Consider the following 72089-nt stretch of genomic DNA (forward strand, 5'->3'; position numbering starts at 1 on the left):
CTTTTCTTGGAGGAACAGACTGAAATCACAAGAAGAGGGTCAATAAGGACCTTTTGGCATAGGTGTCATAGTAACAGTAACCACTGTCTGCAGAAAGGATTGTAGTATGTAGTAAGTGATCCAGTTCTCTGAAAATAATCTATGATCTGAATGCATTTCATTTGACTTCTCATTTTGAGTTTGGAACTGGTGGAACTCTGAGTTGATACCATAGTCTTCCACAAACCCCTCTTCCACATACCACATATTGCTGTCCAGGTTCCATGTATTATTATTATTATTATTATTATTATTATTATTATTATTATTATTATTATTATTATTCCTCCCACTTTTAAACTTCTGTCCTCATCACTGTCCTGAGGCATTAGGAGCCACACAGACTGCATGCCCTCCCAACTGGTCCCACTAACACCTCTTCTAGCAATGACCTTAGTTTTTCCCAGGAGGTCTCCAATCCAGGTACTGGCCAGGTTTGCTCCTGCTTGGTTTCAGTGTGTTTGTGGGTTGACTCATGGCTAAAAGTAAAATATTTATCACAACAAGGTCTAATTGCTACATTTGAAACTTTAGTACTTATGTTATACATTTTAATTTAATTTATTTCGTTACGCATTTCCCTTTTTTGTACAATTTTAAAATATAGCATCTGCACACATGGTTGTGTAGGATTATTGTAGACAATTTATTAAAATGCACTCTATATTAAGTATTTATCATACTTTGTACTAATGTATCCAACAAAATGTATTTCTTTCCATTGGCAAAGCTTTCCGTCTATTTCCTTTTATTTTTATCAGCTCTGTATTTTCATTAAGTACAGAATAAGCCAATTCAAGATCTTTCATTGAGAGCCACAGAAAAACATTTAATACAACAAGAAAAAGCAACGATAAAGCTAATGGAGGGGAACAGCAGGCTTTTAGAATTGGTCCTATACACAAAAAAAAAAAAAGACTTGCAGCTTTGACATTCCATTTATTAATGACAAAAATACTTTTGACAGAAACATATTTGTCTGATGGTCTGAAATCAATCAATTTGGATGACAAAATTTATTGTTCCGTAAAAGACAAGCACATTGTTTGTCAGTGTGCATTTGATTTTTCTGTCCATTATTTTCATGCCAGTGGTCCACAAGAACATTTTTGTTCTCTGGTGAAACAAAAATGCAAAAGTTTAAAAAATGCTGTTGTGTTAATATTGATAACATTTTTGTATATATTAGTGTGTCCTTTTTTTCTTTTTGTAAATGGTTGCAATTTGATTTTAGCTGTTGTGAGATGCATACACTGAAAGTTCGTAAAGCCAGAAACGGTTGGAACAAAAGGAATGCTGAAGCTACAAGATTAAACAAAGTAGTACTTCCCTATCAGTGGAAGAAATAAACAAAAATTATAAACATTAATATTTAAAGGCTTTCAGCCTTTAACCTTCAACTTGCCCTTCTGATAAAACGTTAGATGTGTTAGATACTTGCCTTAAAAGAGAAATGAGCATTATCTCCACACTGGAGGGCAAATTGATCATCCTATGTCTGAAGACATATTTAACAAAGATGATATTTTTATTCATGTATGCCTTTTCTACTTCTAGTCCCTGGGATTCATGTATCTTGAGGCAGGAACTGAACTACAGATTTTGTCTTATAATTTTTACTAGGGGTGTTCCACGCTGTCTTTGCTGAATAAGAAGACAAGAACTGATGCTTTAATAAACATGACATCTTTCCAATTGCACTCTGTAGCTGACCAAGGTACACAGGGGATTGTGTTTTATTGCTGCCATAATTAAGCAGCATGACAAGAATGCTTTAACTATGCGCTGTAATCATGCAGTTTAAAGTGGTTGCTGTTTGTTTTGTATTGCATTTTGTTCAAAACAGTGACACGACACAAAATGCCTTTTTTAAATTTGATCGAGTTTGAAGCCATTTTCAGTTCCTTGTCAAGTTTCATTAGATCAGAGAGAACATGAAGAGATAACTCAGAAAATGGAAAGATGGTAAACATTAGCATTTACTGGCATTAGAAGGTCCACAATACCTGGGATAAAAGTGGTATAAAACTGCAAAGACTGCTCAAGTGGCAGTGAAGAACAGTGATGAAATGACTTAATTCAATTTCAGCTCAAAGAGTAAACATTATGTGAAACAGCTGAATAATTAACGGAATGTTTTGTAGTGCTTTTAGCATTTGTTGATAGCAGCAGCTTAGGTTGATTTGCGATAGCTCTGCACAGCTGAAAGAGGGTTGGGACTAGAACCTGAAAAGTGCTTGGAGATTAATTTTGCCTTGAAAGGTGTATATTTTTTGCTATATCTATTTTTATACACCCACCCAATTTAGAACCACCATTTTCTTTGCATCTTGGCTCACCATAATGTCTTTTCTATTACAGACGAAAAGGACGAGCCCTCAAACCCCCCCCAATTCATCTTTTGGCAGATCTCCAGATCACTTAGCTAGTACCAAACAAAGCTCGAGGGGCCAAATGGACATCATTTGTTTGTAACTTTTTTACATTTCTACATTATTATGCTTGGGTATATTGCAAAACGTGCTGAATACAAAACAAGAAAATTACATTTTAAACACATACATATGTATATACTATATATACACTGCTTTACAAAAGTATCAGTGAAAGCCTCTAACGGCAGGTCTGTGCACAGTCAACTGCAATCACATTGATTCTGCTAGATATTCTCAGATCTCTGTGAAGATGTGGTTCACTCTGACAACAGCTTTACATGAGGTATGTCTACAGGCGAGCTGCATCACTGCATCTACTGAGAAAACATGCTTTTGTGTATATTCCCTTCTACTAAATTAAAAATAATGGTTCATAACACTTTTTGAATAAAGTGTGAAAATTCCAGTGATGACTGTACAAACGCCCACATACACTTAAACACGAGGACAATATTCAAAGGACATCGTTGACGTTATTTTTCGACTTAAACACATACATTTTTTGAATAATAAAAGCTCTTTTAAATTAACTCTTAAACTAATTATCTGAAAGATCAACATGGGAAATGCTATTTTTTGCAGTTTAAAACTTAAAAGCATTAGGTGGGTATTTTTATCTGAGGAAATATGTTTTATTCAGACTGTCAGTTTGGATCCAATTAAATGTTATCTTCATTTCTTCCAAAATGTAATTTTCTAAAACAAAAAAATCAAAGCTCATCAGCTATAATTTGATAATAAAATAGAATGAATTTGAATGTCAGAAGTTAAGAGAACAAAGAGCACTACAGAACGCTTTAGGTATTTCGAAGACAATGTTGCATCTTGACCACTGGAGGGCGCTGCATCTCTTCTGTTAGTTGATCCCTGTTCTCTGCTCTGAATCTGCATTAACACACTACCTCCACGCCTCCCCCCGCCTCCGCCCGTTCACTCACTCTGTCCCCCCGACTCCCCCCGGTGCGAGTGAGTATAGAAGAGGGTCTCAGTTCAGAAAGGACGGGAAGAGCTGTAAGGCTTTCAGTTTCATCGTCCCCAACAGATCGAGATCTCGGCATCTGAGACACATCAGCTCAGTAACAGTCCGCTCTGGTTCTATCAAAGCGTTCAGTAGTCAAAGGATGCTGAATTTTAGATTCCGTTATTCTTAAGAAAAAAAAGTAGACCCCAAACTAACGATAAGGAAGTTTAAGTTTTTTAAAACTCGATAGATAAGCAGATAAAGGGAAAAAAAAACCAAAACGATGGCAAGAAAGTTCCGTTTAAAATAAATGCATGAGGAACTTTCATCTGCAGCCCATTTTCATTTGTATAGGAAGTAAAGTAAAAAATACATATATCTATATTCTTTCATCTTTGTGCCGAACTTCACGTTAAAGTTTAGAGCAAATTAAGATTTATAGGATGGATTTACAGAAGATGAATGAGGCAGCAGCTTTGCTGGAATGCATGAAGGTACAAAGCATCCCATCTACTAACTACACCACGAATTTTACATTGGACATGAATAATACCTGTGGAAACAGCACAGTAATTCCAAAACAGACACCTCAACGGCCGAAAGGTAAGAAGTGCACTATTATTGTATTATCCTTAAAGCTTAATTACAGTACTCCTACTGTCCATTGTTTATTGTTTTTACTGTAGAATGACCGAGTATACATTCAGTTCATTACTGTACATCATACAAAAAAAGATACCAGTACCCAAGAACACGAGTGCGTTTGTACTGTTATTGAACATTGCAGAGTTCTACATATTTAGGGGTCAAAGCATTTTAATGAATCACAGCGAAATCATGTAGCAATAAAATAAATCCTTTTCATTTTTTATTTTATCAAAAACTTCGACTATAATTGAATTTAGCTAGGCAGAAATAATGTTTTACTCATTTGTATGTATTATATTAATAACTCTTTTGTTATACATGCATAATCTATTTAATTAACTAATGCTAGATGCACAAATCCAGCAAATACTCCTACTTGCATCTTTCATGTAAACAAACAACAGCAATGACATAAATGTAGTTATCTTGAATTTTTTTAATGCTGTTCTGGGAAAAAAAATCCTTTCACTCTATTAGCTAGTTACATTTAGTTAAAATGACACCAACATGATGTTTGTTTTATGCTTCTGAATTCATGAAAATAAATGTGTGGTAGGACTGGGGAAAGTCTAATTGCTCAGAATGTCCAAGGCAAAGTCACATTGAATTTGGTAAGCTGCATCCTGTACATTTATGCTTGCTGACACACTCACATGCCTTAACTGTGAAAAAAGTTCAATTTTAAAAGATGCACCAAGAACAGAAGCATAGAATGGAAGACAATTTGATAATTGCATAACCGTGCTTCCAACAGATAATGAGACACTTTTTGTCCTTGTTTCTTTCTAGTTTCCTTCTCTTGACTTCCCTTTTCTAACTGATACTCAGTCTTTGCATTGAATTACATCTTGAATTAAAGGTTTAAAAATAAAAGATTGAATTACATCTTTATCATTGTCATTATCTTTATGGGAATAGCATATAGTGCAACAGACTAAAAATGCAATGCGATCCTGTAGCATTATTCAGAGAACTTAAACATAAAGGTACTGTAGCTCACTTAGAGCACCTAATTTAATGGAATGAAATTTCCATAAAATCCCTGCAGTCCTGTACCAAATCACACTTTAATGGTGCAGAATAATGACTGCTCACTTATTAGAAAGATAAATGCTAAATTAAGTTTTAAATTTAGCTTGTCTCTAAATATTAGAGGTGGCTGGCTTATATTTAATCCTACAGCTCATAGTAAATTCAGAATTTGCTCTCAGTTTGAGAGCAAGTTCGGCTTTTCTACAGGGTAAACAGCGAGTATATAGTAAATAGGAGAGTATACAGACTTGGTCATTTTACAGTGTTTGAATTGTTTGTCATGCTTATACCATGCTTTTGCTTTACTGTTTGATTGCACTTCATGCTTTACCATTCCTTTGCCATGGTTTCACTTTGTTTTGCTACACCTTATTATGCATTTTCCATGGTAGTTCACTGTAAATAATTGTAATAGGCAGGCACACAAAAAGGCACTGTTCTGTCACAAGAAAGCGAAATGAATAAATTCAGCTAATTTGAATCATAGGTCTAAAGATACTCTATAGCTCACCTTGTTAATGTATAATCTACAAACAGGGACCATGAAAATGTCAGTGGAGACCATTTTTACACTACTTGGCTGAACATTATTTATTATATCTATTATTTTTGCAGTAGTGTATTAGTTTATATCATATAATCTCCCATCATTTAGGGATTCCATGGTAAGATGATGGAATTTCCATAATTATATAATTATATTGTTCCTTCACAAACCTTTTCTTGGCACTGTAGTAGGGGATTCTCATTTTTTCATCCAATGGCTGTTTTTCATCCAAGATGGAGGAATGTTGTAGATCATCAATCTCCATTCCTTTTCTCTTTAATATGTTAGCGTGAAAACATTTTTCCCCAAATGCTTAACCTGACATTTACATTAAAGGTAATATACTGTACATCTAATTGATGAATCAAACCTAAGATCATTTCCACTCCATTAGCCCTAGGAACAGCATCATCAATGGAACAATCTTGGAATTACCAGCGAAGATTCATATCCCAATATAATCACAGTGTGAATGTGTTAGTACAGCATATAATTATATTCAATTTTCAGACATACAGCACACAGAACATGAACTGGTAAATTTATTTTTGGTAAATGTAAGATATTGCAGAACATTAATCAAACAATTCTTCTAACCCCTTTTCACACTACTTTTGGCTAATTAAAAAAAACCCACAAGATATGGGGATTTTGCAAGATGGTCGTGTGGTGGTTGAAAGTTCTGTCACAGAGCTCTTCAATCATGGGTTCGGTTCCAGAGAGTGGTGCATTTTGTGTAGAGTTTTCATATTCTCTCCATAATGACATGTTTTGTGGGGGTGTGTAAGTTTCCTCCTTTCTTCTATCAAAGATGTGATAACTCAGTTAATTGGTGTTTCTAGACTGTATTTGTCAATTGTAGATTGTATTTCTAGATAGTCTGCTTGTTCTTGCACTTTGCAATGGATTGGTAATTGATGTGGTCCCACCTACTGTAGCAACCTGTCCTACTTGCCATGAATCTTATCTGGAATACGTGTCTGTCTGATAATGCATGGTGTGGATAAGTCTTCTGGTAGTTTTCTTCCATAGGAAGAAACTAGCTTTACTTAGAATTTTTATACTAACATTAATACAAAATCTTGTTTTGAAAATGTGTTAGACTGAGTTATTTTTGTAAAGAGGACATAAAAGAGGGGTTGTCATTAATGTCATTCATTACTCACTTGTTATCTTGCAGTCATTTAGGATAATGATTTAAAATAAATGATAAATGAACTAAAATATTTCCTTAAAAGTATTCACATCTAAAAAAAATCTAAACTCTCCATTTAATCATTCTTCTTCACAAGAGAAAGAGAAAAACGGTACATTGAAAATACATAGATACATAAAATCTGAATTATTTATATATATATATGTGTTATATGTAAATGTCATATATCAGGAAAAAAATAACTTTTCTGGTGAGAATAGCTCATATCTAAGCCATTTGAATGTTTTAAGAAATCTTCACAAAGATTTGTAGAAAAACTGGGCATGATCAATGAAAAGCTGCCTCTTATTTTTGGGAATGTCCACTGCTGACAGAAAATTGTTTTATTAATATTGTGTTTTTCTAGTATGTCTAAGCATGCTTATTAAAATAAATGAATATTTTAAGAAATTATTCTGTCAACTGCGTTTATATTGTGTTGGAATTGGGAGTCTCATTCTTTTAAAAGTCATGATTAAGTCAGGAATCTCTGTGTAAATATTTATATGCTGAAAATAAGCATTCCTTCCACTGCCTACTTGTCTGGGCAGAGTAAGTCTTGAAGTGTAAAGGTACATTTTTTTTTCACATTAAGACGATTATTATTAGAAAGCTTACTGAAGGTAAAAAATATGAAATGGGATGTATGGACAGGAGTATCCACCTGGACTGGGTCTTGAGTACATTTTGATGAAGAAGTGCCTATGATGAAATGTTTTAAAGTAGCACTTATGGAAATATCCAAGTTGGTAGCTGCGTAAGCATGTATAGGATGCAAAGAAATGGGTAAAAGTTTGTTCCATGCTGAAACAAAAGAAAAAGAAACACAAAATTTCGGCTGTGGAGCCTTCTTCAGGTGTGAGATGTGAGCTGTGTTCACTGAAGCTGAAACCTCTAAAATCTATATCTAAAATCATTCAAAATGTTGTGTTTTGAGAATAGAGCCTTAAGGATTGGTGATATGTAACCCAATGAACGTCTACAAAAGTTCACAATTCTTTATTTTATGTAAATATGTTTTAGATAATTTCTGAATTACAAAATCTAAAAGTTAGATGCCAAGTTTATAATACATTTCAAGATGTAAAATATCAGTATCATTTAAAAATACTAAATCTGTTCCAACTGTTAAACAACAGTGCTTTTTGCGTAGATATGAAGTCATTATTTGCTTTTTATTTGCCTTTCTCCTGTTATGTACTTTGAATGATTATCAAAGCAAAGTGTCGCCTAATGTGCACTATAGTATATATACTGTATGTTCCAAAAATGAGTAAATGCCAATATCACCTATTCCAACACTGACATGGAAAGTGAATAATGTACCCCAAATATACAGTATGATCGTGGTTAGCATTCATTTTGAGAAAATGTTACATTTCCTAACATTTTTGTAGTTTGGTCATATTACTCCATCTATAAGCCTTCAATCTGAACAATACATTGCCCAAAGTGTGACTAATGGGAGACCTTTCTATACAAAGTGTTGAAACAATTACTTAGGTATTTTTATGTTTTTCTATTTCTTCACTTTTTTCATTCTTTTTTATATTGAGTAAATATCATAAAGTGTTTTTCCCTGCAATGTTGACACTTCCAGCTTATTCAGTCAGTTTTAAATTGTGGAAAAGTCATAGACATCCAACAGCTGCTTTGGTCTTACAAATGATATGAAATGATCAGAATATTCATGATTTTAATGAATCTTCGGTAATAGTTTGTGTAGGTGATTTCCATTTTTAGTTTAATGTTGATTACTCCCAAGAGGTTCTTATTCCATTGACTAAAAATATTCTAGAATGTTACTTGATTGCTACCACCCATGCAGTGTACCCATTGACTTTACAACGTAATTAATGCTTAAAAAATTTTTGTGATGTACCGTACCAAAAAATAAACAATGAACAGTATCAAGATGAAGTATGCAGTTAATAGCTTTGCTGCACAAGGGTACTTTTCAGTTGAGGCACAATAAGATGCACAGAAAGATCAGGAGTTTCTAATGATGTGTTTAAAAAAGAGGGATTCTGATGTGTATAATGGTGTATTCAAATATGGCTTAGACTGTGTAAAGTGGTTAAACCATTGTTTAATATAAAGATATTTGTAATGAATAGAGTTAATTAAGTTGAAGTTTAAAACAAAACAGAAAATACTATTTTGAAACGTAAAATAGTATTTCATTTTCTGTATTTGATTTTAGTTGCAAAAAGTAAGTATCCCTTTTTTAAAAATTCAATAAAAACCGCAATAGTTTTATCATGACTATTCTGCGGATCACAAGGAAGTAAAAGTAAGAAAGTTTACAAATGAGTGGTGGCCATTCGACCTATCTATCTTATTTGAATGTTAGTATCTTGTTAGTCTGAAGCTTTCATACAAGTGCTTCTTGAGAGATCCCAGGAAAACTGGATTCCATGATTCCATAACTGCTGGGTAATTTATTTTAGACAACTATTTTTTTAAGCTTGGGCAGCACTGGGGCCCTTGGTTCAATTCCTGGGCTGCAAAGTGGGGTTTGTATGTTTTTTCGAGTACACAAGGAATTAGTGCTACCATTTCCTCCCAGTCCAAAGACATACTGGTAGGTTTGTTGGTTTCAGAGATAAGCGGCCCTGTGTTGAAGCATAAACTATTCACTGGTGTCTGACTTGTCATTAAAGTGTACAGCATATAACATTGTTTTGCCACCACAAATATACTGTTGTATGTTACTACCCCTAGAAACTGTATGCACAAATCCCTAGAGGTGTAGTGTATGGAAGTCATAAATGGGATTTCACATTATTTTTGTTGTTTATAATTATTGGTTTGAATTAATAATTATTTCCCTGGTAGAAGTAATTTCACCTTTGTGACTGGAATAGAAAGGTGAGTATGGACAGCTGGTGTGAAAAAACATTATTTTAAACAAGCTTCTCGTGTTCTCTTTGAAATATTTTCCCTTGAGTGTTACCTGTAAATGTGAAAACCTTAACCTCAGATAAAGTTAAGGTAAAAGTTTTGCTCAAGGTGGGAATGCTGAAAGGATGCAGTAATTTCATCATGATTACTGACTGCGTTCATATGTGGACTTGTGTTTTGTGAAAGTTTCAAAATGTACTTCATTTACCATAGTCCAGGCATGTAAAACTATTTTACAATGAAAAGACATTTCTTCACTGCTGTGAAATTCTTCTGGTGTATTGTGCTGTACTGTAGAGACTTGACAAGACAGAAAACCTGCTGATTTGGATGCTTCAGGACATCATTCTGCAGTCAGTAAAAAGGACACTTAAATGTGTCACCATGGCTTATGAAGAGATATGAACAGAGACACACTGAGCTGAGAGCTATGATTGACAGGAGCAGTAAAAGCAGTCTCAATATACAGTGAATTTACCCTGCCACTTAGGACCAAACTTGCTTGACAATAGAAATCCTACCTTGCTTCACATCATTCTCGGAATAGATCATTTTGTCCATCATTTTCTTCAGCTACAGTTGTCAGTTCTACTCTTACACCTGGTGTTTTCATTGTTGTTGTTACTGTTTATTTTAGTCTCCAGGTTTTCTGTCAGTGAATACTTGCACCACAGAACTGAAGTCCCATCTGAACCTAAATGGGAAAAAGAAAAGGCTACTCAATCTGTGTCTGGGAGCTGATTCCATACTTATACTGCTGGGATGTGGTTAATATTAATGAGGAGACAATTTCTTTTTCACAGAGAGAGACTTACCATTTTCTCATTAAGGTAAAGGTCCTATTCAGACACCAAGATGAGCCATCACAACTGGAGATTACCTAACTGAATCCATGGTTAGCAATTTGAGACTGGCCTGGGCTCCCTGTTACATCGCTGCAGCCTCCAGGATTTTCCAGATATTGTGGACAGGTGTTTAGAGGTTTACAGAACTGGGCTGTGTCCGGTTGTACCCTGCCTGTCCCCTGGATTTCATTTAAAACCTGATGGTGAGAGAATTAATATGAGTCATAGTAAAATTTTAGAAGGTATTATGTTATTTTTATTTCTATTAATGTAGGATGGATTGTGAAAGACAAAGAAAGCAATGATTTATTATATGATCCTTTGTTATAAATCATATACAGTATGGCTCTAAAAACAAAAAAAACATGTTTCATTTGTAATTGGAAGAACCAGCTTTTTTTAAATAAAAACAAAAATTTACTAGTGGCCAAAAAAGACAAAATGTTTAAAGACTGGGAAAAACCTATGCAGAAAACAAATGATCTAAGAAGTGAATGGCTGGTGACTGCCAAGTGTAAAAAAGACAACAAAGCATTTGTGTTCTTCTAAATCGGGGAGGTCTGGCAGCATTCGGCCTCACTTTGTAGTAGAGGCACTCATGTGGTTCTAATCCTTTACTGGTTGCAGTCAGCTCAGCATTGCAACACTTTGCAGTTCACAAGCACATTGACAATTATAAGAGACCAATTAGATGTAGGACAGGATGATTGACTTGTGCACAATCAGGCTGTAATAGTGATGTGGCCAGATTCGTTAATCCCACAAAATATTAGCTTGTTTAACCTTGCTTTTGAACTATAAAAAAATGATGATAATCAGAAGCTGAAATTACACTGCCTCACGAAATTGAGTTGTATGCTTAGTTGCTGAAGAGCAGTAGAGTGAGGAATGGAAAGGATAGCATCATTGCTGAAACTCAAATGACACAAAATGAGTATGATAATGATTTTAGCTTGGAAAACATTTGAGGGAAAAAAATCCAAAAACTTGAATGCCATTTATTAGTCTGTGTTAATTGCTATTTTGGCCTACTTCAGAGGCTTGCTCAATGAATAAAAGAAAGTGAATCATTCTTCTGTGAAATTGTGATGGGTGGAGAGGAAGGATCCTTACTGTATATGACTTGGGGCTGTGCTAATGTTTACAGTGAGAAAAACAAAACAAGCGAAACCAGAAATGAATATGTGTTGCGGTATATACAGTATGCAGAATGAGTTCATTTTCTTTTTTTTTTTTGGAGGGTCTAGTAATTGTTTTTTCCAACAGTACTAGCATTATTTTTTTATAGAGGTAATTCATATTATCTAGGTAAGCCACCCCTTACACCCGAAGAAGGCTCCACAGCTGAAACGTGTTTTCTTTCTTCTCTTTTCAGCATGGAATAAGCCTACTACTTGTTCCTTTGCAGCCTACGCATGCTGACCCAGCTACCCACCTTAATGAATATTATCTATATTAATAAATATCCATTGATAATAATCTATTTATAACATTAATATAGAGATGGAGGTAATTACTTAAAATAATTAAAATTCATGTTATTTAACTGTAATATGAATTACAATTTAACAAAATAAAAATTGCCTGAAATCTTCACTATAAACACTCATTAGTAGTCAAGATTAGCTCACTTTACATTTTCCACACCTGTGTGACAAAGATATAATGTGTGTTTATTTGATTTTCAGTTGAAGTTTTAAATATTTATTTAATTTTTATTTAAATTAAATATTTAAATAGCAGATCAAGTAAGAAAATATGTATTCTGTGTGTGTGTTTGATTGGAACTTTGATGAAAGTATGTACTGTTGTGTAAAAAAAATGCTTTCTATTTAAACTTTAGCAAAATAAACTTGAATCATACATCTGCTGTTTATTATTGTGATTGGATAAAATATTTTACTCGGCATGAGCAGAAAGACCTGTCGAGTGTTTCTCATAAGTGCTAATCAAGGACAGTAACAGGAATCAGTGATGAGAACCCTTGTTCTTCAGAAAGACTAGACCCATAATTATGGAAGCATTTATTTTTTTTCTTGCACCTTTTTTCTTGTTCCACTCCTTTTTGCTATTTGGTTTATCTACTCAAGCAGATTATACAGTTTAAACATAATTTTACTAAATAAGTCCACTCCTATGGTGGACATGGATACCTCAATAAATCCTGAGATATACTGTGTGACTCAAGCAAGCTCTTGCTTGAATGAATTTAGTGAAAAGAAAATGAAAGTTAAATGGGAAAAAAAAAAAACTTTCCACAAATGTTTGAATTGAATAGTTCTTCAAAAAAGCTTCCATGAATTACAAGGAATTTTGCTGAATATTAAATTGAAGTTTAATGTCTTGTTTCTACTACTATAATATATATAATGAATATTTTATTTCAGAAAATGTATTTGTTAATATGTATAACTTTGATCATTTATATTATTCATCTGTGAGTGTTGTATTCCTAAACTGTGATTGTAAAACTATTCTTAACTGTTCATAAGGGTAACTGTATCCACTGTATCCATTTTAAATGGCATTAGTACCACTCTAGTGCACAAGGACTCCTTTAATATGTTGAGGTTAAGAGGGCAGAGGGCAGAAAAAGAGGATTGAAATAAAATAGAAGGAAAGGGATCTAAAAAGGGGTGGATTGCATACGTGACGCTCATTTTCTAAGGCATGCGGCATCACGTTAAGAGAAACTAGACAGAAGGAAACCAGCAAAACCATTCCATGTGTCATCTTCATACAAGCTTGTGCAGATTTTCTGTATTTTTTCAGTCACTTTTAATTTTTTATCCAAGGTAGTAGACATTTTAGAGAAGACCTAGAAAAATACATTTAAATCCAAGGTGTGCCACAAATGGAGAAGTTTCCTTCTAAAGAAAGATAATAGTACTGTATATGTCTGAGTTGTTTTTTCTTTCTCATTTGTGTGGTGAATAAGACATGTAAAAAGGAAGGTTCATACAGGATGTTCAAGGTGAACTCTAAGTCAATATTAAAGGGTACATCCATTCTAGCAGGACATTGACCTTAACTTCCAAAACGAACATTGAAGAAAAAGCAAAAAATAAAAATTCAAGACTAAGCAAACACCCGGCAGGTGCGTGGTGCAGGCAAGTGCTAGTTTTCCCCCATGTGGGTAGCAGACAAAAAAATTCAAGAAACAGAAGTTGAACAGATCCTTAGCTCCACAAATCACTTAGCTTCTACAGCATGTACTTGTGAGAGATCCCCTTTCTGATAGAGTGGCAAGGGGTTTCAATATGAACTGTAACCATATATCTTTCCCTTGATAGCAGTGGCAAGAACCTCACTCAGTTATTTCCAGTTGTCCAGGTGCACTCATTAACCATCTTTATTATTTATCGGCATCCCAACTACCGAGGCTGCAATATTATTCCACTATAATCTTCCTCGGATTTGTTGTACCAGACGAAAAACCTCTAACTCCAAATCATCTTTCAAATGCTTTTTTTTTCTGAACCATGAGGGTCTACAAATAGACAATCTCTGACTACCTCAGGAACTGTTTTTAAAGGAAGCTAGAGACTCCAGGTGCAGCCAATTCAGTGACTTCCTCATGAGAATTTGAAGAATGGAGCTCGCCTAAATGAGACAGCCCCACCCCTTGGTGATTCGCCCATGCTCCCGACACCTGTTTTGCTGTAGTACCAAATGGACTAGTTAAGCTTAATGGCCTCCTCTCATTTGAACCTTACTCTCATGTTCTTCAAATTAAATTTCATTTTTATGTTTGTTAAAATGCCCATTTTTGGCATTTTTGGTATTTTTGGTTCTTTTTCAATTTAGAATCAGCAGTTAATATTATTTTTGAACACAGAATTTTTTGTTTGTTTTGTAGTATAGAAAGAAATGAAAGGTGAATGTAACATGAGTAATTACACCACTATATAAAATATATTGTATTTTTATGACTTCTGCTTTTATATATTATTGTTATGTTATTGTTATTATTTTCTGATATGAAAAGATTCATATGATTTTTTCTAAAACATATCTAAAGTAATTAGAGTTATGCATTTGAATGCCTTCTCATGCTATTCACCTTTTAGGATATATTACTCTAATATATGTAAGTTGCATAGACTGAATATTAACAAATCAATTGTTCTGATTTTAAATATCTGAATATTAATCATCACAGAGCTTTAACTGCTTGCCCTGGTGTCGATTTCTTTGTCTCTGCCTTAATTGTGGAATGGCTCACAGACAGGTCATGTTCTATGTCTGATTGCACATTATTTCTTCCAAACGTAATATCACTACTAAAATGGTATTAGACATTAATAATTCTATTGCCCAAACAATTTAATAGTTACTAGATCCCTTTTCAGTTTAGATTTGTAATGTTATTGTCTCTTATTTGAAATTGCACAGATTTTCACAATCTTTTAAAATACTTTTACAGTTAAAAACATTTGAATTATCTTAGTCATATTTTAATCCAAAATAAATGCAATAATGCAAAGTAATGTTGTTGAAGCTTATTAGTTGGTCTTCATTTAGAGATGGCATTGTGAGATAATGAGTCAATTCACGACTAGCATCCAAGCAAGCTAAATTGACCGAATTGCTTCCTTTTATTCATAGCTTTGTATTGGGCTTCGGAGACTTACACATCACAGATTTGGACATCAGCATACTTAGTGGAATTTTATTTCACATTGCAACTTTTTTTTATCATTTCACAATGTATCACACATGCACGTGATTCCAATATATTCTGAATACAAATTTACAGCAACATCAAAACATAGCACCACAAACTTTATATCATAAGAAACAAGACAATTTCAGCTATACAACCGTGCATTTCAAACTCAAATACAGCAATGCAGTCCTTTTTTATAAAATCATTTACCTGGTAAAGCAGTTCAGAGATGCTCCAAAGTCCATTGGTAATGTAACAGTTCTTCAGCAAAATACAACTGCAAAAGCAAATTTTCCCAAAATATATAAAACCCACTGTCCTTACCATGAAGCCACACATTTTCTATCGGCATCATATTCCACGACAAAATAAAGAACAGAAGAAATTGAGAATAGCAGATGATAAAACCAGAAGTCCTGAGTTTTTTTTCCAAACCAACCTCCTAAAAAGCTGGTCTATGTAGAAATAGCTCAGGGGAAGTTTATAGGCATCCTGAGTGTTTGCCATGATTTTGTTTTGCTTTTTTAATTCTGTCCATCTGCCAAGTGAAGATCACAGGCTCTAGTCAGCTTGTCATCAATACACACCAGATGTGTGTGCAAAAAGTGTAAAAACCCTCTTTTTATAGCCCAGACACCATGAAGAGACTCTTTAGCTCCACATGAATGACTGCAATACAAACAATGATGTTTTTATTATTTTTATTTTTTCAATTTGTGGAAGAGAAAGAAAACTTTTCTAGGTCCTGAATATTTTTGAACAAATGATTTGTGTAATCAATCTCAAAGTTTTATCCAAGGCAGTAGACCTGTTAGAGAAGATCTGTAAAGAGAAATTGACATCCTAGGTGTGCTACAACTTGTAAAATTGACTTCTGAATTTAAGTTAAAGTTAAAAATGCTGCTTTCTGTTTTTGTTTTGGGATTTTTCTTTCTAATGTGTACTGTGTAGGAAATCTAAAAAAAAATCTGAAGGTCTAGACCTGATGACCAAAGGGTTCCCTTGAATTCAAGACCCAAATCAGGTCTGTATTGTCTATACGTTCTAAGATAATTCAAGATTATTAAGGGCACATCCATTCCAAGCAGAAATTGGGTGTTTTTAGGAGCAGTGTCTAACAGGGTTGTTCTTGATTAATCAAAACTGCAAGCATTAAACACATCAAATAACCATGTTATAAATGGAGACAGTCCGAGTGAATACTTTTCTTACTTCTTCATATGCCAATTGCAATTTTTTTCAAAAGTAATGTCTTAACATACTGTAAGCCTTCCCATTTGACCACTTGTTCTTTCTCTGATTCTTCCCTTTGTTAGACTTGGACTACTCTGTGAGAATTCTGCTGTACTCTGTGATTTTCCTGCTCAGTGTTTTTGGCAACACGTTAATCATCATTGTGCTGATTGTGAACAAACGCATGCGCACAGTCACCAACTCCTTCCTACTCTCCCTGGCTGTCAGTGACCTGATGGTGGCTCTTTTCTGCATGCCCTTCACCCTCATTCCCAACCTACTGGAAGACTTCATCTTTGGGGCCGCCATGTGCAGAATTGTTGCCTACCTCATGGGTAAGTATCAGTACCATTAATGTTTTGTTTAGATAATATAGACTTTAAGAAGTGTCTGTGAACAGAAAACAAAATGTTAGATATTGTATATTTTTATTAATTCAAATAGTGCCTGGCAAAAATATTCATACCCTTCCAATGATGTCCCATTGTGTTCAATTGCAAACTACAAAGTACATGTTTATAATCAAACTCTAATGTTGACAATGAAATATTTTATCTGTAAAAGATATTAAAAATCAACAAAAATTCTAAAAACAAATCCAAAACTATAATATTTGATTGCATATGCGTTCATTTCCTACAACAAACCCAAGTCATTTCAGGTGCTCAGAATTAATTTGATCACACAATTAGAAGAATAGTTTTGTGTACAGTAATAGCGGTTCACTTGATTTTGGAATAAATTCACCTGACTTTGTCCTTCAATATGGTAGTAAATTTCAAGCAATGATTTAACCATGAAGGACAAGGAGCTTTCAAAACAACCTAACGGATAATGTTGTAGAAAGAAGAAGAGTACAAAACTTCAAAGACACTGAATAATTCTTTCAGCATAAAAAGAAGCTAATTACTAAGAATGGGCAGGTCTATCATACCACCTAGAACCTGTCAAGATCAGACTGTCCCTCCAAACTGAGCTACTGGGTAAGGAAGAAGCTGGTTAGTGATGCCACCGTGAAACAAAACGTGACTTTGAAAGTGCTACAGAGTTCAATCAGTGAGATAGGAGAAATGTTCATGGGTTAAGAATATCGTGGTAACTCCAAAACTATATGGACCCTATGGCAACTAAAATCCCAACATGGAGTTTGCAGCACACAGTAAACATGCTGCGAAAGCTTTAGAGGTTAGACAAGACAATACTGGAACTTTTTGGTCTTAATTCAAAGCGTTACAGTACGTCTGGTGCAAACACAAAACACTGCGTCACCCAATAAACACCATCAGTATTGTAAGGCATGGTGGTTTTATGGGGATGATTTTCAGTGACTGAAAAATTGAGGAGAAAATGGATGGAGCAAAGTATAGGCAAATCATAGAAGAAAACCTGCTTCAAAAACTAGAATGCAAATTCACCTTTCAGCAGGACAATAACCCAAAGCACAAAGCAAAAATACACTCGAGTGGTTTAACAAGTAGGAGATCCACTGAATGTCCTAATGTGATATAAATTATGTCAATTATGTTATTTCTGTTAAAACAGGGATGTTTAATATTTAGTTTTTTATTCTGAATGTGATCAATTTGCAATGAGAAATTGCAGACTACAGTTAAGCTGTGACCTAACCTAATTCAGATGATCAATACCTTTCTTAGTTTAGAAAAGATGGCCACTAGGAATTATTACATAAATGCAAACCTAAATAAATAATTCCTGCACAGCAGATAAAGTACAATTATACTAAATAATCCAACCTCATCTTCTAACCAGAATTTGTTTTGCATTACCTGAAAAATATTTATACTGATAATTGGACAAGCTACTGTGTGTTTATTTAAACATGTTGAGCTCAGGAGTGGATGCATACCTTGAGACCCTGTGATAAATACCTTCAGACCATCAGAAAACCTGGCTACACCACTCAGGCATCAAGGGCTCAGTTTGGCATGGAGATTATGTTTTGCCAGAAACGTTAGTGAGCTCTTGACATTTCTTTCATACTACATATATCCAGATATTGTTTTTTTAAGGTAATAGACATACAAGAAGAATTTGTTGGTCTTTAAGCAGTTTCCATTGTATTAGTTCAGGTGGGTAGCTGCGTCAGCATGTGTAGGCTGCAAAGGAACAAGTAATAGGTTTATTCCATGCTGAAAAAAGAAGAAAGAGAACACAACGTTTCGGCCGTGGAGCCTTCTTCAGGAGTGAGAGAGACAGGGCAGTAGGCAAAGGTAAAGTAGCGGGAGAACAAAGGCTGGGAGGGAGGAGGAGTGAGAGGCGGGAGCAGGGGACAGAAAGAGAGGCCAATCAAGAGGTGTGAAGTCAGAATGGGTGCAGAGAGGTGTGAAATGAAGCTTCCAATGAATGGAGAAAATTTAAAAGAACAGTAGTCTGTCGTTAAGGGAAGGGAGAATGTGTGATCCTAGCTGCAGAATAATTTTAGTTTCGGTGGTCTTTCTGATGTATGAGTTCAGAAAACCGTCTTTGAGAGACGGTTCTCCGCTTCAGAGAACACGTCAGGGCTGTGAAGATCTCTCCAAGCCCATTGTTTCTCATTTCACCTCTGACGGCCACGACCACTCTAATCTCTCCGTCTGTGTTCTCAAAGACGGTTTTCCGAACTCATACATCAGAAAGACCACCGAAACTAAAATTATAAAATGTTGAAATACAAAAGAAATAAGAAACAAGAAGCTATGAGAAGATATGTGGCATGTGCAATGCAGTCTATGCCATCAAGATGAACGATAGGAGTATAGATAAATTTCTATACTTTATTGCAGAGATCAACTTTCAATATTTGGTTAGAGCAGAGATGAGGAGAGCTTCACTTTTTAAATTTAACCCCCTGTAAAAAAACTTTTCTTGGTTATAATGCATTAAAATACCCTAAAAAATAATAATAATAGAAAATGTAAAATATAGAAATGAAATGTGAAAATTATTGCCTGAAAATAAAATAGAACAAAAAACAATGTTGTGGTCACCATTGGTGTCCTGATGCTATATATCAGATCTTGCAAAAATATAGACATTTCCCAGCATAGCTGCCGTGGATCTTGTAAATAAAATGAGACAACTTATTCCTTCTGGTTGTATTACACAAGCTGTGTATGTGTTATTGTGTCTGGGAGGGTTTAGCAGTACTCATGTTATACTGACTTTAAGACTAAAAAAAATGCTTTAAGGCAAAATGATATTTTTTACTATATTTTTGTGCTTTAGATGTAAGGCACATGAGAGCCTAGTAAAAGCCATTAAGGTAATTAAAGGCCCTGTACTGAATTGTTTTACTCATTTTTCTGATTTAACTATTCAGCATTTTTTAAGTTGACAATCAATGCATGTTGAAGATTCACTTTTCTGTTTGTTGCTATTGTTGAAGTACAAAACTTTATGGAAAAAACTAATTTGTTTACCCCATGGTATTCAGATGAAGAGTCAGTTGTTTCTATCACAAGACATCTTGGCAGGTTATCTTATTTATCTCTCGTGTAACTCATGCATGGCTGACTTCAGACTAGCCTTGTTTGCAACGTATAATTCCGGTAAAATGAGTTTTCCCACAATGCATAAAGATAATCGTTTTTCACACTCTTCTCCTGGGTGAACTAAAGATTTTCTAAGAGAAGATGGTTAGAATCTTTTACATAATCTAAGCTGAAACCTTTTCTTGCCTTTTCAATGGTACATCTTGCAACAGAGTAATGCTGGTTTTGTATTTTTTCCAAACGTCTTGGTTCTTTGACATCATAGTGAGACAAACTCTTACTTTAATATTTCAAGCTTCCCTGCACTTTTAAATTGAAGCTAAAGCTCACCTGCTACAAGACAGGATTTCAAGGTCAACTTAGAAGAAGGTTAGTTTAAAAATAAAAGTTGAATTTCTCTCACTGGAGAGCACTGAGAAGTAAGTCATTCATGGGAGTTTATTGGATGGACATTGAAATTGACATCAGACTTCTTTAGTGTTTCAAAATGTTCCATTACACCCATTTGTTTTTGTTGCAAAGAAGATGCATTGTTGAAGAAAAGTAGTTTATGTGATGTTAGCTTTTAACATGAAAAGATTAGGTCACAAACCTTCAAATTATTATTGTTCAGGGAGAAATAGTGAATAATTTCAAATGAGTGTTTTCATTAAAATCCACTGCTTATGTAACTAACATACCTTGCTCAATATTGTTTAGTAGAGCACCGATTCAATAATGACAAAGACAGTGCATTTGGTCAGGCCAGTGTGTTTTGAGGGACAAAAGCCTCACCATGTGGATCTCCCTACAATAAACCAAAGGATTTGAAAGGGATTTTTAGACTCTTGGAAAAGAACGTTAAAGAAGAATACCACAATGTTTGTAGAGGAGAGGAGGCCTTTTAACTCATTTGGCTTTTAGTAGCTAAGTGATGAGAGGATGTCAAAAGAAACAATGCTATTGCCTTTTACTGTACAACGTGGCTGGTTATGTGTTCCGAACTCCCATAACCCTTTGTGTAAAGTATTGGGTCCTCTCCATTTTAAATATACTTCCTCTTAATTTACATGTGTGTCCTTTGGTTTGTGTTTCAATGTTGTTTCTGAAGATGTCCATAGCATTCACTTCATCAATGCGTTTTAGAATATTGAATACTTGAATCAGGTTCCCTTGTAATCTGTTCTTTTTGAGCTTAAAAATGTTTAGTTCTTTTATCCTGTTAAAGTCGAACGTTCATTTGAGCCCAACAATGTAACAGGTTGATCTTCTTTGGATGGATTTCAAGAGAAATATCTTTCTTGTATTTTGTACTGTACTGTGAGCATAGTCAGGACTCTTTTCCCCGTAGAAACATCTGGGGGAATAAGCTGCTGTTCTCAGTCACATAACAGGAAGTTGCAGGAAGACAATTGGGCAGGTGACTGTTTAAAACGCATAAAGCAGAGGTTTACTGGGTTAGTCAGTGGGTATCTGTTGTGTGCCATTCACAAGAGGAGGGGGATTGACAGTGGACCAAGGAATCTTTGAGTTATGAACTTATTGGTTTGAACGTTTTGATTTTGAGAGTTATATGAGACAAGCATGCAGTTTGGATGCTTGACTGTGTTAGATAGGGACTTCAAAAAAAAGTTACTTAGAACTTCTAAAGCTTCACGCACTTCAAAAATAAGCTAAGGGTTTTGTTTTGTTATTGGTTGTGGTGTTTTGATATTTTCCACACTGTAAATAAAAAGCACAAGGGTGTTTTTTTTTTACCTTGCGGCTATGTATTTGATGTGCCTATTGACCTGGACCCACCTATTTAGCTGTCCAGAGGGTTGTCACGTATAGTTGAGGATGTGGGAATATGTTGTGGTCTGGGAATCAGCACATTATTTTTGGCTGTATGGTGCAAGTGCAATTGTATTCCTGTTGCTGGTCAAGCCACTGAGAGCAGCAGCTCAATGTTTTAAATTAGCCACTGCCTCTGTATTTTGATTTGATTTACATCCTTTAACTATATATATCTTAACATTCTTTTTACTTTTACACTGCTTTCTCACATTGTCTAGAAGAAGAAAGTTATGTGTCACTATAAACCTTGGTCTTTTTTATAAGCAGCCTCTACAAGCTCAATGGTTCCTATTTTATAATTATTAAATGTTTTTGGCACCTGAAACGTAACAACTCTTCACTTGTCTACATTAATTGTCACCTGTAGCCATTTCCCCATGATGCAAAGATTATCTAGATTTTCTAGATTATCTGGATTTCTAACCATACTGGATGCTACTGATTGCATTTGTGTAACACTGGCATATATTTTATAATAATATTGACAACATATTTAAAACATATAGGGATATACAGTATACAGTATTTAGTGTGAGGATTATTTAAATAAAAAATACACAGCTTCCAGTGCAAAGTTTATGTAGAAATGTCTGTAACACTAATAACTATTTTCTCTTTGCACAGTTTTAGTTATTTTTTTATTTTGTGTTCTACATTCAAATTAAACACATTTAAGACTTTATGATTTGCATTTACAAAACATCAGAGAACCAGTTATTGATGTTCATTACAGCTAGCACTACATGTCTTGCATAACGTCTGTTATGTTCAGTGTGTAGTAGTTCCCGATCTAATCCTCACGCAAACAGCCTAGTCTAAACTAATCTCTGCCTGACCTTCTTTCTTGTTCTTCTATACAGCTCTTCTGATCCCATTTTATTCTTTGGGCTCTCTTTTCAAATTAGTGACATTCAACGAGGGTCCAAAACAGTATAGTGTCACTGTTTAGTGAAGTGGGCTTTTCGTTTTCTACATGTCTCAAACATATATTACCTTTCTCTTATTACCAAGAGAAAAAAAAAACAGCACAGGACATATTGTATAAGAAACTATTCTAAAAATATTGTGTTTCTTGTTCACCTTGCTGAAACATTACATAGAAGAAGTGAATGTAATATTTCTCATCATCCTCTTTTTTGCAGGAATCTCAGTGAGCGTCTCTACCTTTAGTCTGGTGGCGATAGCAATAGAGAGATACAGTGCTATCTGCAACCCTCTCAAATCCAGAGCTTGGCAGACCCGGTCCCATGCCTACCGCGTCATCGCCGCCACCTGGATCCTGTCCTTCATTATCATGATCCCTTACCCAATCTTCAGCATCCTTATTATGTACACTAAGGCAAACAAAACCCAGGCACACAAATGTCGTCTCATTTGGCCGAAAGATGAGGTGCAGCAGGCTTGGTGAGTGCTGTGAGAACTTGCTCTTTATGTTACTTTAATTCAAGTTCACATTTTTTTTTAATCTCTTTGATGCAGTCTGGTTACTTTTACTGAAAAAGTACTGTATATTGTGTGTTGAGCTAAAATCAGCTCTGCAGCGTTCATTATCACTTTTTTCGTTTGGTAAAACCTTTACTTTTCTGGAATGTTCCTTTTAATTCTCGTGCTTTGCTCCAAAAAACAGCATCGGTTTCCATCCCTGTTTTTAGTTTGCCATATGAAAGTCATGCTGTGAAATACCTGACAGCCTTGGCAGATACCACCATAGTTTCCAATGCATAACAGCTGTTTTCCAGAATTAAACTACAAAACTAATTCACGGCTAGACAAAAAATATTTTAAACCATCCCTAATGCTGGGAAATTGTTTTGTGCTGTAAGATTGCCTAGGCACACTTAAGTGTGTACTTAGATAAAGACGTAATTTCAAGAAAAATCATCTAAAGTTAAGTCTAATATATGTAAAAATAAAAAATAGCTTTGTAAGCAAAATGTGTTTGCGTTTGTGATGACAAAAGTGACGGCATGTAGCATCTTTATCTGTAATACAAATTCCATGTCCAAATTGATTGGTTAAGCAGTGTATTCAAGTTACTAGGTAACATGGGATCTCATTACTCATCCCTCATTCTCTTGTGGGGTAAGACGGTACTTCAGTGCAATTCTGACAAAGATAGTTGAATGTTTGTGAAATTTGTGGGTTAATGGGACAATTTCCAAATTAGTTTTAAATAGTATATTTAGAAATCACAATCCATAGCAAATTGGACATCAAGGTACAATACATAAACAACAACAATTCTCTTATGAATACTTAATTTAAGTTTAAATGCATAATCTAATCATATGATGTCCATTTAAAAACAGTCAAAAAACGTAAAAAACAAAAACAGCCCACCTACCTCCTTTACCTCAGATCTGAAGAATTCTGAAGTTACAATGCAAAGTAAACTTGCCCAAACAAGACAGGGTACTAACAAGCTGAATATTATGTAAGTTTGTTTTTTAGCCAGTTCTTCTTGCTTGTTTTGCTCTCTGTGGAGAAGCTGGCAGGCCTCATTTTGCTTGTGTGGGTGGTTGAGCAGGCAGAGGGAGATTCTTGGAAGCCAGTCATCCCAGATGTGATGTGGGGAGTGAGACGATTCCACAGGTTTCGGCTGGTCGAGTCATAGCTCGTATCTCTGGTGTTTTCATACTTGTACTTGAATCACATTCATGTTAGAAACAATAATTTCATCCATATTAATAAAGCAACATGGAACACACACAATGCAATACATTTTATAGGTAAGCACAACAGTTGAATTTAATTTTAGTATTAGCAATGACATTTTACATTAATACAGTATTAGCTTGTGGCAGATGTATTGGTGGCATACAATAATCTGATTACTTGTAGAAAAGCATCTGAAATACTGTGAAAACCATTTAGATTTTATTAGTAATTTACAGCAATAATTTGTTTAAAACACCGTATATCTATATTGGTGTGATGTGGGAAGATATAAAGGTGTATCCATTTTCAAATATATACTAAAAATAGTATTTGCAGACATAAAAGATGCAGTCATGTACTCAAGGTAAATAATACAGAAATCTTCCACCTACAATTTTGTAGTCAAACATGTTAACAGTACCCACAATACAAGCATAAACAGATGGTTTATGTTACCAATGTCTGTGGAAGGGATACAGCATATGTGCATACCGATGCTTTTTAAAAACTTCTTGTTAAAGGTCTGAGGCATAATAAATCTTATGTAAAGTCATTAATATCAAGTGGATTAACAATGTGGTTATTATATAAATTACATATAAAACACAGCTTAACATAATGCCACATTTCAGGCATATGGCACAGAGTTTCTGTAAAGAATTAACTCTTTACTTAACAGAGTAAGAACAAATTCACGTTTAGAGGGATGGCCTGCCCAAGAAGCTTACATTTCTATAACACAGAAAACAGAACAATAAGAAAGCAATTGAGCATATAGGAGAAAACAATTTAAAATTTAAATTATGTAACAGAATGTGCAGATATCTACAAATTGGTACAAGTAAGAGAAATGTTCTAACTATACAACTGAAAACAGTTGTACTTTATATTAAAAATAAAAATAAAAAGAGAGCAGTGATTGCAAAAGACTGAGAAAGCTAATTAAACAGAAGATATTAACAACAAATTTAATATTATCCCACAAATACAGCAAAACTATTTCTAACCCAAAACCTGCTTGTTCTATGTCAACCGAGCAGCCAAAAGTATTGATGGAAGGAGAAAGAAGTCCTGCCAATTAGTTGGAAGGTGTAGGAGATTTTAGCAGTAGAAATGCTTCACTGCATTTTTTATTTATTCAGGTTTTAATTGCACTGGCCAGCTTGTAGTTAGAACACAGTTCTACTGTAAACTGACAATACTAAATGAAAGGTTCTCCCGAATGCTCCTTGGGGTTTCATCACTGGACAGATGTTTATAGGATGCTGTCTGCTTTAAAGACAGGGTACAAGTTATTTTCACCCACCAGAGATGTATTGTGATGCTTCAGAAAGCACAACTCTTGCTTTAGTCTGTGCACTTCTTCCATTGGATTATGTGCACCGTGATGGCCTTTACTGAATAGAATTGCAACTATTGAAGATAAAAGAATGATACGAACAAAGCTTGTTTATTGCCCGCTTAACCTGCTTCCTGGTATGTTTGTTTCAGGGCATTTTAATGTAATTTATGCCCTTCAGTGTTGGTCTAAATGGATTTGAAATGAATCAAATGCATTTTAATGAAAAGACTCTACAACAGCCTGAGATAATTCACTTTCATATCTGGCAGTAAAAGATTGTTTAAAAAGGATTTGAATTAAATCAAAACGAAAAGGATACCCAAAGTTAATTAAAATTATAAAAGCCTGGTAACGTATAATAGTATCTTTAGGCTTGAAAAATTTTCATTTTATTTTACAGTGTTATAGTATATTCCTTTAATAATGACCTTATTAGAAAGCATACCTGTCCTATGACAAGCATCTGCACAGTGCAATACCTACAGTATATACAGTATATCCTGTTTCCTTTACTACCTTTCAGCAGAAGTTCACCCTGAATTGTAATATTTTTTTACTGAAATAAAGTTAATAGATTATTTCCTATTTTATGATGTTTTCTAGTTTTATGATAATTTTCATAAATCACACACATTGCTGGTAAGAAACGTAAATGAACCTTTTTCACCTTTCCACTGAACCTGCTCTTTCTGTTCTTTCTGTTTCTTGTCTTTCAGGTACCTCTTACTGTTGTTTATTCTTTTCTTTATTCCGGGGATTGTGATGATTATTGCCTATGGACTCATTTCGAGGGAGCTCTACCGTGGAATACAGTTTGAACTTGGCCAGAAAAAGGAAGCAAATGGTGAGGTCCTACTGTAAGAAATCTTGTAGAGAATTCCTAATATTAGAAAAGAAACACTAGAATAAAGTAGACATATCATTGCTGTTTTGTATTGGCACCTGGCCTTATCCATTGGAGCTTCTTAAATACACTTATACCCTGGTATCTGAACCTAATTTATTCCTGAAAATCTGTATCTGAAGGCGGGAGATCGTAAATCGAAAATGAAAATTCCATTATTTCTTAATGGGGAAATTCCACCCTGTTCCCTCAAAAAACACTCTAAGCATATAATACCATACAGACCATTATAGCAAGCTTAGTGAAGAATGCAGTTCTACTCAAATAAGCCAGCTATAGCTATAAAATAATTAATGATATCATATTTACATTTTTCATTCTTTCATAATAGAAAGCTATCCAAGCGATTGCCTAGAATGATGCGCATACTGTTGTTGACTATTACGCTGAAGAATCTTTTTCTCTTTCTTAGGGCCCATAATAAACAGCAACTACAAAACTAACACATAAAAACACTTTGAAAATGAGAACACTAGCTTTCACTGTGCTCGTAAAAAAAGCACTGCTGCCTCACGGTGTCCTTAATCACAAAGCCTTGCGCACGCCTGGAAAAACAGACAGCTGTTCGGTGGCACCGAATTCAACTGTTTGAAGAAGGTTCTCGACCAAAATTGGTCACTTTCAAGCTTCAAAGTTCAAATTAGTGAAATTTTGTTCTTATAACGAATTGCAAGGTACAAATTCTTCATGTTTGGGCGAGCGAAAATTCTTATACAGAATGTTCTTATACCAGGGTATGAATGTACTGTAATCTAAATCACTACAATGATTATGAATAAATATGACTAGTGATGAACATATATGAAACTATTAATGAAATAGCTAATGTAATTCCAGTAGGCAGAGTACATGAAACAGAAGGCAGTTTTCACATAAAAATCATCTTTCTTGTCCATCTGATTAGTTTTTGACTTGTTTCCAGAGGAATGTTTCACTTAATAATTCTGAAGCCTTTGTTGGTTGGTAGCTTTTAAGATTGCAAAAATAATGTCAATATTAGATACATGATGTTTTTTACAGTACACTACAGTGTACATTACAGTACACAATAAGGACTACTAAATAAGTACCACATTAAATACATAACTACATTAGAGTAAGTTATGATTCAAAGGAACAAGTAATAGGTTTATTCCATGCTGAAAAAAAGAAGAAAGAGAACACAGCTTTCGGCAGTGGAGCCTTCTTCAGGTGTGAGACCTGAAGACTTCTTCAGGTCTTCTTCAGCTCACACCTGAAGAAGGCTCCATGGCCGAAACGTTGTGTTCTCTTTCTTCTTTTTTTCAGCATGGAATAAACCTATTACTTGTTCCTTTGCAGCCTACGCATGCTGACGCAGCTACCCACCTGAGTTATGATTCAATGTTTACAGGATAATATTTAAAAAAATGTCAATGAGTGGAGAAAATCTATATTTCTGAAAATCATTGAAAATTGAAAATTTTAAAACAATTTAGCACCTAAATAATAAAATCCAGAGAAAAAAAGTAATTCTTGATTGTGGATCACTGTTGTATGGTCATATCCTGACCATGATCTTGTTGCATATTTTACCTGACACTGTATGGTTTGTATCGGCAAATTTCCATAGGCACTAAAGGTATTCATTATGAAGATACTGTATGTGGTGTTAAAGAAAATAATAGAAGTCTACACTTGTTAAAAAAGATTATATTTAATGTGTCAAAAGCCAGGTGGTGATATTAAGATCTTACACTATTTATTTCAACGTTTAGATAAAGATGCACCAAAACCTCTGCAGATGCTATTTGAAAAGAACACAGAGAAATGTTCCTTATCTGCTCAGAGCTAGTGCAGTTCTGATGATCATTATTTTAAACATACTTTGAGTGTTATTCATGAGCCATACAGTACTATTCTATTGTGATAGGGGCTGTTACTCCTTTTTTCTTCAATTTAAAAATGTGATTTTAAAATAATTATTTTTTATTTTGCATTGGTTAAACCCACCAATTTGGATTTAGAGAAAAAGGCAATATGTCTTGCAAAGCCATTAGATATATGACTATTGCTGTTTATTCCCCTTAAACTTATTTTTACTACCAAGATTTGGGATGCATTATGTTTAACTACTAAGATGAAACACTGCAATATATTTATATGATGCAGTTGAATAAAAAAATACTTTTTTACACAACAATTTCACAACATTTATGAATGTTTCAAGCATTTTAACTTTTGAAATGTTAGAATCTTTATTAATTTATTTATTCTGAAATGTAAAATATTTATTTGCATGCAAAGAACATCAAAGAATTCAAAAATGTCTGTTAGCAGCTGTTATGAAACGTGACAATCTGCACTATTGCAAGCACTTTGTGATTTATTCCTATCATGGTAATCACACATTCTAAAGAAAGCTGCTCAGAATAGTTAAATATTTAAAACAAAGCAAGGTCAGAAAGGATATATACATGCTATGATAACAGATTTTTAAAAAAAATAACACTTAATACCTTATACAGCATGTACAGGAGAAAGTAAACTGAGAAACAGCCTTTTGTTTCTCAGTATGTATGGGGAAAAGTATCGTATAGAGCTTTTAAAAAATGACGCAGATACTGATTACTTAAACTCTGTTTGAACATGTATTCATTTTATTTTGTGTTTATACCTCATGTGCCAAAGAGGAATGGAACAATGCTCAGGTGTACTTCATGGTCCAATAATTTACGTTTCAATTTTGAATTATGACATTTCTATTTCCTCTACAATATGATTGCTTGACATTTTCAGATATTTCTTCATCGAATTAATCATCAGTACATCTCATGGAAGCTCTCAGACATTTTTAGAACACAATTTCAATTGCATTATTTGTTGATGGCCAGTCGGGTCCTGACTGCATGTCAACACGATGAAAACCACCACTGAGACTGTGTGAACTGAATTCACAGACAGAACATGCCAGGACTGCTCAGGGCTCCTGAACAAGAAGTGCTGCCAAATTTTTAATTAAAAATTATGATATAATTTTTAATATATAAAAAACTGAGATATCAGAAAAAAAATCCTATATTTTTCCCAAACATATTAAGACACTAATCAGAAACGATCGCAGTTTGATGTAGTCAAGCAGTCCCTCATAATGTCTTAGTAGAATTAATTAGTTTTTTTTTAATCAGAGTAGAATATATATATCAATTCCAGTTCCAGATTCCAGTGTGCTATCTCTGTGGAGTTTGTATTTTCTCCCCATGTTTGTGCTGTTTTTGTCCGGGTGCTTTGGTTTCCTCCCACAGTTCAGAGACATGCTAGTAGGTTAATTGGCTTCTGTGAATTTGGCCCTGTTTTGAGTATGTGCATGTTTTTTGTGTGCCTTGTGGTGACTGGTGTCCCATCCAGTGCCTTAAGCCCGTTGCTTGATGAGATACATGTAGGCTCTGGCCTCCTCATGACCCTGAATTGAATAAAGCAATTAGAAAATGGATGGATGCTTAAAAGAAGTTCTATGCTGAAAAAGAAAATATCCTTTCTCTATTACAGTATATTAGAACACCAACTCTTATGGAAGTGGTATCTTAAAATACTTTACATTACATTTTCAATACTAAAGTTAAAATCTTGAAACTGATAATACCATGCAAGTTTATCTGTCACTTCTACAGAAATATGTGAAAACTCTGTTAATGTTGTACTTATGGCTTCCTTCCCTCATTTCTTCTTTTAGCACAAAAGAATGGTCTGAATGGTCTTGGAAGTGCCTCTCCCAGTTGTGATGAGGGGGACGGCTGTTACATCCAGGTGTCAAAACGCCCCAACACAATGGAGATGTCCACTCTGACGCCTTGTGGTGGGACAAAGCTGGACCGCCCACGTAGCAATACCTCAGAAGCCAAGCTAATGGCCAAGAAGCGCGTCATTCGCATGCTGATCGTCATCGTGGCCATGTTTTTTGTCTGCTGGATGCCACTCTACTCAGTCAATACATGGAAGGCCTTTGATCATCAATCAGCTAGCAACGCGCTTTCAGGAGCGCCCATTTCTTTTATCCACTTGCTGAGTTACACCTCAGCTTGCGTCAACCCCATCATCTACTGCTTCATGAACAAGCGTTTCCGCAAAGCCTTTTTAGCTACTTTTGCTTGCTGCTGGAAGCCCTGTAGGCGACTGAGAGAGTCCGAAGATGACATAGTAGCTACTGGAGCCTCACTTTCCAAGTTTAGTTATACAACTGTCAGTACCCTGGGCCCCTCCTGATCTGAGAGACTCCAGTTTACCACATCAAGAGGGATACTAGCAGTATTCCATCCTTATTTATTGGATTTTTCTTGATTTGCTTTCACCTCTTTTTCCATTGACATGTTGTTGTTGTGCATGTTTAAATTTTTGATTTTATGTCACTGTACTTGTTGTCATGCCCTGATTAACTGGGGACAGTTGTTGGTGCATTAATCTTTAAATCTGTGAGGATTTTAAGAAGAACAAAAATGACCTCACTTGCATTTTAACTGACCAGGTAGAAAACCAGTAGGACAGGTTGTTTTCATAGACAAACTGAATGAGTATTACATTTCCCCCCTTTTAGCTGTAGGCCGTTAAATATCCTGATCTTCAACATTGGAATTAAAAAATCCAGAACTAAGCAAAGGGATACATGATAGAATTAATTTCAAGCTAATAAATGTCAAATTATCACTAGAGAAAATGTATTCAAATTTTACAGTAGGTCTGAGCTGCAAAAATCTATCGGTTAAACTCGAGACATGTGGTTATATGCCTGGTTTGTAAACAACTCCCCAGTATGTGCCCACTTTCCTCACTTGCAGTAATTTAAAAGAAATTAGTTTACTTTCCTTTTTTACATTTATCTCAAGTGGGTATTGGAGGAGTGGCAGGTGACAGAATCTCTGATTTTTCTCTAATTCCTTTCTAGTTCTGGCTACAAATGGTACAGCATTGTTGCATTCTAATGTCTTCATGACCAATTATTATTTCGTACATTTATTAATGTTGGGATCACGGAGGTAAGCTGTATTAAATTATTCCACCCTCAGCTTCAGACGAGTACAACACTGTCAATTTGTAGTACTTCGATTTCCTCATGCTTTTATATTTCTTTTGATGCACTGCTAATCAGTGAAACTATGATACGTTGTCTAGGAAAGGGCCCTTTCCTTGTTTCTTCAGTTTTCCTTTGTCTTCAATGGTTAAAAATGGGCTATTGTTGATGAAACTAATAACTGATGTCAGCATTTACACTTTTTTAAAATGAGAAGCATTGTCCTGTATTACACTCCACTTATAAATTAAACTGCATTTTGTTACAGAGAGTTTGTAACAGAAAACATTTTGATCCATAACTGAAGGCTACAAAAGAGTGTCAATTATTTTAAAACTTAGAATGATAGTGAATATTGTGAGTTTAATTGATTCGCAGTTCCAATTTTTGTCTGACATTATAGTTTGTAAATAAATATTTCTGATTAATTGAAGTCACTGAACCACAAACTTTGAAAATGTGAAATAATTCTAAATTGCATCACTAAACTGTAGCCTCAGAAAAAACATGAACTTATTGCTGTTGTTTTTGTAAAACAAATAATTTGTTTGTGGAACAAATTAATTAATGTTTAGAATAAAATTAAAAAAACAGAAGTTAGAAGTACTATAGCAAAGAAGCATAAAACAGTAGTGTTCTAGTTATCAATAAAAACAAAAGCTTTTTTGTAATTTCTGTATAATTGTTAGTGAAACAATTGAAAGTATGGGAGTTCAATGTGAACTTCAGTAATAGGAAAAACATGCAAAATATTTTCAGTTTTAAAGTATTATTCTAGTGCTTAAAAATCATTTTCTTTATAGTTGAATAGCATTATCTACTTGTTGTTGTACAGATACAGTGCTAAACACAGGTATCCTTGTGTTTTAATACCAATTGTATTTTTTTCCTACTTTTATCAATGTATTAGTATGTAAAATATGAAATAAAGTCTCCCAGGAAAGCAATAGCATATTGTTTAAATGTAAAAATAATGCTTACTAATTTGAAGAGTCTTGGTTAAAGAACATTGAGAATTTATTTAGTTTCCATGAGTGTTAAAATCGGTCAGAAAGTCAGAAAAAAAAACAACGGTTTTCATTCATATATGGTTTTTAGTGGAGAATTGAATCTGTAAATTGGGCATTCCAAAGATAAATGATATCATCATACTGGTACTGTGTCAACAAAATGAAAAGTGCCATATGTTTAATGTGAGAAGGTATGTTTTTTTTTAGAATAATTATTTTCACATACAGAACATTCATTAAAGAAGAAAGAAAATGCATTTATGTACAGCAAAACAAGAAAGCCCCCAAATCATCAGGTGTCCAAATCTCTTATATTTATTTCAATATTTGTACATATATTTTTTTAATTATATACCTCAGAACAAGGTATGAAGAAATTAAATTCAAAAGCATAATTCCCTCCTTCCCTTTCAAATTCTATAGATAACACAGAAGCCTTAGTAATCTATATGTTGCATAGATTTTCCCAACTTTTTCATGATTTTCTAAAAATCTATATTCACAATTTTAAAATAAAAGTTTGAAGAAATGTTTCCATTTAGTTTGGAGAAAAAAAAAGTGTTGATGTCTTTTTCAGTGAATGCCGAACCCATTTCCTCCAAATTTAAGTGTACATGTTCTCTTCCCCGTTGAAGGTCATAAAATACAAATGTCAAAACTGATGTGTTTATCTGAACTGATAAATAGTAATTTTAACTAACAACCATAAATTGAGAAATCTTCAGTTTGATTTTATTTGCCTTTTTATTTAAAAAGACGTTTTAAAACACAGTGTAAAACGAGCCGGTAATGTTGGCTCAAGATATGTATGTATTAAAATCAACACAGATTATATTATTTTCATGACAGTGACTAGACACTTTTGATCAAGAAGCATATTTTGATGCTGTCTTCTAAGTTTTGAGGGTAAATTACTTTATACCTTTGGCTGCACACTGATATTGGTTTCCCAACACTTATTATTACTTTTTTTCTTTTCCACATTTACTTCAACTTCTCTTATGATATCACCACCATTGCAGGAGTCTGATATGTATTAATCAAAAGATCAACATTAATTTTAGTGCAATATAAAAAGCCTCACCACCAATGTACGCACGTAACTGATTTGTGCACAAAAGAGAACATTTCTACTGCTTTATTTGTGCCAGCTAATGATAAAATCCAGGAGGATTATTTTCTGGCTATTAATATACTAAACATTTATATTTAAAATGAGATTTTAAAGTGATTATACAAACTGTATATTAGTTTTATGTTTGAATATTTATTTTATGTTTGAAAATGTTTATCTAGTCTGAAAACACCAAATGAGGGACTAGTGGCCAGCATAAATTTGTTCATCTTCCTTCACTGGGATACCTACAGTACATTACCAATATCCTTACATCCCTGAACAGCCAGCCAGCTCTACTTTACAAATGCTCTATGCATTTTGATGTTTAAAGGCACACCAGTGTGCTCACATTTAATAGGGAAGCCGTGTGTCTGCGATCATTTGGAGAAGATTTGATTCGTCTAATATGTTGATTAAAACAGACTAAAACTTGTTACTGTCTATACAGTACAGTAAATATCTTTTAACATTTCTTCTAATTTATACGATAATAGAATATTGTGTAAAAAAGAATGACAATATAACACTTATTAATATACAATCTTTTTAAATTACAATAAAAGAGCCTTGGCAGTAAAGAATCATATCTGAGCCACTGTTTAGATCTTGGGAAGAAATTCCCAGTAAACCCTTTGAAATAAGTAAAAAAGATTTGCCTTCTTTTCAAAGAAAGTAATGGATTTCATATGCAAATACATTTTATTAATTTATCACTCCATAGACAGTCTAAACACATATTTCTTCTCTGATTGTACAGTTATAATTTTGTTTTTTCCATAGAACTTACGATATAAATCTTACAATTTCTTCTATCATACTGTATATATACTTATGTCTATTAAGGAATGCATATATTCCTAATTGGTGGGTAAAGTTAAAATTCAGACTACACGGATATACCTTTTATCCTGACCCTTGGTCATTTTTTAGGATAAGTAGATATTAATGGTTTAAGATTTATTATACTGCACATCACTACCTTACCCATCGTGATTGGGTCTCTTCCTGATTCTATTAGCGTGCTCATATAAAGAAATAATTATTGCTTTGCTGGCAGTATGAACATCTCTTCAATGTTGCTTCTATTGCAAAAAGTAACCCCCATAAATTATGTAGCAGCAGTTTTCAGAACTAGAAACCATTTATCAGAAACAAAGCCTTTGTTCTAATGAAATATGGATTATGTCCATTTTTGGAAACTACATTAAAATTTGAAGATAAAAGACCATTAAATATTATATGTATATTCAACCTCTCTAATGGACACATGCAAAAATGTTGACAGAAGCTGTTACTGCTATGTTCTTATAATCAAAATCATTTACAGGAAAATCCCGCAGAGTTGTCATGACATGATTGACCAGTCACCACTACAAATATGGTACACAATGGTACTTCTTCCCTTGATTTTTATATCATTTAAAACGTTTTTAAAAATCCACTTTCTCTTAAATTAGAGGTGTGTATCATTATATACTGTATCAGAGCTAAGAACTCTAGAAACCTATGACAAGAAGCTTAGCATTTTTTGATAGGAAAGACTGATTTGTTCCCATTTATGTGCTGTCTAAATATTTCACGTGTACTTAACATGTGAATGTGTAATACCGCACTGGTAGAGCACAGAAGCAAAAAAAGTTTTTTTCAAGTGTGTTGGCATCCTTCATATCTAACATTATTTTTTAATCAGATGTTTTGCACATATTTCTTTTGAAATGAATTATTTTGCAGCCCTGTCAGCAGCAAACAACAAAATTACAACAGAAAGACACTAACATTTGGAATTGGTTTCACAATTTACTTTGAAAGAATGATGATTAAAAACAAAGATAAGGAAATTTTGGTTTCGTCAAGGGCATGCTGTAAATCTCAAGTTACATTATTTCATTGCAAATTATCTCTGATGTAGTCAGTATAGATGAAATTTGTAAGAACAATCTGAAGTCAGCTGGCATTGAAGTTCACAGGAAATCTGTCGAGAGTTAGTTTTTTCTGGGGAATGACTAGATTGCCATATGTAAATACCACTCAGCCACTGTTTAACAACCACTTACTGTTGCAAGCTTCTGAATCCGGATGACATTTGCAAACCATTTATATTTGTTTGGGACTGAACTGTTTTTATTTTCTGATTCTTTTGGGAATTTATCTCAGTACTGCTACTCACATGTTAGTAATATGCAAATATTAAAATTAGTAGAAAGGGTTTTAAGTGAAAACACTTAGCTGATTTGGTCTAAAACTTATCTAAATTTATACTTTTGGAATATACAGAAAATGCAACAACTCCTTCTGCCTCATACAAGTAACTGCATTCTCTGAGGGAGGAAATAACTTTTATTCGGTTTTTATCCATTTCATTCATGGAGTCATTGATTAATTGTTGTTTTATTCTTATATCTGGAGCTGCAAATTATTAGTCAGCTTGGCAGACTGCCACAGCTGTATAAACAGCACAGGAGAGACAATGTGCAATTACCCACTGAAATATATAGTGTTGAGCTACAGTATCTGTCTCTTTTCAACTTTACCTGATAACAAGGTGCCCAACAAGTTACAGTCTGCTGCTACATGGTGTGCTGATGATATCCTAACTATATACTTTCCCAGTGTTGCCATTTTGCTTAATCACAGAGATAGTTGTTATTAACATAGCCCATACATTATGCAAAGTTAAAATTTCTTCATTAGAGGACCTTTGACGTGCTCTAAATAGACCATTAGTCATTGAATCATTTGGAAATACCTACTGTATTAGTTATATGCCAGACTATAGTTTGTTTGTAAAACTGAGAATAGAGCTGCCTATCTTGTGTGAACCAGATTAGATTGGCGATTTGACAAGCAGTTACATTTTGGTCATTGCACTGAAATCCAAGCAAAGACGTGAGGAAAAAATGCAGTTGCTTGAATACCTTATTACTAACTTGTTATTATTACTAACAGTAGCCATGATGATAAACACAAATAATGTTGCTTTCTCAATGATCTCCATTGGCAGAAATGATGCATTTGTTAACATAAGTGTTTCTGACACCAGAGTCTTTGTATGAATCTGCTACAGGTCTTTTGGCACTGTTACAGGAAGTGTCTCTCTTTGCTTGCACAGCACATTAAAGTTGGCAATGTAACCGGATCAGGAGCAGTGAAGTGAATAAAAAAGGCTGGGCTATGGCGCCAGAATGTCACAATGCACAACGCGCTGCTTTGACCTTCATATGCATTAAGGTTACAGAAATCATGTCTCATTACAACAAAAAGGAAAATGTGAAACAGTTAAAAAAGCGGGACACTTAAATGAAAGGAAAACATTAATGGGAAGGTCTGGTGTCTGCTCTTAGTCTAGGATCTATTTCCCTTTAGTTACTGATCTTCTTTTACACAGACTTTTCCTATTCCTTTCTTTGTGAAGACATCCAAAAAGCACTTCGTTTTTCATTGCAGTTGAAAATTAAACAAAATATTGCTAGCACTTTCAGATTTCAAGGATTCTACTTGTTTTATGACCTTTCTGACATGTGTTATTTGTCAGGAGTTCCTATGCTTGTGTTGGCACTTTCTCTTGACCGCACGTTATTAAGACACATGCACGCACACAAAAAAAAAAACTACATTAAATTAAATTGTAAATAGCAGCCATTAAAAGACAAAAATAATGTGATTTTATTGAAATTTGTAAATGAAATGTAGTTAGAATTGTTTTCTGCACATGAAAAAGTTACTTCTTTTAAGTGAATTTACTATTTTCGTAGTATATACAGTGTATATATATCATGCCACAACGCCAGATTACAGAAGCTGAAAGCTATTGAACAATATTTTTGTCAATACCGGCTCACCTTGTTGAGAAAGTTGGTGATGTAATGAATTATCCTGGTATGATAAGTTGATATACTATAAATAAGTCTATTATTGTTTTCAATGTAAAGTTGGATTTTGTTTTGTTTTTTAATATTCTCAGCCGTTTGTTGCACTTACAGAATTAGACTCATTCAAAAATATGTAATTTTTATCGTTTCCCTTCTTGGTGCAAATATTAAAAACATATAATTTAAATCCATATTCTTTTTTAATAGTCAACAATATCTGTCACGTGCAAGTACAGTATATGAATTTTGTCAAAATTGAAACTTTCCACTGTTTTGTAAATATTTCTAAATTATACTGTCTTCTGACAGGAAGATTTAATTTTATTGCAACATAATCTTGTCAAATATAAAGAGTGCTATATAAACAGTAGATATTCTAGAAAACACATTTGTGTATTGTAGCTTTGATTGTGCACGTAAAAGTGATCATTAAGAAAAAGATGAGCAGAAAAATTAAATGAAGAACGCTCTTGGGATGTGATCAGGAGTAAAAAATTTTTTAGCATAATTTAGGCACATAAACTGTGATGCTTCATGAAGATATTACTCATTATTTTCAAAGATACAAAGTGTGTTTTATATACAGTAAGAAGAAAAAGAGGTCATTTCCAGAGACTGCATTGTATCCCATATAAAAAGGATAAAAGAAGAAATGTTTACTCTGTTTAATGACACACTTCATATCGTATGGTTTCGTTTTACATACAATGCAAACTTCAAACTTCAGGACTGGTCATACAGTACTCATTCTCAGTATTCATTGACCTAGAAATTGACATGGAAAAAGTACACTGTAGTAACTACTGAGGTATTTTCTCATGTGTTTATTAAAAGAGCAATGAGTGTGAGGTTTTAATATTAGGTTTAAAACTTTGGGTTAGGGTGCTAACAAGTTAAATCATATCCATGAACCTGATTGTATTGTGATTGTGGTTCAGAACTTCTTACTGGGAATACATTTTCATCTCTACCATTCACTTCCTACTAACCGATGAAGACAGGACAATACTTACGTGTCTTTAGAAGCTATGTGTTAATATCTGAAATGAGTACAGTGATGTCATCAGATGTTGCTCTGATTTCAAAATACTGCATCTGGAAAAGGAACTACATTACAGACAAATACCTATTATAGTCATAAGCATTTTATGTACTGTAGTTTGACTATATAGATAATCTAAATAAAATAAACTGAGTCACATCAAATAATCTCTAATACTATACATACATGAATAATATCATAATATTTGTGATTGTTGTTTTTTTTCCTATTGTTTTCTGATACTGTATTTATACCAGAGAAAGTGAAATAGTCCTGGAATATATGCAAAAACTTTGTACACTGAGTGCTAGTAACATCTGTTTCCTTATAAAAAATAAATGAAAAACGAGAATATCTTTCATGGGAATATGTAGGTAGGAAAATATTATGACACTTAATGCAATATCAAACCATGATAGTGAACCATGATTAATTTTGAGCTTGCATTGCATTAAAAGTGAATTTATTTTTAAAAGTACTGGGCTAATTCCCAGTTGCATTATGCTATAATTTTAAAAGTGAAGATCTGCATCTGTCATCTTTTAATAATCAGTCAGTTTTTAAGCATTACCTGAATATACCCATATCTGCAACTTTTCATACAGTGGATTCACTTACAATATTTGTGTTATGTTCCATTTCTGTTTCAACCTGTGTGAATTTTACGTAATGAATCCTGTGAAGTCTATATATGGTCAACTATCCGATTTTTTCGTAGAATTTATAGAAGATTTGTGTTTTAGAAATGTATACAGATGGTCAATATACTATACAGTACAGTATACTTGTTAACATTCCTGTTTCCACAGGAAAAACAACAACCTTTTACGTCTTATGCATGCTTCTGCCTAAAGTTGTAGTGTGACTATATAGTTCTGCAGTATTAGGTTACTGAATTAATCATCATCATCATCATCATCTTTGTAAAGCTTGTATTTTCCGAAACAGGAATATTTTGCTTTTGTAATTATGGTGTCCGATATTTCTGAATATTGTGATGTAGTTGAAATCAAGCACTACACATTTTACAGATTCAAATCAAGGTAATGTTTCAGGTCCTTTGATTTGAAAGATGCTATTTGGCCGCACAACCCATAATCTGAGTCAGTTTGGGAAGATTATCTGTTTTTACATCTCAGAATACTGATTACATTTTAAAAAAATGAAAAAAGGCTACAGTAAGTTCACATTTTTTATCCTGTGGTAAACAGGTCCTCGATTTTCATTTCTTTTTTCATTACAGTATTTTTGTCACCTATAAATATATGAACAACAAGAAGATGTTTCATAAAATGAAAAATCATTTGATTAGACTTTTCTACCCACAATAAATATAAATACATAGATAAATGTCAATCTTAAATATCAATCTATACATACAGTATATGCTATAAAGATATTCAAAGAGGTAATATGAAAGAGTAATTGAACAAATTGAACAAAAAGTCTACTAAAAAAAGTGAGACTTAATCAGTGGGGGTGACTTTCAGCACAGCATGCTGTTTACAGTATGTCTTTCTTCATTTCAATTCAATTATGGCACCCAAAATAAGTAAACTCCTTGTAACAAGAGTGATTCAGTAATACTTATCTATAGAATGAACTGTACATCAGGTAGATTTAACTAATGTCATATGTTTGTGTTTTTATCCACTGTTCGTACAGTGTATTGTTAACAAGGAGCTTGTTACTGCTTTTGTAACACATCGAGTATATACTGTATGTTGATATGTTCAGTAGTGGATGTTAAATGAGCCATGTGCAATGTTGTAAGCCTGAAGCAAAATAAAGTGTTTTATCATCTCCTGTATACCAGACTGTAATTCTGTATTGTACAAATCAAAAGTTAAAATGTATTCTGTGGTCAAGGCAGACTTTCTTAGATGAATGTCCAAAGTAGAACAGAATAGTGTATAGAAGGTTCCAGACCTTTGGATTACAATTTTGTGGGAGCATCGAGGTATAGGTTTTTCATAATGAAGAAAGTTAAAAAAGAATGGAACACAGAAGACCTCTGATCACACCGTCAGGAATATCCTGGCAAAATGAAATAGACAAATGAAAACCATTTTTTTCCCCACAGAAAACTGTGCGCACGTGACAGAAAAGTCTTCAGGACCAAAATAATTACTAGAAGTCAGAAGAACAAAAGAAAAACAGAAAATTGGTTCTAATGTAGAACTAAGTAAACCTTTGAACATAATTTATTTTAAAAAACAAAACAGGATAATTTAGATGTACAGAACAAGTGACCTTTCACCAATACTTTGAATATTGCATTTCTTAAATTTTGCTTGATGTGAGATCTACAACAACTTCCATGCTGTGGTGTAATTCAGTACACACTTTACTTTATGTTAATACAGACTTATAAAGTAATTAGACAAATTTTATTCTGAAAAAGACAGGTTAAACTGGCCCAGAACATAATAATGAAATATAATGTATAAATGATGCCACATTATAATATATGTGCTGGTCTATTCTTTTCATGTGAATATTTACAATTTGCGAGCTGAACACATGAAATGCTGAATGATATAATAAAATCCAGAGAGAGAAAATATCTTGAAGCTTCCAGCAAGTCGAAAGATGAGTGGGTTGATGGGTGGATTGGTTGGAGGAGTTTATCTGCCTATCGGCATCCCCCTGCAAACTGCAGGGGTCTTTGCCGTCAGTCAAGACATTAAAGAAACAAATGATAATTCCAAATAGGGTGGTTATTAAAGAAGAAATACAAAACAAATGCTTCAAACAGAGGACTGGTCTTTGAGCAAATAAGCTTAGATGGAGCAATAACATAAAAACAGCAAAACTGAGACATGTAGGACGTGATTGACAATTCACCCACCTCCTTTTGTAATAAGGAATCCATTCACACATACATTATTAGGTTGGCCTTCAAATTTAGGTCAGTAATTGCTTCCTTCCTTCCATTTACACATGAGATTTAAATATGACTTAACAGTCTCACACTGAAAATGTAAACAGGATATAGACACAGAAATATTAAATGGTAGAATCACATGGCATGAAGAGGTGAGAGCACCCGTACACAAAAAGCAAGGAATGGATATTTCATTTACTCCAAAGTACTGGTTCTATATTGCATACACTACACTAGTACCCTAGTTTCTAGGGAAAAACACATTACATACATGTATGTACAGTATGTTTATGGTCAACTGCCATAAACATACATAAATGTATATAATAGTTCACGTAGGTAGCTGTGTCAGCATGCGTAGGCTGCAAAGGAACAAGTTAAAGGTTTATTCCATGCTGAAAAGAGAAGAAAAGAAACAACATTTCGGCTGTGGAGTCTTCTCACACAGGCTCGCACCCGAAGAAGGCACCACAGCCAAAACCTTGTGTTTCTATTCTGAAAAGGTAAAGCACATATGCGCAGACATATCAAGAAATAAAAGGTAATATTCTGTACATTTGCTACATATTCATCTTTTCAACTCCTACAGCAAAAAATTAACAATTCTGACTTTACTGTCCCAATACTAATGGAGGGCACTGTATCAATAATTATTTTGGAAAATTGCCTTGCAGTCTGTTACAACCAAGTCTAATTCAGGCAGGTTGTAACCACTAGTTGATTTAACAGAAAGTAATATAATTACAAATACTGAAAAAGATGGCTTTCTGTCTCTCTTACATCTGATTATATATACAGTACAGAACATCATAATAATTTCTATATACTTAAAAGAAAAATAAAAGTAAATGTTAAATTGTTAAATTGTATTATTATTAATAGGATAAAGAGAAAGACATAAGAATAATAGTGGAACTCACACTCAAAGTTTGCAGTTTAAGTACAACAGTGCCTGTTTTTATTTCCATTATTTTACTCTTACTCACTAGAGAGCTTGAAAGTGGCACAATAATCATGTCTTCTTACTGGTACTATGATATACAAAGTAGCCCAGGGCTGCATTTTAAAAAAATAACCTAGATTTATGTCAGCCTAGGGCTGCTTTTTTGTTTTGGGAACATCACATTTGAGAAAAGGCAGCCCTGATGTAGCTAGAGGCCATTAAAAGATGCAAGTGAGAAAGGGGTCACAGTATAATATCTCTATGCCTCTCATTTATTTCTGCTTGAAATCAGGATTTCTTCCTCAACCCCAAACCTAAAATGCTGACCCTCTACGACTGCTAAATCAATAAAATGGTACTGGACATAATACATCAGCTAATGACAAGATCCTGAATGATTACTCATTGAAATGTTGCATAACACACCCAGAAATTTGCCTTAACTTCTAGAAAAAGAAAACTATGGAAATGCAGATGATATGTTTTAAAGAAGACCGCTACACACTCAGCAGTTAAACTACTGTTACTAATATTTTCAACACAGGAACATTTTTTTTTCTTTAAAAACATACTAATTTGTTGAATCCTAATTCTGTATTATTGGTATCTATAACTTTGCAAATTAAACAATGACTATGAAGGTTTGGGTTTTTTGGGAATGGTTGGTAAGATCAGGCAAAATATGTTATTAGGAACTATAAAAAGTAAATATGCCTTTTTTAACTATACTGTATATGCAGTATAAAACACGTGTAAAAGCATAGGCTGAAAAGATGTTAAGCAGTGTCGAAATGATTTTCTGTGCTGAGTAACTTATGCTTACAAAGCTGTTCCCTTCAAGTGGTCATGAATATTTAATTACAGCTTCAAATTCCTTTGGTTTCGAAGCTACAAAGACAAATCAGAGATAAACAGAATAAAGCAAAGTTGCGTTTTAAAAGCCCTGCAAGTAGTCTGTCAATCTGTCAATCTTATGTTGATAGAGGAACACATTTTATACTTTTAATGATAGTAAAAAAGTAAATCACTGTTGCATGCAGTCATGTATTCATGTAGCATGACAAGCAGAATAAAGTACAGATAATACAATAATGAATGGTGTATGACTTTTTGTCAATAAATTTCTTCAGTTCAATATGTACAGTATATTTGAAACCTAAATCAAAATTAGATCTTCTTGAAAGTCTTAAGAAGGAAAAGATAACCTTATTAGACGTATAACACAAAGGTAAAAAATGAGATTTGGATTATTTAATTAGCTTCTGAGAAAATTGGGCTTGGTGTGAGGTTTTGTGTCTGTATATGATGTAATGATTTCCCATCTTATTGCACAGCTAGATCTTTTACTGTATGTATTTCAATAAAGCAAATAGAATGATAAAAATCACTTTCTTTTTAAATCTTCATTAATTTCCCCAAAACATTTGTCAGTGATTGTACAGTGACATGCCACAATAAAATGAAAAATTTATTTATATATATATAAAAAATATATTTTAACAGTACCATGCTCTCACCTACTGTAGAACCATATTCAGTTATGCTGGAAGTATGCCCTGATATGGATATCAAAGCATGGCCTGGTGATAACAGCTGTGAAATTCATTTATTTAGTTTTCTTCTTTTGTACATCTTTCCATGGGTTCGACAATTTGCATGCTGCAAGAACAGATCAATCACAAAAAATGAGAGTGCATGTCTCTAAGCACCGATCACAAACGTATCAAACCTGATGCACCAAATCAATAATACAAAAAGGCAGACCTGTCTGGGATGTGATAATTTGCCTGTGTTACATATAATGACCACTAGCAGATACAACTGAGTCTATTCCTTAATAAAATAACAGTAGTTAAAGAGGCATTTTGTTACAATGGGTTAATTGCTTGTCATTCCACCTGTAGAATCTTGAGTATGGTCAGCCCAAAGGTAGCCCTCTTACACACATAATTAATCACATGAAGAGATTTACTGTAGGATCATTTTGTTAATTAACCTGACACTGTATCTTTTGACTGTGGGAAGAATTCAGAGCATCAAGAGGAAACCCATGTGAACATGGGAGAACATACAGTCTCCTCACAGACAGAACCCCAGGAATTGAACTGAGGGCACAAGTGCTGCGAAGCAGCAATGCTAATTACTGTGTAACTTGAGAATAATTCACTTTAATGAAAACATTGCATGGGCTGTTATTGACTGAATAGAAATTACTGCAATTAGCTCCATGTGTATTGCGGTTGTACAATGTGGAGATTTCACCCTTATAATTAGGAGACAATTTTCAAGACATTTCTTAGTGAACTCAACAATACTCTAACAAGATGTATGTTTATGGCAGAAAACCATGAACCTTTTTCTATAGAATATTTGAAAATAGCTCGATGACGTCTTAAATATTATGGTCAAACACAGCTGAAGTTGACAATTTTTAACCACGTAAAGGAACAATATGTGAGAGGAAGAGGAGAAAAAATGTTATTCATACCCAGTTTTGTTGGAGGCTTTAGAATGGTATGAGCTAGTTTTACTTCCTCGGGCATTGACAAGCCTTTATTTTGTAGATCAATGAACACAGCTTACAAAATATCAATGAACATACAGTATAGTAGCTTGAAAAACATCAATAGACTTTGCACTCCTGTATGATAACCAGTCTTAAAAGACCTATTAAATGTAGATTTGATTTCTAACGGAAAATGACCCTAAACTTTCTATCGAGTCTACAAAGGAATATCTGTTAAAATGGAAATTGTAATTTTATTGTTATCCATGGTCACACATAGATATTGTGGGATTTGGATATAGAGTCTTATATTGCAGAATGGGCAAAAGTGCATATGGAATGATACAAGGAACTGGTTTCAAAGGAAAACCATAACAAAAATAAAAAAATTAGGATACTAAAAAATAAATTAGCTAAGTAGGATGACCATTAGGTCACATTTCTCGATGTACAGTATGTAAATAGTTTTTGAATACTATTTTAAGTTTTTGCATGATATGCAATATGTTGATTGATTATACACTTTTCCTACCAAAAAAATTCTCTAATTCAAAAGTTTGTTTCTCATTTTTTACACAACTAATCATCTGCATAGTCAGACTGATAGTACACAATGGCTCCTGCACATCATATACCCAAATTGGTGCTTCACTTTAGCCTGAAATCAACACAAAATATATCAGAATTTATTTTACCTTTATCTACACATTGTAATACCCAACCTCTAAGTAACAAAGTGCTTAAATTAATTACTAGTTATTTAAATGAAAACCTAAAAAACGTGGGTTGGATGTGTATATACCTTGGTAATAGTAATAATAATTAACTTCCAAATAACACAACAAGCTGATTAGCCTCCATTGATTTCTGGGTAGTGAATCTCAAAGAGTTAATTAAGACCTTTAGGATACAGCTGCGGGAAGGCACAGAAGAGGAGATAGATATAAACAAAATTCAAGTATACTAAATATCCTTTGGAGCATGGTCAAGACAATCATTAAGAAGTGAAAGGTGTATGGCACCACCAAGACACTGTCTATAAGGTCATCCATCCAAACTGGATGACCAAGGAGCCAATGGCAACTGAAAGCATTACATGTTTTTATGGCCAGGAATTGTCAAGGTGTGCATGTGACAATGATATTTCAAGCACTCCACAGATCCTGGCCTCAATGACATTGAGGCAAAAAGAAAGGTACTACTGGAAAAAAACAGCAGCAAAGCATTGCAGTAATACTTTAAACAAGTGTCAAAATGTTTAATGGAACATTTTGGCCTAAACACAAAGCATTCCATTTGGCTCAAATGCACATAGCACTTCACCCAAGAACACCATCCATACTGTGAAGAATAGTAGTGGCAGCATCATGTTTTTCACATGGAGGTTTTATGTTACCATGTGTAAAGGTAAAATAAATTATGATTTAATGTGTCTTGATCTCATGCTGTTAGGTCACAAATCACATGGTTATTTTGGAGAGGGTGTGTAGACTTTCTATACACATTATACAGTAAATAAACCCCTTTTGTTGCATTTGTCTCATTTTTAACTACTAATTTCTCTTGTTTATAAAATTGTTCAATTTTTCCTTGTGTATTTTAAAAACATTTTACATGTTGTAGGTATCCTCTTATGAGGCACCAGTAAATGTAGGGGTTGGTGCGTAACTGGGACAATTATTAATTGTAGCAGTAAGTCACAAAATGATTCTTCTGATGGCTATTAGAATCCAACCTTATGGGATAACTCAAACACTGCACACACACGGGTACTAATACACAAGATACATTTATTAATACATAAAATGTGCATATAAACATAACAGATCCTATCATGAGGGTTAGCAGAATACAAAAGGTATATATTCAGTCATGAAGAGTTACAAATACCAAGAGGGACATACTTTCAGTATATCATTCATTTAGATGGTTTCGTAAATGAACTTGGATTACAACTTCTACACTAGATACTCAAAAGTAAGTAAATCACTCTTAGGAATTAAATTGATATCAACTCTGGTTGAGGTAACAAATTTAATTCTCGAGCGGTAATGCAGAATGTTGAATACTCATCCAATCTGTGTGGAGTCAGATCTCCTGCAGGCACAAAGGCACAGTGGCAGGCTTGTTGTGTCCAATCGGCGTTCTCTGGCTCGGTGCCAAGCAGTGCTGTTTGTGGCATGCGACGTGATGGAAGAGATTCCTGCAGAGATGCGCTGCTAATGCTCACTGAAGACTGGCTAGTTAGTGTTGGCTGAAACTAGCAAGAGTTTGTGCACAGGAGAAAAGTGACTGCGGGTCCCAGCAGGTCAAGAAAAAGACTGGTTCATTCCTGATGAAGCGCTACTCCCGAATACTGATTCAGCTATTCGGTATTCAGTTCCGACCTGTTCACAAGGCTTGCTGCTGATGCTAACCTCAGGTGGATCCTTTAGTTATGTGCTGGCAACCTCCGTTCTCGACTCTTAGAACAAAGGAAAGTCCTGCACTCGGACACTCTGGCCATTACGTGGTGGTCCTGGCTGAGTCTAAGAATGTTCAGGAGGAGCCCTGAGGCTGAAAGTCCAGCAGGCGCACTGCGAGAATATCCTGCTCCTGGGAACTGCTCTACCCTTTGGAACTGTTCTACAGGCGCTCTGTGTTGCCTGTTTTGCCTGGAGGAACTGCAGGTCATTCATTGGTTGAAAGTTTCATGGGCACCAGAGACCCACGTGGGGTTAACCTGCCCTACCAGTTCCTGATTTTGCTGATGATGAGTAACCATGCCCTCTGACCTTAGAGTTGTAAACAAACTTTGAATCAGACTCTTCTTTAGAATTTCAGACTTTAAGGCGCCAGATAACCATTTGTTAAGGTTGCTGGAGAATCTCAGGAATTGGGGAGCTGTTCCTTATCAGGACACTATCAGCTAGAAAAACACCTTAATTGTGAACCAAATGGAATGGCCTCTCTGTATCAAGCACCACTGAGATGAAAGAGAGAGGGACTGGGAAGGGAGCAGAAAACTTAATTCCTGTATTTTAATAAGCCTTGCCGCTACAATGTAAATACAGATGAAAATACAGATATACACAGCTAAACTTTATATTTATAGGACTTCTGCAACAAAGACACACTTAATCCTTATATAGTGTAGAATACACTTGTTCCAGAGGATTTCTTGATGAGCAGAGAAAGGTGTGACTCACAGATGGTCTGGACTTTACCTTTGTGATATAGAACTCTAAGCTTCCTTGTGTCAAGATGGGAATCATTTTCACAGAAATATTATTTAGATAATCACTACACCTATGTGATGTAAAAAACTCCTTTGGACCCTTGTGAAGCATTAACAAGACTATTTTCCAAAACATAATGATTGCACATAATCAATTTTGTATCTGGAGTACGACATTTGTGTTTATTTCAAATGGAACAAAATGAGAACTCCAAATGAGATAGCTTTAACTTTCAACGCTTATTGCACTGTATTGATTGAAGACCGTTTAGACTGCAATTTTATTTTTCTTTTAAGTGTGTTCCAGAACAGTTCGAACAGACTATTATATTTAAAAAAAAAGATTTTTCTTTGGTTAAAATGCTTCTTCAAATAGATCATTATTATAAAAAAGACTTAATGAAAGAGAAGTGTTTTGTATTCAATAAAGTGTGACTAATTATAATGAAATTCTTTAAATTTCCATTCAAAATAGATAATGTCAAAATCTTTGAATATTGATTAGAATTTTCTGCTAAAGAAAAAGTAACCCATTGGTGTTTTTATAAACTCTATTTAAAAATTGGCACTCATACAATGGACTTTCTTGTACGGCTCAATTTTGTTACATTATGTTCCTCTCTTAATGTAGAAATTTGTACCCAGGCTATACAAACAGTCCTGTGAAAAGTATCTTTATCCTGGGTACACAAAGATCTGTACTGCTATAGGAGTCAAGTATACAAGCAAAAAATAATCTCACACAATTTTTTGTGCATCATGGGTGCATCATTATTTTTTGCATCATGGGTGAAAAAAGCTGCAGATGGAGGATTTAGCAAAATAACACTTGTTGTTAATCACAGTTGTCAATAATTTCTACATTTTATTAGAGAAAGGATGTAGTTTGAAAAAAATAAGAGCCGCTTTAAAACAGGTTATTGTCTTTTTGGTCTTCTATTGCCAATTGTGGATATATAAAATGTTTAAAACAAAAATCAAAACAGAAACCAAACAATAACCTTTAGTCTGTTACAATATTTGAACAACCTCTATTTTCACACATAACAAAAGGCCTCTTTGTTTTAAGTATTTAAATCAGTGTTTAAGATCATTCTCACCTCTCCATGCTCACTATTGAGTTCTACTCACCTGAGCTATCCCTTTTGCCGCCTACTTGTCTCTCTACCTTTTGGATAACGAATACTGCCTTCCCATTGACTACAGACCTGCCTTATGAATTGGACTTGGAAATCTCTCCTGACTCTTGGTTAATGCATACTGCCTTCCCACCAACTATGGACCTGCCTCACCGATCAGATTTGGTTTTCGGACTCAGCCCTCTGGATTACGGATCTTGGCCCTCCTTCCTGACCATGGTTCTGCTTTACGATTTGGACTTCGGTAATGGAACACGCACTCTCTCTCACTCCTGCCCCGCACAGGGTCCTAAACTACACACCGTGACAATGTCATGGTTAAATACAAAGTATAATAGTTATAATTGCCATATGAGTTACTCAACTTTCAATGAAAGAGCACAAAATATTAAACATAAGGTACCACACCTGTGGCAAAACAAGACTGAAATGTAAAACTCACCCCTGGTGGAGGCCGCTGTTCCACTATTCATCTGTGGAATGAAGTTGCCACACTACTTGCTCTTTACACATGTAAAAAACTCTCCTTGCCTCAGAAAATTAATTATAGGATTGTCTAGTTGCATAACCCAGGGGAGACTGTGTACATTTTATGTATTTACCAGTTGTGGATCCACAATCTTGTCCTTATCGGTTTGTTCAACCATGTTGTGTCAGAACTACAGAACTTAAATCTCTTAAATTTAAATTTCACCTCCGATTTAAATGATGGCATCCTATTCATCAATTGGAGCTGCAGGTGGAACTTAGAGTCTTTAACCTTGTACTCATGGTGTAGCAAGTCAGGTCTTTGTTTTATCTCTGTCCCACTGTGGTTGACTCATTGTACTTGGTGTGATTACATAGTGTGGTGTTTACTTCCTCTTTTGAAACTGCCAGTGGGAACTTTCCTGGAAGTACAGCAGTTTATTCCTTTTTCTTAATGTTTTGTTCGCCTGTTTGTAAATAGTGTTCAGCAAAGAGCACCTTTTTGCATGATCTATTTCTTGCTGTTTTTACTACTTTTGTGACATTTAGAGTTATGTTTAGGTGGCTTCATCATACACATGGTGTCTTCCAACTCCAGAGTCAGCCATTCTAATCACTGTCCCTACTTGAAAACTTTGGTAGGGACCTGTGACCACTACACTGCCCCTTCACACTTCCTGTCACCCATCTTTACCTGATTAGACTGGATACAGGCAGCAGTGTACCAGTCAGAAGATCATATGTGTTCACCACACCCCAACACCAATGTGGTGGCTATTTCCCCAGATATAATAAGCCTTGTCTCAGTTTCTCTGGCCTCTCCCTCCAGAGTCTGTGCAGAATCACTTGCAGGCTGGGGTCTAGATAGACATCATAAAGTGCCAAGCAATCTTTATAGACCAGCGCTGTTAGGTTCTAGAGGGTAGGTGGATCGAATACCTCACCTCTGTGCTATTCAGCTATTCAACACCATGTATGGACACTCCCAAATGGAGACAAGCTTGAGATCATATTACTTCTTCTGATGGCTCCCAACAGTGTTCAAGAAATCCATGATGAAGTGCTGGGCTTCCTACATTTTGCTCCTGAAACTCCTTTGTCCAAACCAACATTGGGTTGAGGGTCACTGTTGAGTCCTGAGCTCCTTCCTAAATATAAAGGTTGACAGAATGCAAACAAGGCTTCTGGATAGCTGGCCGATATGCCAGCAGGTCTAGGGTAAGCCGACAATCTCGGGGATCCTGGTGGCATGCTATCGGGGTGGCTAAGGTGTGACTGAACCATTCTTCTCATTCAACGTTTTGCAGATGCAAGTGAATGATCTTGGTCTTCTGAATTCCCTGGTGGCGTGTACCACTGACTCAGAAAAGTTTAACTTAACCATATACCTTCCATTATTCTGGCCAATGTGCAATAACATAGGAGCAAAATCGAAAAGCCAATGCCAAATTCCTATCAGAGATGCCCATCTTTTAGCATTCACTGAAACATGGTTGAAAGGTGAGGACATGGATACTGATATGGAAATCAACAGTGTAACGTGTCAGTGTGGTCCATGTGTGTTTGTTCTGATGGTATCTTCCACACTTCCTGAGTTTGGTTGTTCTCCCTCCTCATTGGTTCATTAACTCATCCAACTTGCCATATTACATAATTCATAATCAGCTTCTCAACCAATCAGAACTCAACTTCTTAGGTATTCAACTTGGAGGTTTTCAGAATGATGGGGCCTTTCCCTTGACTTTGGTTCTGCTCGGCTCAGCTTCAGCTTTGATTTAGTTTCATTTTGCTTCAGCTTTGCCTCTCCGTTTTCATTTGTTTCGCTTCATGTGTGTTTCGGTATAGCTTCGGCTTTGTTGGTTTGTGTTCATCTCTTCCTTGTACATTCTTTTGTTTTTATTATCATTTGTTTTGCTGTTGCCTTGGCCAAACGTGTTATATCAACCTCTGTGCTCTTTTGTACCCTATTCCTTCCATCTACTCTCGTTTTCCCTTGTTTGTATTCATAGCTCACTTGTGTATTTGTGTGAACTCTTGTGTAAAGGATTAATTAAGGTTGTCGGGTACATTGTGCGCATGTAGTTGGTCTTTGTATTAGAAACAGTAGCTAAGGACGGGTAAGTGCCTTTTGTCTTGTAAGTTTTTGTAGTCAATGAAGGTTAAGATAGGGTGTTAGAAGACGCCAAAGACCAAGTGTTTTGGGTTTTTGTCTTGCAGTTAGGTCAGCGTCCCCTCACTTTATTAGCCAGCTCCATTTTGTTTATTTTCTTTCCTTGGGTACCGCTCAAGTTCCTTTTCCCTGTGTGTTATTGTGTTCTGTATACATACCAGTCACTTATTCACTTTTAAGATAAATCCCTTTAGCACCAAACTCGTTGTCACGCTTCCTAAGTCCCTCAACAGAAACCCTCCTGCATCCAAATCCATCCTAAATGTTACACCCCTTTACTCCTAGACACATGGGGTCGTAACAATGGCTTTGGAGCACCTGTGCATCGGGATTGCAATGTCTGTGAGACCGGTGAGGTACTGTACAAGGCAGAGGCATTTGTTTGTACATCAATAAGCATTGATACAATACCGTGGTTGTGAGAAAAAGTGTTTGTGAGCCTGACATCAAACTTTTATCAGTTTCATTACCTCCATTTTACCTCCCTTGAGGGTTTCCACTGCTCCCTGTAGGAGACACTTACCAATTTTCAATAAAATGTTACCTCCCCTACAAGGCATAAGAGGGTATTGGACCTGTGTTACAGATCAGTTAAAAAAAGCTTACAAATCTGCCATCATAATTGCTACGAGTGCATGGACTGGGACATGTTTAAGCACTCATGCTCTGATCTCAATGAGCTCACAGATGTAATCACCAGTTATGTTTCTTTTTGTGAAAATACTGTTATTCCTCTGAAATCTTGCAATTTATATCATAACAACAAGCACTGGGTGACCAAATCTCTCACATCAGCTCTGAATTGGAAAAAAAAACACTTTCCATCAAGGTTTAAGGAAGTGCAAAAGAATATCAAAAGACATTCACATCTCTGGTTATGAAAAGTTTTGAACACATTGTGAAAAATGAGATTGTGGCCAAAGTACAGGATCATCTAGATCCATTACAGTTTGCTTACAGGGCAGGAAGGGGTGTAGAAGATGCTACACTAATCATATCTTCCAACACCTCGAGGGAAACAAGTCCCATGCTAGACTGCTATTTGTGGATTCCTCTTCTGCATTTAATTGTAATTGACCTCACTTGTATTCAACTTTGGTCTTGATCTCACTCTTGTCAGATGGGTTACTGATTTCCTAACAGACAGAACCCAGAGGGGGAGAGTCAACAATGTTTTATCCAACAAAAAAACATTCCTCTACTGGGTCCCCCCAAGGATGTGTATTCTCCCTTACTGTTTGTCCTATACAGTAATAGTTCCAAGAGCTATCACCACTCAAAACACAATCAAATTTGCAGATGACTCTGTCATTGTTAGCCTACAGGCAAACGAGTGGAGCCATGAACCAATCAAGTCCTAATTACCATTAGCTGTGGATCTCCAGCATACCTATATCTACAGCAGATGGGATTAACACCAGTAGAGAGCGATTTATGAAGATCTACCAAGAGGTCTTAAGAGTTACATGAAATACTGGAGCCTTGTAAAAGTTTCTGTTAGGGACTTTCTTGTTGTATTCAGATTGGTATTATTTTTTTTTCTCCTCATGTTTTTTTAATTAGTTCTGTTTAGTTGGACATTATGTTTTATAGTTAGTCTAGGGTCTAACAGGGAGCTAGCTGGTTCCTGTATGACTTTGTTTTGTTTGATGTTTTAACATATCTACAGCTTGCTATTTTTTAATTAGGTGCAGGCCTGCAAGTTTATGTGGGAATAGTTATTTTTAGTTGCTGAACAAACATACCTACAATTGAAAAAAACCCCAACTATTCTATATCTTTTCTTCCAAAAGGCAGACCAAATGTCCACACCTTTTCTGTGCTCTATTTCTTGGGGAAGGCTAGTAGGTAGCATAACAGTAAACTCTGAGATGGTGACCACTCCCCATAAATGGATAGTTCTTTTGAATTTCTATAAATGCCAGCCTTTTTTAGCTTCTTGAGATGTTCACCTCAAGAAAAGCAAAACAAATCATTTTAATTCCAGTACTTATACTTTATATATTATTTCATAACACCATTCTATATCCGTCTGTATGAACCTCTAAACCAGCTCTGCATCTCTCAAGGAGAATCTCTTATGACTCTGTTTGTAGTCAAAAAAGTCTCATTGTGTAGGTTTCTCTACAAAGTTCTTACAACATCTGGATTTGCTACAGAGCAATTCTCTGTCCATTCCTTCGGATTGGAGCTGCCTTCCCATTCACAAAATTCCTTAATATCTCCTCAAGCAGTAATAATTATCATTCCAATACTCATGTGGCTAGAATCCCCCAAGGGTAATCTGGGAAATTGTGGACAAACCTGAAACCAGTTATGATGAATCAAGCCCCATTTAAAACAACATCCACCACTTGCACAAACCAGCTAGGGACAATGGTTTGAAATGGACATCCAAGATACATGGAGAATCTGTCTATTCAAAACATTGATGAAGATTAAGAAAGCAGAGAAAGAACCAATTTTAGGGGGTGATTGACCCTGTTTGGCTGTAGCCCATTCTCTGAAGTTACAGTGACCATTTATTCTGTCTTCTCTGCACATTTGAGTAAAAATAGTTGTACTATGTTTTTTGCTCTTTCTTTTAGAATCAAAATTATAAGAGAATAAATCTATTTTGCTTCATTCAGCACACGTCATGGAAATCTACTCCAAGATTTCTTAATCAACCCTGTGTTATACAGTATGAATGTGTGCACACAGAATGCATCAGTCTAACTAGAAATCAGAAGAGTAAATCAGAATAAAACTTTTTGACTGAGGTATAATCATACAATTTCTTGTATATTATGTATAAACACAACATCTGACAACACCCAATGAAATTTAATCATTTTCATGATCAAAGTTTGTGTGTATTATGGTTATTTCTGTTATTTTGCCAAAAGCCTCATTAATAGTCTTTAATTACCTTTTATAATAGACGAATATTCATACCCATTATAAATGTTAACTTTTCATTTTATACTACTAATTCAATGACTTATGAACAATTTACCTGTTGATTGCTTTCAAATAATTCACTAAATAAAGCATTTACAATACTTCTGCAAAAAATCACCTTGTATCAGAATTATTCTAGATACTCAGCAGACACAACTAACAATAAATAACTCCAAATACTCCCTCACATAAAAAGGGGTGGTACTTGGACTACACTCTGGGGAATGGAGTTACTTAATCTTAGCCAAACAAAGAGGAGGCACTAAAGACAGGCTTGCAACCACAATAAATGGAGTCTGTAGTGATTCTAGCTTGTTAGTTCTTTCACAAGTCCTTCCTCTGTCTAATCTCACCCAAACAGAAGGAAAGAAGGTAGAAGAGAAAATTCCACAGCTCTGAAAGAGGCCATCATTACTATGCTTTTATTGGAAAGCAATGAATTACATTGGTGTCTCAATCACGGTGTGCACAAAGAAAGAAAGAGATCCTGTGCTTCTGTGATCCTGTGTGTATGCTATGGCTTCTGAAAAGGTGAAGACCTGGCATGGGAGGTCCTGATTTTCTAAAAGGCAGAGTCCAAAAAACAAAAGGTAGAACAACAGGGAATAAGAGCAGTGTGCTTTGACAATTGGTTACATATGAAAACCAACGATACTTGACTCAGATATTATCACGGATGTCAGAAGGTGCATGCCATGGAATGACTAAGTGAGCAGTAGAGACTCTATGCGTAGCTGTAAAAGGGGCAACAAGGAGGTCAGCCCAGGCTCAGGGGGTCGGACGATGTCTGTAAAGAAACCTATGCCCTCAGGCCACGGACGTGGGACGACCTGGTAATAGGTGGGTCTCACGATATTCGGGCCCTCAATGCTGAGCCAGGAGCAGAGGAGACACAAGAAGTACATATGCTACACAACAAGACACACCGGAAAGACGCAAATAATCACAGGGAACTAGGAACTGGACAGAAGTAGAGCACCCTCTAGGTGTACAGGGCGTGACAGATATGACTGAATGGATGAAGACTGTGCTGTAGGAGGAGCCCCAAAGAATAATAGTGATGACAATAGAGTGTTTTTCAAAACCCCAAACAATTACCTTTTTGCCTCAAGTCACCATGCATTCGGCATCCAGTTAATATAATGGTACAGAGGTGTTATGGAAGAAGCAAACTTGAGAAGACAGACAGTGGACCGCATAGTTTAAATGAACAAGGTTTAAAAGTTTGTGTTGAATAAGAGCATGAGGAATTAGTCAGAAATTACCTTGAAGCTTGACTTGACGCAATGAAACAAAAAGGATAGAATTGAAGATGGTCTCTAGAGATTTAAGGAAGACAAGTGAGGTAGAGGTTCTGTAGAGGACTCAGGGATTCAAAAGCCAAGTCTAAGTGGAAAGAGTGTCAATCAGGAGGTGCAAGAACAGGAACTTGTAAATGAAACCAGTTTGCAGCAAAGGGGTTCTGCAATAGTCCTTGATTTGCTCTTGCATTAGTGGTAAGCAAACTGTGGTATACTATGGTGTATTTTAATTATATCTATTTGGGTTGCATTACACAAAAAAGACTATTTAATTTTCTCAAATAGATGAGAATTAGTAATTTTTAATAACACAGGTTGTAAGGGAAAAAGCATGTTAATGTTCTTGCAGTTAAATGCAGGGCACAAATGCAGTTAGGAAGTGTAATAATCTTGTGGGGGTAAAGAAAAGTACACAGCATCCCTAACAAAATGTATAATCCAATTTGCTGGTACTCTTTTCATGTTTATGTATTAACATAACAACACTGGTCAGACAGCTCTGAAGTTGCTCATTCTATGTAGCTTTAAAGACAAGTTGAAACTTTTAAATGCATTTTGAATTGTATATTTATTTAAAAAGGAAATAAGAAATTCTTCAGATTACTTCTTCAGTTTAAAAACTATTGCCAATATACTGCACCATCAAACAGTTTTCCTTTCTGGTAATATTCTCATGTATAATTCTATAATATGTAAATCTAGTTTCTGTCCTCTGTAGCGATGTACTGTGATCCAAATATTTTTTGCAGCATTTCCTAAAGTAACAGGTGTTTGGGACTACACAGACATCCTCATTAAAGCCCTATACCCATTTCAGCATAACTTTCCTGATCACAGGTGTGTCTTGCACTTTGATGATTGCTTACTTATGAATGCAATTCCTTACTTCCTCTACAAATTTACATTTCCATCACTTTGTTAAAGGAGTGTCTTGATCTCAGTCTACTGTATAAAGCTTTTTCCTAAAATGCTTCTGGCACATTTGTGCACTTCTGATGAAATTCTAATCTGGTCTTTCTCATTGCTGTTGAGACATTTAATTATTGAAGTATAATTCTATTCAAGTCTTTGTAATTATCCTGTTCTAATCTTATGCAATATGTTGATTTTGATATCTTTACCCATACACCCTGGAGGTTGGGGTGATTTCACTAACAGTTATTTTAGGAATTTCCTTGACAGCTCTGATAGTGTTCTGCTAGAGAGTTTTTTTATCCTTGCTGATCCAGTCTAGGCTGACTGGTAATTGTACCTGGGGTTTCTTTTTCACTCAATAGATTAAAAACTAGTGTTTTGGTATATCAAATTTGTATGTTATGGTTTTGAGGTAGTCTTTCTTTAACAGAAATATCATTGGTTTTCATTTTTGTGAAAAGTTCATGAACTCCAAACACTGATTTCAAAGCAAGACAGTTTGATAGGATGGTCCCAGCTTTTTATGAGTCCCTAATTAGCCAACATCAAACACCTGATCAACAAGGGACACCTGTCAGCCAATTGTTCCAATATTTGTTCACCTTGAAAATTAACAGGTTCAACACTAGTAAATTTTAATTAACCCAACAGGATAGATTTTTGTGTTTTTTTATTTTTAAATTTATTTTTTTTAAAGAATTGTACTTATCAGTTATTTTTCATGAGAAACAATTATTATTATTATTAAAGTTCATACTGTAGTAAAAAGCCCAGTTTAAACTTAAACATTGCAATACTTTTGGAGGGCACTGCATATTCTAGGACTTTTCATTTTGACAGGTTAAGTTCTTTGTCTTAATATTCTTTTAATAATTAATGGTACACACTCTTCCTGTCTCTTTGTAATATGGTATTTCCAGTTGTTATGTATTCTTCACCACTACTCTCCATGACCCTTATTTCCTTGATTCCATTTCTGTATAGTACACCTGCAAGATAGTGCAGTAAATTCTACTTTCTGTATTATACTCTGTAATCCCTTTGTAAATTGTTAACAGATTTTCATTGGATTCTCCCTCCTTCAACTGGCACGTATTGATGTTTTTGAGACTGGTACCTGAACTTCAGGTTCTGTGATGTATTGGGAGCTGTTATTCAGGTATTTGTGCTGAGGAAACAATTTAATATTTGTCATCATATTGTTTAGCAAAGTGATTTTCAGGTGTTACTGTAACAACAGACCTTTATATCCTGCCACTCTTGATATTCTGAATCCAGCTCTTTTGTGTTAATTTTCAAACTATAAGATTCTCTGTGGCTGCTCTGAATAGAAAAGGTGTGTACAGTACATCCATTATATGGAATATGGAATATGGAATTTTTCAGTTGCCTCCATCTCATGGTGCTCTCTTAGTTCTTGTAGTTAATTTTCCAGTGCTTGGAATTTTCATTAAGAAACTGGTTTTGAGACAATTTTAAGGCTGGCTTTTGGGAGTCTTCCATTTTTCTTCATGCGGCACAAACTGTTAATACAGCTTTAAACATTATTTTATAAAAGCTGATTTATAAAACTATTTTTGTGTATAAAAAATGTATGGTATACACTGATGTAGAAAAGATAACCTTATTTTGAAAATATAAGATGTTCACCCCCAGCCATTTATGCACAACCCACCTATTTCAACATAAACTGCCTTACATTCTCAAAATTACAGTGTGAAACAACACACAGGATGACAATCCTTTTCTTCCAGCGACAAAAGAAAAGTAAATTATGTAAGAATGAAATGACCTGTTCTTCTTTGTCTGTTGTACCGCTACTACTTAATCTCCATAAGCTATTATCTCAGAAGCACAGCTGAAATAAACATGTTGGTGTAGAGGTTTGATGGGCTTCTGAATAAGCTATTCAGGTTGTCGATGAGGGTCAAACTGTAGGCTGCCGTTGATCAAGCGGAGCATTCACGTTGGTAGAATTCTGAGTACGTACGGGATCCTCTGCCTCGCGCTTCGAACAAGTCCAAGTCCCAGTGCAGACAACAGCAGTCACATGATTGTCTCTGAGGATGCGTGAAAATGACCAAGGAGAGCCCCGATCTGAGCTTGCGCTCCCTTTTTGACCAAGACACAGATGTGTGTTGATTGATTGAGAGTTTGGCGGGCATTGGAGACCCACGTGGTGTTACCACACCCTGCCAGTCCCTGATTGGTTGATCAAGGTGAGATATGAGTCACTTACTCCTGACACTTAGGAATGCAGTCCAGATGTCCATTTGGCACTCCCTAGACAGATAGGCGCCAATGGATGACCATTGACCATGATAGCCAGGCTTAGCTAAGTGCATCCCCGTTTGCGAGCTGTCCCTTATCAAAAGAAAACACCTTAAATCAGCCTGCATGAATACATTCTCTGTGGCTGCACCACAGAGATGGAGGGTGAGATGGGGCCTCATTTAGGAAAGCACAGCAACGCTTTATTCTGTCTTATTAACAAGCATTGCCGCTACATTGGTGTAGCTAACATTTTAATTTATACACATTGGAATGTACTCTTTTGACCTCTGTGTATTCCAAACAGGATGAAACGAGCCTTATCGATTTTAAAAAGCAGCTAAAACTTTAGAAATAAATAGGGATAGATGATATAGGGTACCATATATGTCCCAAACTGTAATTTTAATTTGAATCTGTTTGTGCAACACTGTTTTCGAAAGAATGTAGAGAATCCCTTTGCTGAGTTTGTCCATCTCTAGCAGCATGTCTTTGCATTGATTCCATTAAAAGTTCATCAATTCCATGCTGAGTTTGTACAATTTGGTCTCCCTTAAGCTCCCCTTTATTTCATTTGCTGAAGCAATTTCTCAGTTCACTGCCTCATCTGCAGTGTAGTGGGGCGTCTATCGAATAATGTCTGCAGTACTTACAGGTGGGTGCTATGTTTCTATGATGCATGAAGTGGTTCCTCTGAAGTGTTTTGAAATCATATGGGTTGAAAAGCATTATATAATCCCTGTTAACCTTTGTGGATATCCGATTGACACATAAGCAGATATGTTGGTACCTTTAATGATACACCAGAAGTCCATGTTCCATTCTTTTATTAAAACAATTAGATTAGCATTTCTTTCTGTAGTTCTTTCTCAGTACTGCACAAAGTTAAAATGTCTAGTGTGGGACTGTCTTTATGTTCCACAATCCTAAGATATACCAAGTCACTACTATGGAAAATACTATTCTCTAATTATTAGGATGGGCAGTAAGGTGCATCCCCCCACATATTATAGTTATACTTTGTTATGTTATGAGGTAACAATCTATCCTATGGAATCTCTATCCTTTTCTATCCTATGGAATAAAAATAAAACACAGCTTTAGCAGCATCATTATCTACTTCAAGCCATGCAAGAATACATTTCCAATGAAAAAAAGATGAAGTGATAATGACAAAAATGTATTTTATAAGTTTATTTTTAACTTAAATGTAGCACACATTTTTCTCTTAGATTGCCAGAGGCAGCACAGTTCTGTAGTACAATTCTAGATTCACTTAGAATTACAGTACAGTGTCTAGATTACTCGGAATGGTTATTCAAGCAAGAAAAAGAATTAGAACGAAAAGAATTGGGCAGCTAACATAAATGAAACTATTTCAGATTACTAAAACAAATGGGATAAAAAATCAATTCCTGTTAACTGTCATCAAGCATAACCTTAAACCATTAATACACTCAAGTCTCCATTGTGAGAGCTTAATAAACTTAGTAGAATAAATCTGATTTTGAATTATTAAAAATAAAGAAAAAAGGAAATCTTTCAGAAATATTATGGAGCTAAGTGGCTATACAGTACAACACAATTGACTTATATTTTCATCATTCATCTTTCATCTGCCTAAGCTTATCTTTCATATAACTAATTTTATATGAATAGGAACACAGAACTTAAAATATTAGGCACAATTTTGTGCAATATGTTTTTCATGGTAGTTTCAGTATTACTTAAAACTCCAAATTATATTTAAACATGCCATTTACTCAAATGAGAGTTTCTGAATATATGTAGAAGTTGCTTTAATTTATGATTCACAGAGCTACTTTCTTAGAGATTCACAGAGTCTACTTTGTCTGATGAATCTTGTCCACTATATGGGCCCTATACCTGCTGAATGCATTTTCTCTTCACACCTATACCTGCTGATCCAACTCCAGATCCATAACCCATATCCCACCTGTGTGTGTCTGTGTATCTCATGGAGAGCAAGTTGCGGTGTACAAAAAGACAAATTCCTAATACAATAAATTGTATGTGGCCAATAAAGTGATCTTATCTTATCTTATTATACTGTAGTTCTGCTCCCACAAAACTACTTAACTAGTTGTTAATAATAGTCCTAAGGGTAGAAAGTGTGTTAGGGTGGTAGGGAAGTACCAAAGGAATGCGGTTATGGGACCGGGAGTTCCTGATCAAGTTGATGATCCAAGGGCTGTTTTTGGCCTGGGTTAGGGCCCTATCGATAACATGGGTGGGGTATCCTCTGTTGATGAAAAAATAATGCATTTTGAGTGCTTGGTTCTGGAAATCCGTGTCATCACTGCAGAGTCAACGTAGCCTGAGGAACTGTGAGAAAGGGAGAGAGTTTTTGGTGTGAGTGGGGTGAAAAGAGCTGTACAGGAGATAGCTGTGTGAATCTATGGGTTTGTAATAGACCAGGGTAGAGAGTCGGGGATGGTTAATAGATACATTTATATCTAGAAACAGAAGAGGGGTGGAAGATATGTTAACAGTATATTTGAGGGATGGGTGAGAGTTAGTGAACTGATGCAGGAGGTGCTCTAGCTTGTCATTAGAGCATGTATCAGCACCAACACAGTCATCATTTTATCATTTATAGAGGTCAGGCACAAAGCCAGTATAGTAAGCAAAGAAGCATTCTTTTACCCAGCCGACACAAATATTGGCATAACTAGGTCCCATCCTGGTGCCCATGGTGACTCCACTTACCTGCTGATAAAAAAAGGTTATTAAGGTTATATACCAATCTCCAGTTGGTACATGTAGATTGTCTTTTACTGAAGGAACTTACAGTAACTAAGGTTTCACGATTGGCTGCTACAGTACTACTGTATGTATGTAGGTGAGAATGGGCACATGTAAAAATGATTTCAAATGAAGTAAGATCTAGTAGAGAGCTGCAAAAGCCTGATATCTGTGAATGAATGCAGGTTGGAGTAGGTTAGTAGAGTTGCCTTGGGTACCAGAATGGAACCAAACTTTACCAACGTCTTTGTTGACTGGGTAGAAGATCACTTCTTTGTCTCCTACACCAGCTTTGTCACCCTACAAGCAAAACATTGTTAACTATCTTGGCGCCAATGAACTAAAACAATTTCTAAACTTCTTAAACAAAATTGCCAACTAACTTGCTTATTTTCAATTTCAGGAATTCAGAACAGATTGCTAGGTGGCACTTGTGCAGCATTATATGTCACTGAAACAGTAGTTGCATTTAATCTGATTTTTCTTAGTCTAATAATATTTTTTCTTTAAACATATAAATTACATGGACTAACTAGAGTTTTAAAATGAAATTTAAAAAAGCTGCACAGTTTTTTTTTTGTGTGATATGGATTACATGTGATTAATGGAGCCTGGATAGGACCTCAATTTAATAATGTATCTGGTTTCAGGGAAAACCAGTTCATTCCACACAATGCATTGTAGATATCTAACGAATGTTTATAAAAAAATATGTTCTTCTTGGTTTAATATCTGAAACATCTCTAATACAAATGGTGATACATAATAGTGTTTAACACTCAGATACACGAAGTCAGATATAGGTGCATCTTGTTTGGTTCTGTTGTGACAACGACATTTGTTTTCTGAATTTCTGAAATTATTATGTAGTTTCATACAGATGAGAAGACCTAAACTGTCTTTCAATCATGCTGACCTGCAGGTCCCACCCAGGCCATATTATATATTTTGAATACTAGCTCTAACATGAGGGACAAAGACAAAAGACAAATATTTACAATACTGTGGATTTGTGAGTGGCACATATTCATTATATATATCTTTTATTTTTAAAGAGTCTATTTAAAATGAAACATGAAGTGTATACCGCACTGAGCACAGACTATCGTTTTTGATTCATTGTATGTGCCAAATATTTGGACAAGAAGACTACATTTCCTGATGCCCCACACAGGTTAAAGAATTATATGAAATTATATCCACAGATATCTATTCATCAGGTGTTACTGCCATTCTTGCAGACTGCCATAATCTAGATGCAATTAATTACACCATTGTTTTGCAAGCAGTCATTAAAATGATTATAAAAAAATTCAGACCTCAACTATATAACTGCAAATTGCAATATTAACAATTTAAATATATAGATCTAAATATAGTGTAGTACAAAGTGAGCTCTTGTATCAGCTACAATGCAACTAACAGTATGCGACAAAGCCATACAAATTACTACTCAAAAAGATTATTTTAATTTAGCTTCTTTTTGTTTTTATGGTTTTATTTGCTTTTCAATACAATATGTTTTTAAATCTACTGTTTAATATATTTTTTATAATTAAAGATATGTTTTCAAACATTCATACACAAACTGTACATAAACCACATTTTCCATAGCACAGAGTGAGAAGTTGTTTATCTAAGGTTGTACCAATGTGATGCTGTAAATACAGTGAAGATCAATCCTCATTTTGATTGGGAACAAATCTGTATTCGAATAAACACTGAAAGACCTAGACATCTAGAAAGTATTTAAGGAAACAGCTATCAATATTCATAAGTATATTTGTGTTAATGGTTGAAGTCCAATCTTATGAACTGTATTCACACCAGTTGGCTAAATGTAATGCATCATTGGTTAGCAAGTACTGCACACTGAGCACAACTAAGGAAATGTACAAGTCAAAATGTGTGTGCAACATAGGTCTATCACTTTTTAATGTTCAAAAACATTAAAAAAATGTATATGAAGCAATTTACCTTACAAAACAATATCTCAGTTGTAAATTGTCCATGTACAGTGTATAATCATTGATGAAAGTACATTTATTTTACAATCTTTTGTTCTATATTGCTTTAATTCAACTGATTCAAATGTATGGACATGTGCCAGAGAACACAAGTGACAACATCTGGACATTTGCAGGAAGCATCATATGGTGGACCTTGAATACATTTCCAGGAGCACTATGCTGCTAAGAAGAATTTGCAATGAAACATTAAAATATATTTTGCAGTGGTACACATTTTAGAAATGATTATCTACCACTCGACCCTTAAGAATTTTGAAATGTAGTTCCCCTAGACATTTTTAACCATTGTTAGTAAAAGAATGTCAGTGGACATTCTATTCCCTAACAAACATAATTGATATGGCACTTACATTAATTTTATCTGCTTATGTGTGGGATGTCAGATTAGCTGTGTCTGCCACACAAAAACCCTGAGTATAAAGGTATAAAGCATATACCTTTATATGCATAATTCCCCATCTTTGTTTACCAGTAGAATAAAATTCCTCCTCATTATTCGATTATTTCTGCTTTCATTTTTGTATTTGGCTTCTGCAACAAGTGTTAAATACGAGAATGTTGCATATATTTGTTTTGTTTAGCAAACATGTAACTAATTCTATATGAACTAATTTTGTTCAATTGTGTGTGTTTCTGTTCATAGAATGCAATGTAATCAATTACTAAAATCAGCAGATTGCATGCTTTGACATAAATACATCGTTTATTTGTTCATTCAGAAACCCATTTAAGGTCTTGTAGCACAAATCTTTAAGTAAAGTCAATTTCTGATAATATATACTGTATTGTGATGCCGCAGGGGGACAGTCACCTGGGGTCACACAACCAGATGGGACTCACAGCATGCACACCCCAAGACCAGCAGTTAGGTTTCAAATAAATGCTTTATTTACAAGAAAAACACTCAAAAACAAGTCAAACAAAATATATCCTAAGCTCCTTCTCCTAAACATTTTCTTCCCTCTCTAACAATACTGGACAGCTAAACTACTTATCGGCTTCTCAATATAGCTCCTTACGCTGCATAGTCTCCCAGCTTCCAACAGGCACAGTCTTTCAGTGTCTCAAAGGGACATTTTCACACACTGAAGCTTCAGGCTACTCATTACCTCCTCTCATTCCTCTTTTCTCTGCACCTCTTGCTCTCCCAGCATACACTGGCAATCACTCTACTGGCTATCTGGTGCTTCATCCTGGTTCTGGGTGATTTATTTATACAGACTAGAGCAGGGTGTCAGCTGTTCACTTCTCCATTCATTGCTGGCTCTCACAATTACAGATGTGACTGACAGCTCTGCTTTTTGAGATTTCTGGGGAAAGTACCACCCTGCGAGGACACTGCCTCTTCTGGCAGTGTAGATACAATGTGCAGATGCAGTTTCTGTTACCTTGAAGTAGAGTGCTTTTATATTTTCTATCCCATGTTTTATTAATAATACATTTGGAATTTGAGAGAGTGCTTGTCTCTGTGGAAAACACCAAATGAATTTTTTTCACTTTTGCGAGGTATTACAAAAAGTATGTCTGTCTAACATTTCTCTATTTTGGTTTGTGTCTCTGTGTTTATGCTGTGCTTAAGGCTATTGTGTGTTTATCTTGTATTATGGTAAACCAGATCAGAAAGCTCCTTTAATAATTTTTGATTACCTGTCTCATAGGCCACCTACCCCTAATCAAACGCCTCAAATGATACCCATTGTTTTAGGCTTTCTGAGTAAGGCTTTGAGTAACGCACTTCAAATAAAATTTTATTAGATGTTTCAGCCTCCTGGAACATACCGATGTATATACACAAAATGCTTTTTTGATAATTTTCTTCACCTTAATATTCTTTATGAAAATTAGAACTCTATTGAAATTCAGTATGAATGAACTGGTAGCAGTCTTTACCCCATTGGTGTCAGTGGTGAGGGAAACTTTTCATTTTTCATGTGCTTGATCTGTCAACTGGAACAGATTATTCATTTCAAGAATGGATTTCAATTTGCAAAATTAGCATTTTTATGAGCCACAAGACTAATACAACAGGTCCCTGAAGTCCCAGCTACAATCTATTATTCTGTCAAAATAAATACCTTTGTATGCAAGAAAACAGCAGATATGTTGCAAACAGTAACTTCATTTTATTTATATTGCTTTTATAAGACTTCATTTACAGTATGAATTGAAAATGTGAAATCTATTTCAGATACCTCATCTTTCATATAAAGCCATAACAAAGATATTTAAACTGAGCAAAAACTGGATTATATTAAATATACTGTATTATGTAGAATGTTGGTGGTGTTAACTTGGTACTGATGTGTGTGGTACTTGTAGTGAACTGACTGGACATAATCAAGTTTCTTTTTCATATTTATTAATACTTATAGAGCATACTGTAAACTGAATTTTAAATCTAGTTTTCTAATTCAGTGGTTTGAGGAAATGTGGTTATGTGACAAAAGAAATAAATGCTTTTAAAAAACAGCAACAACAACTTATGTAACCTTCAATTGTTACATCAGAGTACTATTGAGGACTGAGTACTCTGATACGTACTTCAGTACTCATTGAGTACTACTCAAAATAATGTTAGATTTGGATTTTTAAGTATCCTCAACATTAGTCATATCAATAAGTATGTGAGAAGGGTGCCATAGTATGTGTGCATAGGGTGCAGAGGAAGTCATATGAACAGCCCGATAATATAGCATGATTGAAAGAGCTCATAATTAACTCTATAGGAAAGTATGTATTATTCATATGTAATAACATTATAAATATAAACTCATTGTGAAGTGCTACTGAATTATATTTATTGTAAAATACTTGCAAATCCAGGATTCAAAATTGTAAATTGGGTTTATACCAAAATAAATTTATTTCAACCACTTTTATTTCAAGGGGAATATAGTAGTAGATGAACCGTGCCTTTGTCTTGTGCAAAAAGCAAAACAATATTTTATTTTTGTGTGGATATAGGGGCATTGGATATAGTTTGTTGTTAATCACTTATCTATTCACCCTCAACAGAGAGGGGCAAAGAAATTCTTCTACAATCCACTACTATTTTTCCACTACTTATTACAGTATGTTTTTCCTGCATTATTCTTGGTGTCTAATAAGTTATAAAGAATGTACATCTGACATCCATCTGCCATTCTTGATAGGTACCCATTGTAGTTAGTGCTGCAATATGCATGGGCGGCGTGAGTGGCATGTCAATATCACATCAAAGCATGTGGTACTCTGTTTTTTCTATCTTTATGCATCTTATAATGTGAAATGGAAAAACATAAAACATCAACATAACATAACATAAAATTAGCTCAATAAGGGTAGAAATAGTGAAGAAAATGAGCAGCTAATGTTATTTGCTCAATGGGCAGTGGAACAAAACACACTGTGGAGACTGAACCAGTGTAGATCACTAGCATTGTAAAAAAAAACACTACACGTACAGAACTCACTCATGTTGGAAGCAGTGTACTGTTGATCTGGTGTTATTCCTAAATCAGGTATTCTATGCAGGCCTAGCTATCCAACTTCTGCAGTCTAATTGCTTTTTATACTAGTGATCATACCAACTTGGAGAGCAGGTTAGAGAGGGCTGATTTTTTTTACTGGAACTAGATTATCTGGATTCAATTATCACTACCTGGTTAAAAACAGTTAGTCTGAATTGGGCTTTTTCTTCCCACTTGAAAAATTTGGTAAAATCTAGTCTCCAAAAGGACTCTGTTCTTTGTCCCATTCTTTTTTATATTTATGAGTTATTATTTTGGTTGGGTAATTATACCACCTTTTTGAGGGTGTGGACCAACAGTGGGATTCAGGGAGAAGCTCTTCAGCAATAGAATCCCTGGTTTTACCAAACTTTATATTTATTATTAAGACATTTTAAATAATATAGATTTACTTTGGTACCATAATTACGTGATTAAACAACATGTAACATGCAGTAGAATGGTTCCCAAAATCATATACATGGAGGCTTGGAATGCTGCTGTTGATATAGTCAAAGCTTTTACTTCTGCTGTCTAATTTAATGTTGTGGATCCTTTGTCATGTAACTTGTAGAGGGGTGGGGATGAGGAGGTAGGCGGTAATATTATTGCCTTTATTATTTTTCCTCCAGGTCTATTGTTTTTGATCAATTAAAAATAATGGCAACTTGTTCACAAGAAATGCAAATGAACAACGCTAGTTTGAAAACTAAATTAAGGTAGAAATAAGCAATTTTTGCTGTAAACACCTTACTGATCATGCCCAGATTTCCTGAAGGACAGATGAGCAACAGTTTTCTTGTTCGGTTCTTTATTTGTGCATTTACATTTATGGATAGACTGCCAGATCTAATTCTGAAAATCAAGCAGAATTAGAATAATGTTATCCTCAGATAAATTATGAACCAAAAAGATATTTACAAACACTTGATTGGAGAATCAAGTACGCTACAATATCAAAATTCCAAAGTGGTTGATTTTTACCCTTTATCGTATTGTTAAAAAGTAGGACATCATGTAATTAATCTTTTTCTCTTTTCATTTGGCAGTGAAATTAATAGTTTTATACAAACGTTTTTATAATGTTAATACATAATACACTATTATTATCATATTGCACTGCAATTCTTGGATAGTATTAATGTCATCTCTGGTTCTTTTTATCAAAAAATGTATCAAAGGCTTTTCTAGTTACAATAAAACTACTATGAATGTGAAAGAAGACTTATTGAGTAAAATAGGATTCTCCTTCAAACTTGGATGTGTTCTAAATGGTTCAGCACACACCATAAGTTAAAGTTCAGTGTCAAATGTGAGAGGAGACATCCCTGCTAATTGAACACTTTTACAGTTTTCCAACCAGTAGCTTTCATCTTCACATTGCCAGGTAATTGGTATAGTCTCTGTCTTCAGTTGGACCTTTTCAGTATCTTGATCAAGGGGTAGGATTTCAGGATGTTTAATCTGCCTCTTAAAAATAGTGAAAATACTGTGTACAGTTTGTTATGAAATAAGATAATTCACAGGTATTGTATGTTTGGTCAATTATATGGCTGACAAACTCTCAAGAAGGAGAAACGTCATGTGAGGAGGTAAGCCAAAATGACTGTCTCCCACAGTCCTTAAATCATTAAGTCACTTTAAAATAATTAATCATTTAAAAAAAAATCATTCTCATCCTTTCAGAGTAGACAGTTTGATTTGGGAAGGAGCTGATTCAGGGCTATGAGACATAATTCAGCAAAGTGAAGAGATCTGAAAGGCACTTCTACTATTAATATAAATAACCTTTCCAAACGCATGGACACCATACATTATGATAAAGAAGAAAAAATAAAAGAAAAAGTTAAAAGAAAATAGAAATGAGAACATATAGAATAAACTGTAAGGCAATAAGGCATCAGGCAATCAATAACAACAGAGAAGCGACAGAAAAAGCAGTCAGCAAATGTCAGAGATTTAGTTCTACTGTAGGTACAGTGACCAAAGGACCAGCCTCAACTGAATGGAGTCGACAGAGTGAAAACATGAAGTAGTGAGCTTAATGGTGTGATGACTACAGTGGTGTAAACAGTGAGATTTCCTGTTGTTTTCTCTACCATGATACAGAGGCATTTTCAAACTTCAAGCCTCAGAAGATGTGCTTAGAAGGACATTCTTCTACACAGCAATGTTCTTTGGTTAAGCTGCAGGAACGTATGGCATGCTTTGAAGACTGTCTTGATGACATGAAGGTCTTTTTTCATTAAAAGGTCAAACCAACTTCATGAAAAATGATGAAAAATGGGTTGCAAAACTAATTTTTCTATCTGACATCACCACACATATGCATGAACTGAATGAACTCTGTTTGCAGGGTGCAGATCCAAATTTTATGTGCTATTTTTGTTTACATGCAAGGAAAAAGGATCTAATAACCAGCCATATCACCCTGCAACTCATAACTGGCAACCCACTGTAGCTAAACAGGTGTGAGCCTGGTCAGTACCTGGATGGGAGACCTCCTGGGAAAAACTAAGGTTGCTGCTGGAAGAGGTGTTAGTGGGGCCAGCAGGGGGCGCTCACCCTGTGGTCCATGTGAATCCTAATGCCCCAGTATAGTGACGGGGACACTATACTGTAAAACAGGCGCCGTCCTTCGGATGAGACGTAAAACCGAGGTGCTGACTTTCTGTGGTCATTAAAAATCCCAGGTCGTTTCTCGTAAAGAGTAGGGGTGTAAACCCGGCATCCTGGCCAAATTTAAAAAATTAAAAAAGTACTACCAAAGTACTTTCAACATGTCTCCGTTCCCACTAGAGGCTCTAACACACTGGATAACTGTTACACCAATAATTAAAGAAGCATAACGCTCTATTTCACAACCGCATTTTGGGAAGTTTGGCCACGCCTCCAGGCTCCTTCTTTCTGTTAACAAGCAAAGGCTAAAGAGCGCCACTTGCACTGAAGACCGTGCAGGTGTGGCGGAGCTAGTTTGGACATGGTGACGTTATCGCCCTCCCTGCTCATAGCAGAGACCTCAGCCACCTTGGCTGAGGGAGGTCTCCTTAAGCTTATGCGGCTGGCTCCCTGTTGCATTTGTAACGCTGCTCTGTAGAGGTGAAAAGGATCCGATGCAGATGCAGGAGTCGCAGGGAGGTAAGTAAACGTACCGAGCAAATCCAGGAGCTGAGTCGTAGTCCGAAGGCGAAGGTAAGTCGAGATCTGGTAAAGGCACTGGTGGCGAACAATCCAAAACGTGAGACAGAATCGTAGTCGAAAAGAGAGCTACAGGGTCAAATCCAAAACAGGCAATGATAGCAAACAATCCAAGGGGCGAGACGAGATCTGAAGTCCGAAGGCAAAAGGTGCAGGCAGAATTCCAGGAAGGCAAAAGAGGGGTAAGAACGCTAGGCTGAGCAACCAGTAGAGAACTCAATACCGAGCAACGGGAATCAGGTACGAATGGTATAAATAACCCAGCGTGCCGCACGGTAGAGCAATTGCAGGTGTGTTAACTCGTGCGGCGGCGCTTGTTAGTAGTAATCCGCTGCTGGTGCTGATTGGCTCGCTTACGTGTTGATCTCAGCTGGCTGGTGGTCGTGACAGCATTACGCCGGAGTCTCGGGTTCGCGCCCCAGGTGTTGCGGGACGAAGCGGGTGGGGTGGAGCGGCGGAGGGCACGAGCCCACTCGGAACCTCGACAGTCACACAGTGCTGGTCAGACGCTGCTGAGCAAGAACTCGCAGACTGTTTTGAAATGACTGATTGGTGTGTATTCAAAGATTCTTCCAGTGATCTAAATCAGTATACAGAGGTGGTCATATCCTACGTCAATAGTCCTTATTCACCTACGACTGTACAGCCACTTACAGCAGCAACCACATTATTAAACTTGCAGATAACACAACTAGTATTGGGCTGATCAACAACAACGATGACCAACGATGGAGCATCTTAAAAGATGGTGCCTTTACAACAATCTGGCTCTCAATGTTAATAAGACAAAAGAACTCATTGTGTACTTCAGGAAACCCATAGGAAGTCACACCCCAATCAGCATCAGTGGCACAGCAGTGGAAACTGTCAACTGCTTCAGGTTCCTCAGTCTGCTGATCTCCACCAACTTGGCTTGTTCTCACAACACTGTAGCCAGTCTGAAAAAGGCACTTTCAGAGCCTGCACTTACTGCAATGCTTAAAGAAATGCACTACAAAGGGCTATGGCAACAGCACAGAGGATTATAGATTGTGATTTACCATCAATTGGTGAGATTCTAACCATCCA

The 72089-nt window shown here is 35.2% G+C and overlaps 1 protein-coding gene across 1 annotated transcript; it reads left to right on the forward strand.

The window, feature by feature from the left end:
* The first annotated feature begins 3451 nt into the window (after window positions 1–3451).
* LOC102697453 (cholecystokinin receptor-like) lies at window positions 3452–40589 on the forward strand. Its single transcript, XM_006639159.3, has 5 exons — window positions 3452–4038; window positions 16592–16843; window positions 22957–23218; window positions 26531–26658; window positions 30410–40589. The coding sequence occupies exons 1-5, from the start codon at window positions 3879–3881 to the stop codon at window positions 30937–30939; spliced, it is 1332 nt and encodes a 443-aa protein (XP_006639222.1). The 5' UTR covers window positions 3452–3878; the 3' UTR covers window positions 30940–40589.
* Window positions 40590–72089: the final 31500 nt, after the last annotated feature.

This window comes from Lepisosteus oculatus, chromosome 15 (genome assembly GCF_040954835.1).
Source record: "Lepisosteus oculatus isolate fLepOcu1 chromosome 15, fLepOcu1.hap2, whole genome shotgun sequence".
Lineage (NCBI taxonomy): Eukaryota > Metazoa > Chordata > Actinopteri > Semionotiformes > Lepisosteidae > Lepisosteus > Lepisosteus oculatus.

Bases quoted from the DNA above. Each gene is read 5' to 3' on its own strand.
- LOC102697453 (XM_006639159.3), top strand. From the start codon at position 3,879: ATGGATTTACAGAAGATGAATGAGGCAGCAGCTTTGCTGGAATGCATG. The intron at 4,039-16,591 runs GTAAGAAGTGCA...TCCCTTTGTTAG, and splicing joins GACACCTCAACGGCCGAAAG to ACTTGGACTACTCTGTGAGA. The intron at 23,219-26,530 runs GTGAGTGCTGTG...CTTGTCTTTCAG, and splicing joins GATGAGGTGCAGCAGGCTTG to GTACCTCTTACTGTTGTTTA.